Below are 62,079 nucleotides of genomic sequence, written 5' to 3'. Positions count from 1 at the left end.
ATATGTCTCCCGAGTCTCTGAGTTAGAAGTGAGTGCCCAGCGGAATGGGTGGCAGAGAAGCGGTTCTGAAGGAGCAGTGGCAGCAGTAGTGGCAGCAGGCAGGTCTGTGCTGGGAGGTGCATTGAGTGTGCTTTGAGGGGAGGGCCCAGGGTCCAGTTTCAGGGTCTGGGCAGTATCTACTGATTTCTTTGTCATCCTCTTGGCCAAGATTTGCAGCCTGATGTTGGCAGTTCTGTGTAGCTGCCAAATTGGTTCTCCAGAGATTCTCGAAGCTGCCACCATCCCTCTCAATCCATTTTGGTTTACGTTAGCCAGTCAGTTTGTGCGGCTTGCAAATCAGAATCCCGACTTATCTGATTATGCAGTGAAAGGGACCCCTCCAAGACTGGACACTGAGCATCACCAGCTGACGCCCAGAGCATGATGCTTTTGACTGGAGTGAGCTGCGTGAGGAAGAGGGTGAGCGGACACCTTCTCACAGCGACTCGACACGCACTGGGCATGGAGAAATGCACATCAGAGGCGTCGTGTATAAAGTCGACCTAGGGAACAAGGAGACGATGATTGAGCAAGCAAAGGAAGAAATGAGATAATTGGCTTGGGGCCATTTCTGTGGAAGCCTCATTGCTGCAGGGGCCGTAAAGTCACAGGAGGCTTTTTTTGTTATTGTTTTCACGATGACCGACGTTAGAGCACGTTGAGATGCTGAGGGGAATGATCCCGTGGAGGGAACACGATGATGATAGTGGGATGGAGGGACAACTGCAGGAGGGACGTTCTCTCTTCAGGGAGAGCAAGAAGTGGGACATATAGCCAGGAGTCTGGGCTGGTCCTTGAGGACGAGGCTGTGACAGAGGGGAGTCTGGCTGGAAAGATGAAACTGTGACCATGAGACAGCTCCCATCTGACTTTAATTTACTGGCCATTTTATCAGCCAGTTTAGTTGTCACACCATCAAAAGCTTTAAGTCTACTCATCTCCCCCAGTACAGAGTAAGATATCACCATCATCGTCACCATCTACGACTGTGCCGTGATGGTAGGATATATACACTCAGCTACTGTCCTGAGTGTCTCTGAATAAGTACCTTCTGCTTGAGGACAACTATATTCCTAACCAAAACCTCAATCATCAGAGCGTTAACATCAAGTTTTGGGGGAAGGTTAGTCCTGTAGGTGACATCCTCCCTGCCCAGTCCCACTGTCCCCTGCACCCACTACTCTGTTCTCCACATAGAGCTGGATCCAGATGCCTTGCATAACTTGCTGGGCATCATATGCTTCAGAGAAACAGGATCCAGGCTGAAAAAATAACATTCAGCCAAATACAAAGTACTTTTTTAAGGGCATGAATCTGTCCCGCACACACACCTACCCCTTCTCATGCACATCACAGCGTGACTTCTGGGTTTCCATCAACAGTAATTAACAGCCAGAACCCACAGGGGCTGAGAATACTCTCTGTGAACACAGAAAATGTTCTCAAATTTCCTTTTGGAACAGTACCGTGGTGGGGACAATTAAGAAAAAAAAAAAAAAAAAAAAAAAAAAACGTTTTCTGTTCAGTGAGTTGAAGCTTAAATTCGCAAATAAATACATTTAAGTTGGGAGCCTCAATGGGTAAAGGAAAACATTTTTGGAATCCCTGCAGCAAACGGTTACATGTATCTGAGTATTAAAGTTGCATAAATCTTGGGCAATCATGTGGTCCCAGTCACTTTCTCTACAGGATAAAGAAACACACTGAAAGCTATTAATATGTGACCAGCATTGTCTCTGAAGCCCCAAAAGCCATGTCACATACGTGTTCATCCTGGGCACTCTGTCACACGCTTTGTGGGCTGCCCACTGAGGGATGGCACGAGGTTCTTCCCGGGGGCCTCCTGTGGCTTCTGTATTAGGGTTTAGGGTACTCAGAATGTTACCAAAAATCCACTGTTGGGGAATGTGCTTGGTCAAAAAACAGAAGAATAAGACTGGAACACAAGATATGTTTTCCCTAAAGGTGACAGTTGGTCACTTCACATTTAGTCTCAAGTTGCCAATTCAAGACATGTGCTTGGGATCTGGCTCTGCCAGAATCTGAGTCAGAGGCCACAGACACCCTCCACTGAAGTACTGAGCCAAGGCGGGCAGGAGCGGCCTTAGCCCCCTGCTTTGTTCCAGCGCAGGGACAAGCTAGGATTGCAGGCAAGGGACACCATGACTTTCTGTGTCACTCACTTCTTCATTAAACCTGATGCTAAGAGTGACAGCATCTGCTGACCTGCCTTCTCTGCCTCTCTGAATCTATTGCCTCCTCATATAAGAGGGACTGCAACATCCATGAACTCATTCAATTATGTGACACCCACCATGTAATTAAAGAGGCATAGATGGAACGTGGCAGCGTCCAGCACAGAGCACATGTTGGTAAATATTGCAACGTGTTCCTCTGCGACAGGCTGAAGTGACCGTCAACAGTTAGCCATGTCCTATAACTTTAGGTTCTTCCAGTTACTCAGGCCTAATCCTTGAACTCAAATTCCTTGCTATCTGCTAACAAGAGAGAATTCATTATCATTGACTTTTTAAACAACCGGCATGAACTAAAATAATGAAAAAGAAACACTTTGTTAAAAAGCACGCTCCCAGTTTATGGCGGCTGTTTAGAACAGGCAGGGCTCTTTCCCCCCGAATGTGGCATTTCTGGAAATGGGCACCCCAGACATTTTCTTCTGGAGAAAAGGCCGAGCTGTCTTCTTTCAGGGGTGTCCATGTGGCCCCAAGAATGACCAAGTGACATGGAGAGAGCACACCAACCAGATTCTCTTATATCAAAATAGAGCAATTTAATCAAGACACAGAATATGATCTGTTGATTTTCTCTCGAAACAAATGAGCTACAACACACAAGGTGATTCTTTTTTTCCAAAGAGCGTGAGGGTGAGTGGGGGTGGAAGGAGAACAGGACGGGGCTCCATGTCACTTCAACAGGATCTGGGCAACACGGACAGGAAGCAGGTCTGCATGTACGTCTGACACAGACAATAAAACTGCAGAAGCCAGAATTCGAAGCTTCAGTGAGTGGAGGGAGGGACATTTCTGCATTGGTCAAGAAACACCATGAAAAAAACCAAAAATAGGTGGAAGGAGAGGTTAAAAAAGAGAGAAATAAGGAAGAACAAAGACCCTTACGATTGACAAAGTGCACTTCTCTGGGCTCCAGGATCTAGTTTTAGAAAGACAAACCAAAGTCAAGTCCCATGGTGTCTCGCGGGGTCTGAGGTTTCACCCTGTGACATCCGGCCCTCCGGCCCGGGGCAGCTCCCTCCACAGGTGCGTGCTGGACGTGGCTCTTGGTCGTTTCAAATCCAACCAAAGATTCCAGGAAGGATTGTTGTGTTATGTCTGCTTCCGAGGTTGAATTTGGTCACTAAGACTGAAGCGACTCAAAGGGTTTCAGAGCTGTAAGCGACGTCCGACAGTCACATGTCCAGGTGGCCACCCCAGACCCTGAACGTGAATCTCCGGTGTGCCTGGCAGGAGGGCACGATGGCCAAATGTGTCAGGGGCCCCAAACTAGTCGTCGATGGCGCTGTTTGCTGAGGACAGGCACGGATTCAAGGGGCGCCAGCGACACCCTCATGCTTGGTCCCTGTGGCCAGCTCAGGGGTGGCTGCCTGCCTTCATCCGAGGCTCACTGTTGTGCACAGGGATAGGAAGCCTGTTGCCCGTGGCCCCAGCCCTCGGCTCCAACCTAACAATCCCGAGGTGCTTGAGATTCATGAGGAGGCTGAAGCCAGCGCTTTGGTGAGACCCTGGCTCCTGACATTCCCAGGAAGATTGTCTAGTGAATCCCTTCCATACGTCCCCGGTCACCATGCCACACCAGTCTCTGGTTGCCACGCATAAGCCACATCCTGAACGTGGTCCGATTTCCAGCAGCAGATGCTCTGTGGAGATGAAAACACTCTCATCTGGGGAGGGGGGATGGTCTTCATCTGGACCCCAACATGCTGCCCCTCAAACCTCACCCACTCTGGGGACAGGAATCAGCGGTGAGTCTGGAGGTACCAGCTGTCTTCAGACACGGGAGTGGTTACTCCATGGGACTTTGGACTTGGTCACTAAGTGTTCAGGTGACAGAGCCCCAATAAAGCCTTACTTGGAAACAGAGCACTTTCTGGGCTTGAATAATTCCCAGGCCCTGGTGGAGGCCAGTGAATGGCCCGGGAATGGCCGACGCCCCTTGGCTTTGGTAGCTGGTCCCGGCCCATTCCAAGTTCTCTAGGAAGCCCCTGCCCTTCCCAGAAGTCGGTTTTCGCCTCCAAAGAGGGGTGCCACACCCTGAAAAACACGGTCTCGTGGCTGGAAGGAACAAACACCAGCGAACCCCACCACTGCCAGCCGCCACCACCGCTGCCGCCACAGGCCTGCCACCGTCCTCAGATCTTCCCTGACCCAGAGGACGCCAATGAGAGACAGGCCCCAGCCGTCGGTCCTTGCCCCCGTTGCTGATTTCAAAAGTAAGCCAGTGTCGGGTTGTGACAATACGAGCACAGAGGTCACCCGATCCAATGAAAGGAAACTTTTCTAGGAATTCAAAGCCTTGTTTAATTTTTAAAAAACACTAAAAAGATCCATTCTTTAAAAAAACCCTCTTTCTCCTAGTCTCGTTTGAGAGAAGGAAATGATAAAGACAGCAGAAACGATCAGTGACGCTCTGCCTACAGCGTTCGCCATTAAGGCTGCAACGCTGCCTTTTGCACATCCTTTGGTCATCATTAGACCAAATGACGCCCTGGAGCCTTGACATCAGCTTTGCAAGGACTGGCCTGGCCCACTCTTGGAGAAACAACGCCGCTGTGGGGAGGAGGCAGTTGCGGCCACGGGGAGCTGAGCTGTGGCTTTCGATGACTTCGGTGCTTCTTGGTTCTGGGGACGCGTCCTCAGGGTCAGAGCACACCGTCCTGCATTCACTTCTCTCCTCCCGGCCGCTAAGGTCACACACCCCGAAAGAGGCCACGTGGTTCTTTGTCCTCCCGGCGGGTCACAGAGCCACCCGCTGCACACCCATATGACTGCCCCTTCGCACCCAGTTTCCTGACCTCCTGTGGAGCTGTATGGAACGGGGGAAGCCACCTCGGGCCCTGCCTGTGTCTCCCTGACAGCTTTTCTAGACTATGAATCACACACAGCTCTCTATGTCTGATGGCCATTTTAGGATTTTTAAATTGTCTTAACATAATTTTTTTTTTTTTTTCCAAAAATACTCCAGGCTCTTTCTCTTATAAGTCATTTTGTATTCTCCTGTAAAAAGTCCCCCTGCCCTGCCTTCTTAACACAAAGCACTTATTATGCGCCCAAAGGGACCTTGAGACCTAAGATCTGAAGGAACTATGAGGACGGGACAGAGAAGGGTGAGCAACGGGTAGGGGCAGGAAGGGCGGGACGGAGGAGGGGACAGAGGGAGGGAGGAAGCTGTCCACTGGAGACTTCTGTCACCGTGTCCATGTGGCTGCGTCGAAAGAGGGGTCCTGAAAAGCCAGACCACAGCAGACAAGGGGATAAGGCAGAGGGGTCAGGGAACGACAGAGGGAAGACACAACAAACCCAAAACAGTTTCCATCTCAGACCGAAGGCCCCTAGACGACAGAATTCCAGCTGACAGAAAAACCATCGAACAAAGAAGATTCTAGAAAATAGAAAGTGTTGGGATTACAAAGTTGTGCATCACATCTGTATAAATTGGTTTTTGAACATCCTTTGCCAGAGCAGCTGTAGTGTCCCAATTGTCAGGGGAAAGAAAACACCAGCGCGAGGAGAGGACGTTTCCCCTTCTGATTTATCACAGAATTTTGCTTCTTTGTTTGTTATTTGTTTTTGTTTTTTTTGGCACAGCTTCCTTTTTTCTTGTTTTCCGTTCAGCCATCATAGCCTCTTCCGGATGGAAACCACACCGTGCAAGTCTAGCTTCCTGTTCCCTGGGCTTAATGTCCTGGGTGGAGACCACTCTTCCCCCTCTGATATGACTGTGTGTATGCTTTTGTTTTTGCTTGTTTGTTTAGGAACTTCTTGATGAAGATTACAAAAACATATACACTCCTGTGGCAGGGACGAGTTGATTTCCAAGTACACTCTAATGCAAGTCAAGTTCGTACAGATTTGGAACTGACAGAATGGTGTCTGGAGAGGGCCACGACCCCACACCGTCTCTGTTGGTCCACTAAAACTCTTGAGTTTTTCTATAATATTTTGTGTTTACTTCCGCAGATCTAAAAGACACACCTGGAAGGAAAGACAGAGGCGCCTGTTATCTCTAGAGAGGACACAAAGGTGTCTTTAGAGCAAGGGTGGGTAGATGGTGGCCAACCATCTATTTTCATCAATACATTTTCGTTGGAACACAGTCATGAAGGTCAGAGAAGCTCCAAGAACAGGCTAGTGTCTGCCCATCTGGCCAACCAAATTCAAGCAAACAGCACTGGGAGAAACACCAGGACAAGGACTAAGGTCCACGTGGCAGAGTGACAGTGGCAGCAGCAGGAACCATAGCCAGATGCCTACATGGCAAGGTAGGTGGCAGCTTAGGACTAAGTGCAAGGCCTCCGAGAACATTTGGGGACCCTGGCCTTCGAGGTCAATGCTGTGCTGTGCATGGGAGCAGGTTGTGCTGCATCTCTGGGTTCCACCCAGGAGATGCCAGGAGACCCCCAACCCCAAGCAGTGACAGCCCAACAGGCCTCCAGGTATTGCCTAATGTCCTCAGAGGGGCAGAGCACCCCAATTTCATCCAGGAAATGATGACCAGAAGGACATTCTGCAAGGGCTGAAGCGAGGGCCACTCTCAGATGTGGGGCCACCCCATGCGGTCCCCGCGCATGAGCTGAGCCCTGCTGAGTGCCTCCCCGGCTTGCCCCAACCCCACGCTTGCCCCTGCCACCACGAGCACTGTTTACGGAGCCCTCGGAGGTGCTGGCACCCACTTTGTCCCCGCGAGCATTCCAGCACAACTCGAAGATGCCACCGGTGCCTCGGTAGCTCTGGACGAGACTGCCACTCTGCAAGGGAGAAATCACAGTGAACAGAGCTGACCACACGGGTGCAGCCCTTCTGCCCGCCCAGGTGCTGCACTGGTCTCGGGGACAGCGGGGGGCTGCTCATAAAGGGGAAAAGAAGGTGGTGGCTCCTCCAAGGAGGGACGTCTCCAAGATGTCTTGCTTGGAGCTTTGAGCGCTGAGGACAGCAGAAGCAGACACCTTTCCCGGGGAGGAAGTGGCCCTGGGTGTCTGTCCTGGGCCAGGGCACAGCCAGGCAGAGCCGGACAGACAGCCCAGGACTGGGCTCTCCATGGGGGGTGGCCGCTCATTCCTGAGCGCCAGTTCCCTGTTAGCTGTTCTGAGCCCAGGTCACTGCAAACACAGCTACTCGGGCAATAATTTGCAAAGGACTCAACCCCGAGGGTCAAGAGATGACCTGAGTATTCCAGATATGGACACACTTGTCAAAGGAGCCGCTTTCCAAGTACTTCCCGTGAGGGCTAAAAGCGACACTATAGACAGCTTCCTGGTGTTTGGTCAGCGTGTGGATACACACCCCTCGCTCCACATCTGACAGCCGGACCATGGAGTCAAACGAAGCACTGCGGACACAGAGCGGACACGTTATCACCTGAGCATGCAAGTGTTTATCACATGTCCCTGCAACACTGGCCACACCTCACAAGAGCCATCTCTCTCTCTCCGATTCTAGGTCCAGATCGGTGACCTTCTACTCCTAAAATGCAACTCAGATGCAGTGAAAACAAAGCCATCGTCACAAAACAAACAACCTTTAGTGCTGTTATTATGAAAGCAATTTGATAACCATGTTCCTAAGTTTCTGCATTTGTTTAAAGATATAAATGGTAAATACTTTTGTGGAATATTTGTCAAGTTCTCTAAGATGCTCTTACATTAAAAAACTTCTATTGTTAACAACAAATGCAGACAGCCAGGTTTGGAAAAACAGCGAATAGAGTGAATAAATATTTATAACATTTTTAATCCAACAAGAATTAAAACACAGTCACATCTACACATTCGACCACATTGCTGAGAGCTGCAAATTTCAGTTATTTTCAAATTTAAAATAAAATACATATCACAAACCTGCTATCTGGCTTTCTTTTTCTCTATAGGGCTGGTACCAGCCTGTCCATTTCGTGTGTGCAGACTAAAGGGTCATTTAAGTTCCTAATGGGTAACACTTGACACAAAAGAACCCCTCCAAGTCACCAGTAGATGATTATAGCAAGCGGTGCTTTATCATAGTCATTTAAGTGGCTTTTAAGACAATTACGTGAAATAAGAGAATTATGGCCTTTGTGTTGTTCTGTTCAACCACTCGGCTGATACAGGGATTCTCTCCAATCTTTTCTAAGAAACAAGCTTGGTTGGGCTGAGCACTTTCAACATACTGCTCGCTGATGGCGCGGCCGGCTGGCCCCCGCTGCCCCAGAGGCACGTGGCAGGCATTCTCCCCTTACAGGAGGTGTGTGCCCGCCTGTCACTACCTTCTCTCTGCAGCTACACAGAATAACCCGCTGCTGCCTCCTGGTACTCAAACATTCCCCTTAACACTCCTCTCTTGTAGGCTAAGGGGACATCCACATTTCATGTGTCCAGATCCTGGTTTTCAGACCCCTAAGCATCTTGGCATTGGGTCTCAGAATCTCTTTAGCTTCTTCTTCTAAGAGTTATTCCTGAAATAACGGGAGTGGAACATTCTACTCTTAACGAGGTCTGGCAAACTTCAGGGCACAATAATGCTCTTGAATGAAGCCTAAAGCCACGTGGTTTGGGGAGGCCACCTTTGTCTCTTATAACCCCTCTTCCCAATTCTGGCGGTGACTGGCTGGCCACTCCACTACCTCCGAAGCTGGTGTCTTAGGGGACTCACTATATACAATGTCAGGTCAAGTCTGGCTGTGGCTGGGGGAACCTTTATCCCTGCTTGAATTCCCTGCCCATGTAAGTCCTGAGTTGAACGAATAAACCAAGCCCAAGGTCCGAGGTGAACTCTTTCCCTTTCCTTTCTCTGCTGTCAGGAAAACCTTCAGCAAAGCCAAGTGCCTCAAGCCATCTCAACACGTGCCTTCTCCTAGCCTCACTTACAAGTTCTATCTCGGCCCCTTCAAAAGGGAGCTACGACGTTCAATGCTCCAGCAAAACGTCCTGTTCTCTCTGCGTATGAGGAAGTTCTGCTGCTGTGAGGCTGACTCAGTGACAGCGGGCCAGGCTGAGTTCAGGAGCCGAGGCTGGGCTGTGCAGGGGTCCTGTCCTTACCTCTCCAGCATGATATTTGAGTTGGGGTTGCTGGTGGTCTGCCCGGTGGGACTCCACTTGATGGTGTATATCTCTTTGCTGTGAGCTTGCAGGTCATGCACACACGTGTCCTGCTTCATGCTCCAGATCTAGAGAACACAGTGGTAACAATATGAGCAAGCTATGTCCCTCCAGTGAGCCAAGAGACTGCTGGCTGTGAACCGTACATGAGCCACTGGAGTGTCCCACTGGAAAAAACTGCAGGTTATTTCCCAGGAAGGGCTGGGACTCCTAGCAAGACCCTTGACTGATACATCAGAGTTCACTGGGCGAGAGCTAATCTGACAGTCAGTAATGGGATAAATTACAGAGGAAGGAAGAGGACTCAGTACAGATAACCCCCAAAGGAGCAGGGAATGTGAGACTTGTGTTGAGTACTGGGGGCTGTTTAGGGTTAAACAACTCATCCCTACAGATGCCAACTTGACCTTTAATGTCATGTCATCAGAGCAGGATGCTAGCAACATTCCAGAAGGATCCCATTTGATAGCATTGACCTCATTCTGAAAGATAGGACGGGTTGGGAAAAGAAATCAAGGCCTGAAATCAGACCCAGTGGCTGTCCACCAGGGGGCAGTAGCGCTCTGTCATCATGGTGGCCGTCCAGCAGGGGGCAGTAGCACTCTGTCACCCTGCCATCCACCAGGGGACAACAGTGCTCTGTCATCCCAGCAGCTGTCCAGAAGTGGGCAGCAGTACTTTCTCATCCTGCTTACCGTCCAGCAGGGGGCAGAAGCGCTCTGTCATCCGGCCGACCACCCACCAGGGGCAATAGTCCTCTGTAACCCCACTGGCTGTCCTCAAGGGAGCAGTAGCACTCTCTCATCCTGCCTACCGTCCACCAGGGGGCAGTAGTGCTCTGTCATCCTGCCATCCACCTAGGGGCAATAGTGCTCTGTCATCCCAGTGGCTGTCCACAAGGGGGTAGTAGCGCCCTGTCATCCCAGCAGCTGTACACAAGTGGGCAGTAGCACTCTCTTATCCTGCCTACCATCTGTTCTGTCCAGTTGGTCAATGAGATTGAACCTTAAAGGTGACTCTCCTTGCTTGGGCTGGTCTCTAAGCTCACCATGGTGAAGGGTTTGAATCTTCATGCCAGCCAGCCACGAAGAACAGAAAATGTAAAAGTGACTCTCCATACTGAGCACATGCTCAGACTCAGATTGGTTGCTCACCCTGCTGCAGAAGAGGCAACTGTCGTGTTTTGGGGTGGCATTGCCTACGTTTAGGGATACTGTCAGCACTGAGGCGCAATCCTTGAGAAATAAGGGTCCTAGCTCCTCCCCTCGAGCTGCCTGGAACACAATTGTGGTGAACATTCATGGAAAGAAGAACCTCTGGATGCCTATGATATAGCATGTGAGTCAGGCCCAAGTTAAACAGATGATGTGTCATCACGCTTCCGTAATTGTGTGTCCTGCTCTTCAGCCAAAGATCCAAAGCACTTTAGTGCATTCATTTGTGGAAATAATCCCTCAGGGGCAGGTGGCAGCCAGGGCAGGGTTGTGGCCTCCCCAAGCCCCGACCCATGTTTGACCTCACCCCTCCCCCTGGCTTTGGTGGCCGTGGATGCTCAAGGCCACTGATGTCATGGGTGAGAGGGGTGTACCTACTCCATGGGGTGCAAAGGCCAAGGCATTGGGAACGGGGTGAATATAGTACACCTTCATAGTCACATAAGGTGAGAGGAATTGAGCTTTTCTACATTTAATTATGGATTCATTAATGTTTTGTGTTCTGAAGTGCTGCATGTCATTAATACTTGTCACCATCCCAGCCCATCTATGTTCCTTTCTGTCCTCATACGCATGAAGCCAGTAGGGTTGGGTTGTTAAATTCTGCCACCAGAGGAACTCTGTCATGATTTTAGATGGAGGACGTGAAGCAGAAGTTTTCCTTTGGGAGCTGCACAGGACAGTCCTTTGGGCATCAGCAAAAGGCAGATGTGGCGGTTGCCAGCGGCCACTGGGTGTCATCTTGAGATTCACCTGCTTTGGTCACGCAGGTGGCCGAGATCATTGTGGAGGTCTCCTGCAACCATTGCAGTCCTGGATTTCGAGAAACTTCTTCCCTCACCTTCATCCTCTGCCTTCCAGCATCTGTGTAAGCTTCTGATTTCATATGAAATCACTTCCATTCTGAAGACTTAGAATTGCTTGTGTGTTCCTGGTCAAACCCTGACTTTTCCACCTTCCTCAGAAATGTCTGTCCTGTAGAGGTTGCCCACTGCTCGGAGGGAAAAGGAAAATTCCACAGAGAGGTGCCTTCAGATTATCTAGTTTCAGTAAACAAGTGTATTTCATCAAATCTAAGACCCCTTTGTTTGTAAGATGTGCAACTGTGTGATGAACCACATAGAAAGAAAATGCTGCCTTTTAATCTATCACTCACCATCAACTATAGCGTGCAAATCAATTTCATTGGTGTCAAAAAGGTGAAGAAATGGGTGGCTTAAAGCATGTAAAATGCTATTTCTAAAGCATAACCTGTGGCCTTAAATGGTTAATGCAAGGAAGTTCCAATAACCGAGGACTAGTAATGTTAAGTCCAAGGGAAGAGTAAGAAAGCAGCAGACCTCATCTAAGCTTTGCAACAACCATAGTACTAATCGAAACAAAAGCAATCTAATCAGATCTGCCCAAAATTCAAAATTACCAAGAAGACTTTGAAATATGAAGTGATATCCACGGTCACAAGCAGAAAGCTTCACCAGAAATGTTTACTTTACTTTTAGGTGTCAGGTAATACTAGGATGAGTTCCTCAAACATAGCGAGATATTTAATCACTTCCTTGCATCCAGCAAGGAGAAAAAAGAGGAAGTTGGAATAATTATACATCAGTAGATTCATAAGAGACATGTCATCCAAATGTTAAGCACCGAGATTGTTTCGATCCTCATGAATAGAACGCAACAGTAAAAGGGCATATATGAGACAATACAGGAAAAGGTCAAGCCCAGGGGTCATTTGATGTCACTAAAGGGTTATTATTCATTTGTAACAATGGGGCTACTTTTACTATAGTTTTATTTTGAATGGGAGATGTCCTTTTCTCCTAAAAAAGTATACATATCTTTGCAGGTTAAGAGAGATGACATCTTCAGTTGTTCTGACAGGACTAGGTGGAAGGGTCGAGGGGGTAGTGCAGATGAAATGGGATTAGTTTTGAGAGTATTTGTGAAGGCCAATGAAGGATACGTGGGAATTCATTACACAAATCCCTCTAATGTATTTTGGAAGTTTCCATAAAAGAAATTGAAGGAAAGTATACAGAATATGAAGACAAATCTCTGTATTTTTTTTTTTTTTTACATTTTTCTAAAGTCAAGGAACATTAAATCTACAGAGAATTTCAGTAAATTAATGGTAAATATTTACACTTCTTCCTTGATGTTGCTTAATACTACCCCCGAAGATTTCAGCTGCCTACCGCTGTGAAACACCTGTTCTTCATGGTATGGCCCAAAACAGCTAATGCGGTTGAAATAATAGATGTAAAAGTGAAACGTTGTAAAGCATAGAGGGCTTTCTCTGTCAGCAAAATACCCTTGGGAGGCATATAGAAAACACCGCGAGGTAGTGAAAGGACATACACTGGGATAAATTGTATTTGGCAGACCTGACTTTCTGTGGACTGAAAATGCAGGTGTTTCTAAAACGCATCAGGTTAGGGCAGATGTTGAGGGGCGTTTTCTGGAAGTGAGATTGTCAGAAAGGGAAGGCTCTCATCTCTTCACCACCACCCTCCACACTCTGCCTTGTGTAAGGTGCCTGCTTCCCTCTCACCTCTTCACCTTGCCTTCTGTTGATTCCCTCCAAGTGCCAGGCCTAGCTGTTTCAAAGTTGTTCACGCTCTCTCCAGTTGGTCATTCTAGTTATTATCTCTCTAATTCTATTTCCTTTTGGGAACAAGGACCTATTTCCGTTTTCCATTCCTTTTTCCACTTTTGGATTCCTCTCACATATACCTATAAAAGACCCTTATAATTCCTATTTGCCAATATACCCCGATCCCATGTTCACAAGTCACTCCCTCCCTGGAGAGTCCACTTAAGTCAACATCGCCATAAATTTTTTCACTACCAGCTGGCTTCCATTTATCATAAAATGCCAGATTTCACCTTGGTAGTTGACACACTTTGTAAGAGCATGACATTTGTCTTAATGGTCTTAATCATCCCTTGACATATTGTTGGCTGTTGGCATCACTTTTACATGATAAGCTAGACTGGGTTTTGCAACTGGAAGTTCTGTCCATCTGCCCCACCTGCCCCGACATTTCCTCTTGTCAAAGTTCTACACATAAAGCATCTGCCAGGAAAGTGTACTTTTGGAGAAAACTTGAAGGCTCAGGGTATCCTAGGTTGGCGTTAGTGACAGACACAACATCCATTATGTCCCAGATACACTAGTTGCTTACTTCTTCCTCACAATCCAAAGCAGGTGTTCCTCTTTGCTATGGAGATTGCGGGGCCAAGAGTCCTTCCATCCTTTGTGTCCATCATCTGCTAGTGCCTCAGGGTCCTTTGATTCCAGGTGGCAAGGGACACATCAGTGCTGTTCCCATTCCGTTACCTGGAACTCAGTCACGTGACCATACCGCAGTATAACGGTGGCCGGGGGTTGTGTGTGTACTCAAGAGGATGATGAAATGGGTGTTTGGTAAGTAGATAGCAGTCTCAACCATACGCCACCTACCTAGTAGCAGAACATAAGTCATTGATGCCTCCTTTAAGGTTGTCAATTTCCTTGTGACACCACACTCTCCCCATTGCACTCACATACTTGGCTCCCCTTTGCCTCCTTCCCTGCTTCATTTTCTCCATGTCACTTGAACTTGTGCTTGGTTATATTGTTGGCAATCACGGACTCCTCCCTGGAAGTGGTATTGCATCCTCTTCATGGCTGTAGGACTTGCAGTTCATCCCTGAAGGCACAATCTATTGCCCCATTGTTACGCTTCACCCAGAAACCTGCTTTAACCAATGGGACAGGAAGTGGATCTGAAGAACCCCAAGTCCGTGTAGACTCTCTGCGGTGGCATAGATCTTCTGTGTCATTTCTCTCCCTCTGCTGTGAAAAGGGCAGTCACCGAATCCGGACTGCTCCTTCAGACTGTGTTCTGGAGCAAGATGGTACATGGGGCTGGGCAGGAGCCATCCTGTCACCTCCTTCACATGCCATCAGCAAGAATCGATGTTTATGCTTTAACTTACTGGGATCTGGGACTTACCACCATAGCTCAAACCTGTGGTGAGTTGTTACTGATACAGTTCCTGATATCGTATACACGTATGACTTTCCATCTTGGCTGTCTTTTCCCACTAGAAGCAACTGTTCATAAGGACAGTGAGTTTCACTAGCTTGATTCCTGCTGTCCCTAGTGTGTGGATTGGCACCTAGAACATAGTTTGGCTCAATTGATTGTTGATTGAGCCACATCCTGGGAATCAGATGTAGGTAGAGGTTTTCTATTGCCGAATGCATTCCTGTATCTTTCCACAACTATGATAGTTAATGACAATTTGCCATTTGGCCTTTCGATGGTTTTCTCGTTGCTTTTACTTCTGTTTTGTCAGGCATTGAAACTACAGGAAGAAAAGGTGAGTGACTGGAGAGCAGCATGACTCTGAAGACAATTAAGAACTGTAACGTCCCCAGCAAGTCCTCTGGTTTCACATGACATCTTTCTCACAGCCATCGAACCACTCCCTCTTGCCTACTCAATAAATACCTGTAAATAATGAAAATGATGAAAATGAATGGCACCCCTAAAACTAGGATGGACAGGCAAGCTTTTGCTAGTTTGGGAAATTTTTCTACTACATCTGAGGTTCTTGAAGCTGGATTGAGGAAATACCTAGATCATTAATCTTAGATGTACTCCCCCAACCCATGCATGAGTATGTGTCATTTCTGAAGGTGTTTTAAACTCCGTGGCATCTTCAGATTCTGTGATGTACAGTCATTAGTATCTCGGACATGCTTTGCCTCTTGCTTTTTCCTTCAGGATCTGTCGATTCCAAAACTCTTAGCAAATGCCAGCCCGTGGGCAGACGAGACTCATGTTGCACTTGGAGATGGCATGTGGGGGTCATACACGGGACCCCACAAGTGCAGCGTCCCAGGTAGAAGCCGAGACGAGAACAGATGTGACAGGGGCAAATGCTGAGAAGCGTAATTTTTCAACACTCAGTGCCAATGAACTAGGAAGTGGGACAGGAGAAAATGCCCCCACAAAGGTACTGAGTAGTGACAGCCAATTGGACATAGAAGAGTGAATAAAGAAGGTATGATCCCTGTCCTGGGGGGGGGGGGGGGGAATGACCGGGATCTGTCTTATATGATCTTCTATAGGGAAAGGCAGCATTAACAAATACAAATACATAGGTAATTTATAGGAGTACCACCTCTGGCAAAGGTGAAGCAGCCATGAGAGAGACAACCGGCTACCTTTACATGGTGGAGCCGATATGAACGGTTCTCTTGATGAAGTGATTTTTTGTTTGTTTGTTTGTTTGTTTGTTTTTTGCCAAGACCAGAAGTATGCCAGTGGCAGTGGTGAAGGGAGGTGTGCATTGAAGGCCAAGGACACTGAGCAAGAGTGAGATTCTGTCAACACTCAATGTTCTCTCAACTTGTAGGTGTGTGATTTTCTTTTTACAATTTCAAATACAGCTGGTGATCATTTGCCTGTAAAGCTCCTGCCTTTTTCCCACATAGCTACCCAATTATTGCTACATCATACACCGAATAAGTCAACTGTTCCAGGTGCTGAAATGATTACTTTGTTAAATATTAAACCATTATAAATTATTTTTAAAAGATCATTTATGTGTTATTTGTGTGGAATCCAATTAGCCTGAGACATAGCAGCTTAAAACCACAAACACATAGAATCTCACATTGGGCGATGGTCAGAAATCTGGGAGGGGCTTAGGTGGGTATTTCTGGCTCAGGGACTTACAGAAAGTCACATTCAAGATGGTGGCTAGAACTGCAGTCACCTGGAGGCTTGACCTACTCATCCAGTTGCCTGGGACTTCACTGGTTTTGGCACTGAAAGTTTCCTGTTCTGTGTAACCCTTCTGTCTCAGAATGGGTGGTGACCCTACTCGTATGTATGTTGACTGCAACGCTCAGCTCCTCACTGGCTGTTGGCAGGAGGCCTCAGTTCTCCTCCATGCGGGCCTCTCCGTAGAGCTGCTCAAAATGTGCAAGCAATCTAAGACTGAGACACAGCACAGTAAAAAGCGATCCAAGAGAGAGGCAGAGGCATTCACAGAACTTTCACAAAACTGAGCACGTGTTAAACTACAACGAATATATGAATCATTCAGTAAAAGGTATTCATACAATATGCTGATCCAAGCAGGTCACAGATGTAGATGTATTCCATTACTTCTATAAGGGGATTCTATTTTGTGTTTCTATACAGATGTGCTTACATGCCTAGAAGACATACATGAACATGCTTATAATGGGCATCTCGGGGTTGGTGGGATTCAGGATATGTTTCACTTCATTTTGCTCATCTTTATTTCTAATTTCTCTGCAGTGTATTGTTTTTATAATAATTGTTTAATTACAAGAATCCGGGCCATATCCTGTCCTAATCACTGTGGAAGACAAAAACAAAAAACAAAACAAACAAACAAAAAACATTGCCATTTTGCAGACAGGAGAAGCAGCAAAACATAAGTAGAAAGGTACATGTCAGAAGACCAAGTTAATTTAATGATAGTATGTGTAAATAGATTAAATGACCACAAGGATTGACCTTAAAAAACAATTATGTAATTTTACCTAGCTTCTCATTTTCCTTAAACATTAAAAATAAAGGTCAGGGCAAAAGTTGATCAGCAGGTATACAAAAAGTCAGCCGCAGTGATAATACTGATCCAGGCAGGGAGGAACTGCTGGCAAAAAGCAGTCGATGAATCAGGAGTCATTACATGGTAAGAGGTTTAAATACAGATCAATACCTTATGTATGATTAATTACATCGAATCGAAAAGTAGAAATCAAAACCAGGTAGACCATAAGGATAATTTAACAGAAGTGTGACAGAAATGAAAGATGGTATTATATGTTTCAGCCTTTGACAGAAGTTAGCAAAATTAAATGCCAGATACTGATACAATTGAAAAGATATCATCGGTAGACCTCAAATTCAAAAAGAGAATATACTCTTATCAGGAATTCATAGGACTTTCACAAAATTCAGTACCCACTACTGTCCAAAGAACACTGTGAATTACAGAAGATACAGCACGGGCCACAGTCTGGGACACAAACTTAGAAGTTACCGAGACTCTTCTGTGACACTAACAGTACAATCGATGATCACCACCACTATCTCCCTAGCCACAGTTTCTTTCCTGAACTTTCTCCTTGGGTTCTAGGCCTGTGGCTGCAACTGTCCACTTCTGTGTCCACCCCTGCCCATGCAGCTGTCCTCTTCTCACCTTGCCTGAGTCTTCCTGTGTTCACTTCACCAGTCTGCCCCTCACCAGTCCTTGCCTTGTCACTAGCACCCTCACCTACTCGAGCACCCTGTCACCCAACGAACTGACTGCCAGTACGGGCCTGAGCTCTCCCTTGTCCACAGCCCACACTCAGCCCTGAGGTAGCCAGGTCTCAGGCTTCCCAACTCCCACGGAGCTCTCTGTTCTTACGGTCCCCCAAGTCTGTTGTTTCTGGAGCCTGGGGGCAGGTTGACATTTCCCGAATGCTGTTTCTTCCCTGGGAGCACATCGAGGGCTGACGCTTGTGGGGAGCTGCCCACGTTACACCGTAATCGCCATTACAAGATGGCGCCGGCGGACACTGACAATCGGCAAAAACAAGTCTAGAGCGCATGTGCTGGGAATTTCCCCACCTCTAGTCTCTGCCTCTCCCTGGCGTCATCTGGGCTGATGCACGACCGCCAATCAGATGGGAACACGTCCTAGGCGAGGGACTGTCTCTATATAAGGGGCGCGGCTCCCCTCGCTTGGGGTCTCCATTTTTGGCAAGCTTATGCTCTCCCTCTCAAGATCCATTAAAGCTGATCTGCAGAAGGATCCTTTGTGTGCCGCGTCGTTCTTGCTGGCGAGACGGTAGCGCGGGACATCTGGTGCCGAAACCCGGGAAAACTTGTGACATCGTCAGCACCTTCGGAGACCCCCTGGTGACAGGGAGGATTCAGAACTGCAGGAGGGTAAGTTCAGAGAGGTGTGTCTGTTCTTGGTCTGGGGTGAATTCGGTTAGATTACAAGGTTTTAGACTCATCCCTTGGTGTGGTCAGACTGACGTAGATAAGCAGCTGCACCTGAGACCCGTGTGAGCCTCTCGTACATAAGGGAGCGGTGTGTCTCACAGCGCCTCCTAAAGCAGAGCGCGTTATGGGTTCTACGCAGTCTATGGTTACCGCGTTAGAGGCTGTGCTGAGACAACGTGAGATCAAAGTAGGGGGCCGTGTACTCAGAAATTTTGTGAAAGAGGTAGATCGTGTGGCGCCATGGTATGCCTGTTCCGGCTCCCTAACCTTGAGTTCTTGGAACAAACTGGGCAAAGACCTTGACCGCAAGTACGCAGAGGGAGACCTACGTCAGGGCACCAAGACCGTTTGGAAGTTCATTAAGAATTGTTTGGAGGATGAAGGCTGTAAACCGGTAGTGACAGAAGGACAAAATATATTAGAGGAAGTCCAAGACAGCATGTCAGAAACTGAACGGAGTGAGAGGATGGGTACCCGCAAGAGGAGAGACGTCTCCTGTAGAAAAAAGTGCCCTCCCGGTAAGTCTACGGACGAGGGAGAGATTCTAAACCATCAAAGTGATGTTCCCGGAAAATCTGCCGGGGAGGAAGGGGTTTTAAACCCCCACCAAAAGAGAAAAAACAAAAGAGAGCTTTACCCTGTAGGAGAGCTGAGGGCCATAGACCAAGGGTTGGAGGACTTAAATCTACATGAACCCGACTCTGACTCCCTCAGCCCTAGCGAGGAGTCCGATTTAAAGGAGGAAGCTGGGGGCATGCCACCTTTGAGTGGAATACGTCCGAGACTTTTGAGTCTTCTGTTTCTGTCCAAAGGTACGGACAAAATACGTCTGTACCATCGACACCAGTCTGCCTTTTCCCCCCTTTCGTGTTTATTTTAGTTCAGGATGCAGTACAGGAAAATCAGATTACTTGCACCAATGAATCCTGCTTTTATGCACAGTGTTGGAATGCTACTGGGTTTAAATTGGCTGTGATTGCGCGAATGCCTAGGTGGGTTCCCGTTCCTGTGGAGGCCCCTAATGCTATGTCCTTATTCAGGCAAAAGAGGGATTTTGGTTTCACCGCAGCAATTGTTACCGCTGTCTCCTTGGCAGCAGCTGCAGCTACAGCTGCGGCTGTGTCTTTGGGTACCACGGTTCAGACTGCCTCCACATTAAATAATTTGTCCTCTTCTGTTGCTCAGGCCCTGAACACACAAGCTGCGATAAATGCTCAGTTAAAGGGAGGATTAATGGTGGTTAACCAGCGGGTAGATCTAGTACAGGAACAAGTAGATGTTTTGTGGCAAGTAGCACAGTTGGGGTGTCAGTGGAAATATTCAGGATTATGTGTAACCAGCATCCAATATGAAAATTTTACCAGGGCGGCAAATTTGTCTCATCAATTGTCTAAGTATCTTTTAGGAAACTGGACAGGGAACTTTGACGACCTGATGCAAGAACTGCGCTATGCCATCGTGTCTGTGAATTCAACAAGAGTGGATGCCTCCTTTTCAGCTGGACTGTCCTCCTGGATCACAACTGCCATGTCACATTTCAAGGAATGGGTGGGGGTGGGGTTGTTTGGAGCGGCCCTCTGCTGTGGACTAGTGTTCCTTCTTTGGCTGGTCTGTAGGCTGAAAGCCCAAACACAAAAAGACAAGGTGGTCATTGCCCAAGCACTTGTGGCTCTGGAGCAAGGAGCCAATCCCGATATTTGGCTATCTATGCTCAAAGACTATTCCCCCCCCCCCCTCTTTTCGGCTGGCCTCCCTGAAAACTGATCAGTGGGGTTCGCCCTGGCTCGTGCTGGCCCACAATTCACAATTCAGAGTCCGCTCCAGTAGATCCAGAGCGGGGCAACTTCCCCCCAGACGTGTGCCGACCTAAGACATGGTGCCTGGTGGCGATAGGGTTAACCTTTGACGGGTAAGGTCACGGCCTGAGGTGGGTCGACCTAAGACAGGACTACTGGCTAGACATGTTGTGGCCAATGAGCTTGCTCCAGCCTCTTAATGTAATAAGAAAGGGGGAGATGTGGGGAGCTGCCCACGTTACACCGTAATCGCCATTACAAGATGGCGCCAGCCGACACTGACAATCGGCAAAAACAAGTCTAGAGCGCATGTGCTGGGAATTTCCCCACCTCTAGTCTCTGCCTCTCCCGTGGCGTCATCTGGGCTGATGCACGACCGCCAATCAGATGGGAACACGTCCTAGGCGAGGGACTGTCTCTATATAAGGGGCGCGGCTCCCCTCGCTAGGGGTCTCCATTTTTGGCAGCTTATGCTCTCCCTCTCAAGATGCATTAAAGCTGATCTGCAGAAGGATCCTTTGTGTGCCGCGTCATTCTTGCTGGCGAGACGGTAGCGCGGGACAGACGCTTTGATTTACTTTGCATTCCCAGGGTTCTGCACAGTGTCTCCTGCATAACAGACGCTCAGATGGTTGAATAAATGAAAGAAAGCGAAAGCAAATTTTCAAGAAACATGGGCATTTTGGGTACATCTCCCATTGTCAAATAAAATAATTGTACTCGGTGTTGTCATTTCATTAGTCCCGTGTGGCTCCTCCCAGTTCCATGGAGAATCTCTGACATTTGAACAGGAGTGAAGACAGTGGATGGGAGGACTGTGCATGTGGAGAATGGAAAGAACCCTAATCTTTGACTGTGAATATCCTAGAAGTTTTGGCCAAGACACAAAGCAAGTGCTTTAAATGAATAGGTCAGTGTTTTGCATGAGTGGTTAAGTAGCATTTGGACATCGAAGGGTGTGCTGTAAACACTTAAAGGAAGGTTTAAGAAAACTGTCCTAGGTCCGAGAGTCCATTTATACCTTATGTCTCCAGACAAACTGCTAGGTGATTCCACGTTTACCCGGCCGAGCTCTTACTTCTACCAGCCATTTATGGGTTGCCTTTTTCGTGCTTTGGAATTAAAATTTAAAAGTTAAAAAAATACAATATCCAAGTTGTGCTTGGTCTTCGTATCTACTATTCAACACCGATTTCCATGAGCAAATATTGGCTCTACCAAATATTACCCTCTTATTTAAAAGCTTTATGGTACGATATTTTAAGCCGATGCAGAAAAAGAAAAAAAAAAAAATAGTGAAAGGAACCCTCTATCTCTTACCCACCTTCAATAATGATCAGCTCATGACCACTCGTGTTTCATCTATATGTCCACATGCATCCCCATTTCCATATGATTTTGAAGCAAATCAGACTTATCATTTAATCTGTAATTATGTCAGCATGTGTACTTCAAAGATAACGTTTTAAAATAGTAACCCCACCATTATCACACAGAGTTGATGATGAGTATATGTGCACAGAATGTGATGATCAAATCAGGATAGTTGGCATATTCGTGCATTAATCAGTTTCTAACAGCATTCTCTAATCACAGGAACTGGGAATCCTTAGAGAAATGGCTGGTACTAGGACTGGGATGTGGAATACACAAGCTGAGCCTGCAGTGTCTTCTAGTATGAGAGGGTTGTGCTCAAAGAAAGCCTAGTGCGGGGAGGGGTGTAAAAGGGACACAGGGGATAACCCCAATGTCCCCAGTGTCTGAATGTGGAAGAACTGAGCTACAAAATGAATGAAGCAGTATTGGATTAGAACCCAAAGCATAAACTCAATGTCCATGAGTCCATGCCATCATCAATAAATGACTGAATAAAGAAACAAATGAGGGAGAGCACACAAAGCTGTGCACGTGATTCCAAATAATTTACGTAGTTACTGTGCCCTCCAGGATCTGGAGCATATCTGCCCACTGCTTAAGGGTGGGCTGCCCATAATAATGTCCTTCCAATGAACATGGCATGGAAAATGGTAGAAAAGAGTACCTTTAGAGTGTAGAAACCTGAGAAACACTGTGTCAGCCAGGTGACCGAGATCAGCATTGACAACGAGAAGTGCTGTTGATAGCATGGATCTTTAATAGGATGTGATGAGGACACTCTGTGGTCTTCTTTCCCAAACCCGTAAGTCTAATGTAATCATGAGAGGAACATCAGACAGATCCCAATTGGGGGCACTCTGCAAAGTACTTGATCAGTACTCCTCAAAACGGACAAGGTCACCAGGAACAAGGGAAGCCTGAGAAACTGTTGAAGCCTGGAGGAACCCAAGGAGACATGACGACTTAGTGGAGTATGGGATCCTGGAACAGGAAAAGGACATTAGGAAAAAAATGAGGAAATCTAAATAGAGTCTGGACCTTAGTTAATAGTTATGTATCAGCATTGACTCGCTAGCTGTGGCAAGGGTACCATAGTAGTGTAAGATACTAAAAACGGGGGAAATTGTGTATGGAAAAAATGTGCACTCTCTCCACTATTTTAGGATCTTGCGAATCTAACGCTGTTCTAACTTTAAAGCTTTATTGACACTTTAACAGTTCCTTGATATCATCAAACATTCATGTAGTATTCAAAAATCAAATTTTCGTACACACTTAGTTTTCACAGTTTGATATCCTACTTCCTTTAATTGTCTGATACACCACTATGCAATAGACTTATAATGCAGGACGTATAATTATATATACCACAACCGCCACATGAAAAATACCAAATACGCGAGATGGATGTCATAATATTGTATATTTTCTTTCACATATGTAAACTGTTTTCTTTTCGATGTCTAAGAGATATAAGATGATTACAGGTATTTGACCATTCTGCGCTGGTGTGTGTGATGTCTTTAAATCCTGCCGTGTATTTTTCACCCAGGAGACTTGTGCCTTCAGACCTCCCCTCTTCAAGTGTCCGTTAGTGCATGAGCTGGTGGCTGGACTATTGCAAGGTCCAGGTCTAAGAGAACAATGTGGGTCTCACAATGTGGTCCCTGGACCAGCAGCACATGCCTTGCCCGGGTTCGTGCTAGACATGCAATTTCTCAGACTCCACTCCAGACCTGCAGAATTGAAGAGGGGTAGGGAGCCAGGAATCATAAGCCCTCCAGGTGATTCTGCTTCACATGCCAGTTCGACAACCACAGCTGGGGGTTCTAAGACATAAGAGATTTAAACAGGCTTGGCCTTGGAAAGGAAGAAAATCCTTCAGTCTTGACAGTCTGATTGAAGTTGGAGGACAGTATACTGAACAATAAGCCAGACACAGAAGGATGACTACTACGTGATACCACTTCAATGAGTATGAGGAATGTAAAACAGACTCAGAGAAGCAAAGACTAGAAGAGTGCCCTGGAGCACACGGGTGAAGAGGGAAGGAAAGCAGGGAGGGGTGATGCACACACCTCCTCCCTCCTCCAGTTGTTACTGCAATACTTAGGATAGCCTTTGGCTACTTTGACAGGGAGACCCCCAAGCCCAGGAGCTTCCAAAAGTGGGAAACTTATTTGTCTCTTGTGTCCCTGTTGGCAGTCTGAAGGTGCTCCACATAGAGCAGGGATCCATGCCCCTTCTTCTTGTTCTGCTTTCCTCAGCTTGCGGTTTCCAACTCGTGGCCCAACACAGTTGCTCCAAGTCCTGCCATCACATCCACATCCCCACTCAGTCACTTCTAGCCTCTGAGGGGTCTTTTAATGAGGTGGCCACATACCCAGTGAAAAGACTCTTAATCTAAGAAGTGGAGAACTGAATTCGTGGACAAGAACATTCTCCGTCACACTCCTATTAAATTATCATGCAGCTACACGTGACGGTTGAAGCTTAACTGAAGGGATGAAATCTGTAAGGTAGAAAAAGTGGCGAGGACAAGGTTTATATGTGGATTTGTGATAGGAGAGGCTGTGGGGATATGTGGGGTAGTGAGAGCTAGAGAAGACGGGGAATTTTCCAGGAGATACAAGGAATTGATGATCTATGGCCCGTTCGATGATATCGGAAAGTCCAGTAGGAGTTAGTATTTGTTTTCTAGTATTTTTGGTCATAGAACGTCTCTGTGAAAGTCTCACCAGGTTAACACTGGACATAATTGGGAATTACAGAATTACAATGGGAAGAGCAACATGACAGCAACTCTCTGGGGAATTTTGATCATCCAAGAGTGACTTTAGCGAGGTGTGAGAGGAGTACAGAAGGGATCAGAGACACATCTGAATGACCTGCAGCGTGAGGATTTGGGACAATAAGGAAGGGAAAAACGCAGCCTCAAGGGGGTGAAGTTAGTCCTTGGTCAGGGGGTACTTTTTTTCTTTTTGGGAACTTGTGCCCTGTTCTTGATCCCAGTCAGGGCCGCGTGTCTGGGATTTCTGGTGCGTAGACGGATGGCTTGGCTTCAGGCTGCAGGATCCCTAGTCTTTACAGAGACAAGAAGGCTGAGCAGCCAGCCCGAATGGAGGTGTTTAAAGGAAAACATGCCCAGAGGGGGATTTAGAGGCAGAAGAAGAGCTTTGTGGAGGGAGAAATTTGCTAGTAAAAGGGTTGGGGAGCTTGATTTGCTCCTGGTGTGAGAATTCAATGTCACGATCCCTGGAATGACCCGCGAGGTGCAGAGACGCAGGATCGCAGCCGGGCTACCCGGAAGGGGCACACGGAGCGTCTCCACCCCAGCGCCCCTGGCCGGTACATGGGAGTCTCTGGGCAGGCGCTGGAAGTCAGGAGTCTTTATAGGTCCCTGGTGATCCCAGGCTGTGACCAGGGAGGAGCACCAGCCATCGGGCAGGGAGACCAATGTCCCCTGTGACCGGGTGGCCCCTGACCGCCGTGCTCCAAGCCGCCTGTCCTCCTCCAGCTGCCTAGGGGAACGCGCCTTTCCCGCCTTCCCCTCCATTGCACTCCAAGATCCCCTGCCACCTCTCCCCGCTCGGTTTCTCTTGTCCCCGGCATCACTGCGTCCGTCATTTCAGCTCCACACACTGCAGTGTACAGTGTCCTGCAGCTTTTATTCCAGCATGTATCGGAAGCCACGAAGTCGTAGGCCGGCGAGCCTCTGTCACCGGCTGTGCTGTTACAAGGTTTTCCATTCGTGAAGGCTGAGGAGGCTCCCTTCTGAACACTTGGACCCGGCTGAATTTTCAGTCTGGACCCTTCCCACGCATGTGCTGAGATGCTCACAAACTCGCTTCCCACAGAGGACCAAGGTGGCTCGCCAGGTGCCCGTGTCACGACCACTATGTCGGGAAGTTCCCTGTGGTAGTTGGAGCGTGAAAGTGGGTCTCAGCAGATGGCTGTGTCCCCCCAAACCTAGATGTTTTCATTGCTTCTATGATGTCCCTCTCTGATACCTTCTCTATGATGCTATTACCCATAATGTCCCATCAGGTCACCCCTCTGTATGATATGACCTAAGATGTCCCTGTATGAATCCCTTCTGTGTGATCCTACTCTCTATGATGTCCTTCTATGATACCCCACTCCATGATGCTGTTATCTACAATTTCCCTGATTCCCCTTTTCATGACATCATGTATGATGTCCCTCTATACCACCCCTCTCTATGGTATTATAAATAATGTCCCTTTATGATACCCCTTGTATGATATCTATGATGTCTCTCTATGATACTGCACTCTATGATATCATCTAATAAGTCCCTCTATGAAACCCTTCCCCATAATGCCATTATCTATGATATCTCCTCTACGATACCCTCCTGTATGTTATCTATAATATCCCCACTATGACACCCCTCTTTATGATAGTAGCTAAGACGTCACTCTATGAAACTCTTCTCTATGACCCTACTGTATATGATGTACCTCTATGATTCATCAGTCTAGATTATCAATAATGCCCTCTATGATTCCTCATTCTATGATATTATCTATAATGCCCCTCTATGATTCGGCTTTCTGATGTTATCTATAATACCTCTCTATGATTTCACTCCCTATGATACTATTTGTAATGCCCCGCTATGATATTATCTAGTAATGCTCCCCTATGATTCCTCTATGTTATCTATGATTTTTGTCTATGATTTGGCTCTCTATGATTCTATCTATAATGCCCCTCTATGATTCGGCTCTCTATGATACTATCTATACTGCCCCTCTATGATTCGGCTCTCAGAGGTTACCTATAATGCCCCTCTATGATTCTGTTTTCCATGATATTATGTGTAAGGCCTGTCTATGATTCGTCTCTCTGATATTATCTATAATGCCCCTCTATGAATCGGCTATCATCTCTAATGCCCCTCTGTGATTCAGCTCCCTATGATACTATTTATAATGCCTGGCTATGATTCAGTTCTGTATGATTCGGCTCTCTATGATGTTACCTACAATGCCCCTCTATGATTCGGCTCTCCATGATAATATGTGTAAGGCCCGTCTATGATTTGGCTCTCTATGATAATTTCTATAAAGCCCCTCTATGATTCGGCTCTCAGATATTATCTATAATGCCTCTCTATGATTCCACTCTCTATGATGTTATGTGTAAGGCCCATCTATGATTCGGCTCTCTTTGATATTATGTATAACGCCCTTCTATGATTCAGCTCTCTACGATATTGTGTGTAAGTGTCGTCTATGATTCGGCTCTCTATGAATATATCTATAGTGCCCAGTTATGATTCAGCTTGCTTACATTATCTATAATGCCAGTCTATAACTCGGCTCTCTATATTATCTATAATGCTCCTCTATGATTCCCTCTCTATAATTTTATCTGTAATACCCAGCTATGTTTGGCTCGCTGATGTTATCTATAATGCCCGTCTATGATTCGGCTCTCTATGATATCATGTGTAAGGACCCTCTATGATTCCGCCGTAGGGGAACATACTCCATCTGGGTGGAGGTTGCGTGACCTGTGGGGTTCCAGCTCCCTGTGGGGTGAAGGGTGCGGTTCGACGGGGGGATATGCTCTTGGGGATTGAGAGCGCGCCGGCCGCGGGGCTGTGGAGGTGGCGATCGGCTCCTACTGGGTAACGGCTTGTGGCCAGCTGTGGGCACCTGCTCCGTGGAGAGGGAGGGCTCTCGTCTTGGGGAGCAGGGGATCTGCTCAGTGCGCTGGGAGGGCAAGTGGCCTGTGGTGGGTACCAGCTCCGTACAGCGTGAGGACTCCATACTTTGTTGGTGTCCGGTTGACTGGGTGGGGACTTGCTCCGCATCACTGAGAGCACGCAGCCCAGGTGACAAGGATCTGCTCCTACGGGATGTGCGATCCTGATTTTACCGGTTCCCCGGTGAGGTCCCGCGGTCCTCTGGGGGCGACATGCTCTTCAGTGGTGAGGTCACGCGGGCCGTGGGGGTGGGGAGGTGGTGATCTTTTCCTGCTCGTGGTGGCGTGTGGCCTGCTGTGGGCAATTACTCCGTGAAAGGTGCGGGCTTGCGTCTCGCGTGGTGGGGCATCTGCTCTGTGGGGTGGGAGGGCGTGCGGCTCGTGGGCGTTCCTGCTCTGTGCGGGAACAGGGCTCTGGTCCCAATGCGGTGGACGTGGTCCTACCGGGAATGGCTACAGACTTTAGTAGTGTCCCGGTGAGGGTGCGCAGCCCATGGGATTAGGACACCTCCTCCTCCGGAGTGAGTTGGCAGTCCGATCTGGGCGAGCTTCTTCCTGCGTGGTTAGGGCGCACGGCCAGGCCAGCGGTGAGACCTCCTCTGTGCGGCCTGAGGGTACGGGGCCAGGGGGGGTGGGGGGAACTGCACCGTGTGTGGTGAGGACACACGTCCGTTTGGGGCACCTGCTCCGTGTGACTTGAGGGCTCCAGACCTTATCGGTGACCAGGTTAGGGCTCTGGAACCGGGTTGGGTACTTACTCCTGCGGTGTGAGGGCACACGATCCGAGGCGTGGGGGGAACCCGCTAATGTGCGGTGAGGGTCCATGGCCCGCCAAGGCACCTGCTCTGTGCAGCTTTTGGGTTCCAGACTTTATTGGTGCCCAGGTGAGTGCGCGAGACCCGCGTTGGTGACTTCCTCCGTGCTGGGTGTGGGTGCGGGACCAGCAGGGGGGCTTGCTCCCTGCAGGGTGAGGGCGCACGTCACGTCGGGGCACTTGCTCCGTGCAGCTTTAGGGCTCCAGACTCCCCCGGGGTCCGTGTGAGACAGTGAGGACCTGCTCAGGTAGGGGTGACGGGGAGGGGCCCATGGGAATTCCTGTTCCGTGATGGTGAGGGCTCAAGACATATCGGTATCCAGGTGAGACTATTGGCCTTTGAGAGGACCTAAATGCTCCATGCGGAATGAGGAATCCAGACCTTACCGGTGTCTGGGTCAGGGCGCCAGGCCGCAGGGTACGTGCTCCATACGGGGTGAGGGCACCCGGACCTGGGGGACTGAACTGGTCGGTGAAGTATGAGGGCTCCAAATCTTATGCATGTCCTGGTGAGGGCGCGCGGCCCACGGTGCGGAGCTGTGCCTTCTGGAGTGAGGTCTCAACGCCTTACAGGTGTCCAGGTGAGGCGTACATCCCAGGGTTGGGACCCGCTCAGTGAAGAGGGAGGGGCTCTTCCCTTAGTAGGTGAGCATACTCCATTCAGAGGGATGGCATACGGCCCGCGTGAGTCTTGTTCCCTGTCATGTGAGATCATGTGACACTCCCGGGAACGTGGGCCAAGCTTACGGGGATGAGGGCTCATGGCCCTTGCGGTGACGTTCTCAGCACGCCATAAGGGGAAAAGGCCAGGGCGGGGAAGTGCACCGACTGGGGTGAGGGCATTCCACTGACTTCAGGGACCTCCTCCCTGAGAGCTAAAGGCACAGGACCCACGTAGGCGACCTGCTATTGCGCGCTGAGGGCATGCGGTCCGAGGTACAGCGGGGGACGTGTTCCTGTGAGTTGAGGGCCCGTGGACCGCAGGGGTACTTCCTAGGTTCAGGGTACGGGTGTGCGTCACGCCGGGGTAATTGCTCCGTGCGGATCGAGGTCTCTAGGTCTTGTAGGTGCCAGTGTGTGTGCGGCGGGGGGTATCTGCTTAAGCGTGGTGAGGTCACTTGACCCTCGCGGGGACATGCTTCGTGCGTGCGGCGTGAGGGCGCCCGGTATTTTGGAGACCTGCTTAGTGCTTTTGAGGAATACAAACTTTATCGGTGTGACCTTGAGGCGTGCGTCCCTCCGTAGGGACCCGCTCAGAGTAGAGGGAGGTCACGTGAACCGCAGTTGGGGATCATGCTCCATTCGGGTGCAGGGCACATGGCCCGCGGGCATCCTGCTCCCTGAGGGGTGATGTCCCTCGCTTTGATGAGGAAGACATGTACTTAAAGGGTGAAGGCGCTCGGCCTTCGGGGACGGACCTCGTCCGTGAAGTTTGAGGGCTCCAAATCTTATACGTGTCCTGGTGAGGGCGCGCGGCCCACGGTGCGGACCTGCGCCTTTCGAAGTGAGGTCTCTAGGCGTTACAGGTAGGTGTCCAGGTGAGTCGTGCATCCCTACCGCCTAAGGCCCTGCTCAATGCAGAAGCAGGGAGTGCTTCCCGCGGTAGACGAGCACACTCCATTTGGAGGGAGGGCATACGGCCCGCGGGAGTCTTGTTCCCTGTGAAGTGAGATGATGTGACACTCGCGGGAACGTGGGCCAAGCGTATGGTGTGAGGGCTCTCGGCCCTTGTCGTGAGGTTCTCAGTGCGTCACGGTATAAGGCCAGCACGAGGAACTGCTGCACCGTGTTGGGTGAGGGCATTCCACTGGCTTCTGGGACCTGCTCCATCAGGGCTAAAGACGCGGGACCCGCTTTGGTGACATCACGTGACCCTGGCGCGGACATGTTCCCTGCGAGTGGGGTGAGTGTGCGTGGCTGATTTGGATACCTGCTTACTGCGTTGGGGGACTAGAGACTTCATCGGTGTCCCCTTGAGGCATGCGTCCCACCCTAGGGACCCGTTAATGGTAGAATGAGGTTGCACGTCCCGCAGTGGGGTTTCATGCACCATTCAGCTTCAGGGCCCTTGTCCCGCGTGTGTCCTGCTCCCTGTGCGGTGAGGTCCCGCGGTCCGCTGGGGGCGACCTGCTCCTGAGGGGTGAGGGCACTCGGCCCCCGGGGGTTCTGCTCCCTGCGGGATGAGGTTCGGCGGTTCGCTGGGGACCACATACTCTAGTGGTGAGGGCGCCTGTCCCGCGGGGGTCCTGCTCCCTGTAGGGTGAGGTCCAACGTTCCTCTCTGGGCGACCTCCTCTTCAAGGGTTATGGAGCGGGACCCACGGGTTCCTGTGTTCTGTGGGGTGAAGTCTCGCTGTCCGCTAGGGGCGACATGCTCTTCTAGCGCGGGTCCCGTGCCCCCCTGGGGTCCTGCTCCCTGTGGCGTGAGGTCCTGCGGTCAGCTTGGGGCGACCAGATATTCAGAGGTTAAAACGTGCAACGGGAGTCCCGCATCTTGTGGGCTGAGGTCCCGCGGACGGCTGGAGGTCTTGTAGGCGACATGTTCTTCAGGAGTGGGGCACGCATCCCACTGGTGTCAAGCTGCCTGTGGGTGAGGTCCCAGGGTCTGTGGAGAGGACATGTTCTTGAAGGGTGAAGGTGCTCGGCCCGCGGGGACGGACCTGGTCCTTGAAGTGGGAGGGCTGCAAATCTTATACATGTCCGGGAGAGGGCGCCTGGCCAACGGTGCGGAGCTGTGCCTTTCGGAGTGAGGTCTCTAGTCCTTACAGGTGTCCAGGTGAGGCGTGCATCCCACGGTAGGGACCCAGTCAGTACAGAGGGAAGAAGTGCTTCCCGTGGTAGGCGAGCATACTCCATTTAGTGGGATGGCATACGGCCCACAGGAGTCTTGTTCCCTGTCATGTGAGATCATGTGACACTCGCGGGAACGTGGGCCAAGCTTACGGGGATGAGGGCTCACGGCCCTTGGTGTGACGTTCTCAGCGCGCCATAAGGGGAAAAGGCCAGCGTGGGGAACTGCGCCATCTGGAGTAAGGGCATTCCACTGGCTTCTGGTACCTGCTCTGTGAGGAATAAAGGCGCGGCACCCCGTTGTCGACCTGCTCCTGCGCGGTGAGGGCATGCGGTCCGAGGCACAGTGGGGGACGTGTTCCTGTGAGTTGAGGGCCCGTGGACTGCGGGGGTATTTCCTTGGTTCTGGGTACGGGTGCGCATCACGCCGTGGTACATGCTCCGTGCGGATCGAGGTGTCTAAGTCTTGTAGGTGTCCGGGTGCCAGTGCGTGTGCGGCGGTGGTTATCTGCTTAAGCGTGGTGAGGTGACCTGACCCTCGCGGGGACGTGCTCAGCCCGTGCGGCGAGAGGGCGCCCGGCATTTTGGAGTCCTCCTTAATGCTTTTGAGGACTACAGACTTTATCAGTGTGCCCTTGAGGCGTGCGTCCATCCGTAGGGACCCGCTTAGTGTAGAGGGAGGTCGCACGTCCCGCAGTTGGGGATCATGCTCCATTCGGGTGCCGGGCGCGTGGAACGCGGGCATCCTGCTCCCTGAGGGGTGATGTCCCTCGCTCTGATGGGGAAGACGTGATCTTGAAGGGTGAGGGCGATCGGCCTGCGGATGTCCTGCTCCTTGTGGGGTGAGGTCGCACGGTCCGTTGGGGACGACATGTTCTTAAAGTGTGAAGGCACTCGGTCCGCGGGGACGGATCTGGTCCGTGAAGTGTGAGGGCTCCAAATCTTATACGTGTCCTGGTGAGGGCGCGCGGCCCACGGTGCGGACCTGCGCCTTTCGAAGTGAGGTCTCTAGGCCTTACAGGTAGGTGTCCAGGTGAGGCGTGAGACCCTACCGCGTAGGGACCTGCTCAGTGCAGAGGCAGGGCGTGCTTCCCGCGGTAGACGAGCATACTCCATTCGGAAGGAAGTCATACGGCCCGCGGGAGTCTTGTTCCCTGTGAAGTGAGATGATGTGACACTCGCGGGAACGTGGGCCAAGCGTACGGTGTGAGGGTTCACGGCCCTTGGTGAGACGTTCTCAGTGCGCTATAACGGTATAAGGCCAGCGCGAGGAACTGCTGCGCCGTGTTGGGTGAGGGCATTCCACTGCCTTCTGGGACCTGCTCCGTCAGGGCTAAAGGCGTGGGACCCGCGTTGGTGACATCACGTGATCCTCGCGGGGACATGCTCCGTGCGTCCAGGGTGAGGGCATGCAGATGGTTGGGAGACGTGCTTTGTGATTTTGAAGACTACAGACTTTATTGGTGTCTGCTTGAAGTGTGCATTCCACGGTAGGGAACTGCTCAGTTTATACTGAGTTCGCACTTCCCGCGGTGTGGGATCATACTCCATTCGGGTTCAGAGCACACGGCCCGCGTGGGTCCTGCTCCCTGTGGGGTGGGGGCCTGCGGTCCGCTGTCGGCGACCTGCTCTTGAGGGGTGTGGGCCCGTGTTCCGCGAGAGTGAGGAGGTGGTGATGTTCCCCTGCCGTGTGATGGCGCGCGGCCCACTGTGGGTACGTGCTCCATGAAGAGCGTGGCTTGCGTGTCGCCGGGCACGGCATCAGCTTCGTTTGGTTTCAGGGTGCTCGGCCTTCAGAAGTTCCTGCTTTGGGTGGGATAAGGGCGTGTTTGCCAAGTCAGGGTGACCTGCTCCGTGTGGGGCGAGAGCTCCAGACCTTATCCGTGTCAGGGTGCGGTCGTACACCTCGCAGAGTTCCTGCTCGGTGCATAGTGAGTACGCGTACCCCGCTGGGGGCCGTGCTTTGTGTGGGCTGAATGCTCCAGACTGTACTGGTGTCCCGGTTAGGGCTCTCAGTCGCTGGTTGGGCGGGATATCTGAGCACAGATAAAGGGGGTCATCCAGGAGTGCTTTCCTAGGGTATTCTGCATATACTATGGTCGGTAAAATTCGTGTCCGAGGGACGTTGGTTTTAAAAATTCAGTTTATGGTGTCTGGCGTTTGCTTACTCGGAAAACTTCACTGCAGTTAAGCAAAGTGCAAAAAAATGTATTGGATCTCTACGTAACCCACCAGGTGGTGTGTGTATTCTTTTCTGTTTTGCACCATATATTTTGTCTCGCGTGTTTTTAAACCTGAAACCTGAAATCCTTCCCCTGCCCCGGTTTTTCACGTTTGGTTTTTACACCACAATTGCGCAAGGTGCTCTCCAGGACCGAATCCGGCTTGCTGCTCATTTCCTATGGCCCATGAGCTAAGAGTGGGTGTACATCTTTAAATGTTTTTTTTTTTTTTTTTTAAATCGAGAGAGGAATAGTATATGTTGCCATGTGACTGTCACATGACGTTTAATTGTCAGTGCCCATGACTAAAGTTGATGGGAACGCAGCTATGCTGTGCGTTTGTGCGTTGTCTAGGGCTGCCTTTGCCTTGCATATGCAAAGTTAAATTCTGGTCAGACAAAACCAGGAATATTTACTATCTGGCCCTTTACAGAATAAGTTTGCCAACATCTGCTTTAAATTATAGGATGGCACTTTTTACAGACATCTAAGCTAGATTTTGCCATTTTGTTTAACTTTTTATGTTGGAAAATTTCCAGCATATGTGAATGTAGTAAATGATATATAAATGAATAAAATAAATTCCTCTTACCCTTCATTCAGCTCATCTACACACCCCCTCACCCTCCACACTGGATTAATTTTAAGCAAATTCCAGAACTTTTCTCATTTCATTCCTACAGATTCCAGTGTACAGCTCTAGAAGACAAAGACTCTTAAACATATATAACCTTAATATCATTATCACTTTAAAATGATTAAAACCAATTCTTTAATGTCATCAGTGTATGTTTAGTTGTATCATAAGTGTTTTTGTTGTTTTTGCTTTTTGTTTTGTACAATAGATTTCTTTGAATCTGGGTCAAAATACTGTCCACAATGGCAATTGGGTGATAGGGGCTGACCATTTTGGAATCATGTATTTGCAGAATGTTTGTCCTTGAAGGCGGTTAGGTATTTGCTAACTGCCATCCATACCCCACCTTGTGCAAGTTTCTAGGCACAGGGCTGTGTGTCTAGGGCCCAGCTGTTCTGTCCCCTTAGCTACATTGCCAAAAACGTGACTGAAGGCGCTCAAGAAACTTGACTTCAAATGATTGCTTTGCAACCTCAAGTTACTTTATCAGACTTGAGGAATAAGGCAGGGTAGCAATATTTCTTTTATATTTGGCGTAAAATCACTTGCGTGCAGGCTAACTCAATCAAAACTGCTTTTCTTCCTGATTCTACTAAGTCCTTTTGGAAAAGCATCTTAATAGTAACTTAGTTTCTATAACTTGAATATCTGGAAGTAAATGTGTACCCAGACATCTTTTGAGGGTTAGTGAAATATTACGCGTACATCCTTTAGCCTTAGAAAGGGTGGTGGATAGTGTTGTGAGGAAATGAGAAGAAAGCAGAAGTCAGAAGAAGGCTGGTGACCTGTCCCCTTACAGAAAATTAAGAAATACGATGCCTACCTCATAGGGCTTTTATTGAGCTGAAAGGAGTGCTATGTGCCAAAAGTTATATACAGAAGAAAGGCATTATTTTTATTAACAGTGGCTTGATAATGAGAAATAGTATGTCTTAGTGTTCCCAGTTCTCCTTGAGTAGTGTATTACATAGTGTATGTTTAAACAAAGGGTATTGTATTACCTAATGAAAAAACAATAAACTGTGCCGTAAGTGTGTGCGCTGTTTTAAGTAGCATTAGATATTTGGGTCTAATAACAAGCGAAACTCACAAATAATAAATGTAAAAAGCAAATTATTGAGAGCTAATTTGTGAAAATCTTAAATGTATTTTTTAAAAAAAAGAATGAAGGATTTATATATTTAAACTTCCAAACTGTGCTTTATGAATAATTCATTTTCAAATGAGGTATAATTAACATGGACATTAAAATTGCAGCTGAGAAATACAGATTGCTCTTCACAACATCACTTTGCAATGCCAAGCAAACAATAAAAAAAAAAAAAAAAAAAAAATAGGGATGAGACTGTAGCCAAAGATGGTTCAATTTGAAATCAGAGTGCCTGGGATTGCTTTGCTATCATAAGAGTTATTTCCTGAGTAATGCAGTATATTTTCTTTCTCTCTCTCTTCACACTCCAATATGTTTAGATTTTTCTAAGTTTCTTCCATTCCCTTCTCTTCCCTTCCATCCTCTCCTCTCCCCTTCCCCTCTCTTCCTCCCTTACTATCTATCATCTATCTCTATGTGTCATGCTTATCTTCTATCTATCATATCTACCTAGCTTCCTCACTATTATATCTGTTGTCTGTCTGTCTGTGTGTCTGTCTGTGAATCTATCTATCTGTCTGTCTGTCTGTCTTTCTGACCGTCTATATCTATATCTGTCCATCTATCTATCTGTTATCTGTACAAAGCAACAAAAGTCAGCTTTAGATTTGAATTAGGATCAGACACAAAGCATCATTTAATTCTCATGTAGGTATCATAATCCGGTCTTCGGTGTTGTTAGGACTCCCAGATTTCGTTGTGAACATCTCCGATGTGAACGGAACAGACATCTGGCCTGCCTCTTTCTGCATGGGGAGTGCGGTAGGTGCGCCCACCTTTGGTCCCCTGTCCACCCTACCTGCGTTCTTGTCACACTGCTGTCCTCAAAATGCAGCCCCAGCAGGCCCTGGGCATCTGCAAGAAATGCAAAGTCTCAGGCCATGCCCCAGACCTACTGATTAGGAATTCTGACTGGAGCCCAGCCAGGTCTATGCTTTAATAAACCCTCCAGAGGATGCTAATGCACACGCAAGTGTGGCTTCTCCACCCGCAGCCCTGGAATCACAAGTGTGTGCCCTTACCATACTTACCCTAAACGGAGCCACAAGCACACAAAAATATTATCAATTAAGTTAAGGAAATATATTTAAATATACATAATGGTAACATATAAACATTTTATATTTAACTTATATCACACAAACAATTAATATTCAAACATATTATGTTACATATAATAATAACATTTACTAAACATATTCATGGTTTATAAACCATGAAATAAATAAATATGTATAATACACATGCACATGTTATGCTCTGTTCACCAAGTGGATGCTCAAGGGAGTGATGTAAAGCTTACCCAGGTGGTGCTGATTCTCTGTCCTGGAGCAGAATTGCCCGCTTCCTTCCTTCCCTTCCATGGCCTCCTGATGAAGCATCTTTCTCAGCCCACAACAGCAAGGCTTACTGATCTTCCAACAACCTGAGCCCCCTTCCATCCCCTTCTACTTGGAACGACATTCTGAGTCATTTCTGCCTGAACTCATTCGTTCCCAGAGAAAAAGCTTCTACTTCCGAGCCCCTAGAACCTCATGGCAGTTTAAACTGCACTTCTTAGAGCCTTGTTTACTGTGCTTGCAAGTGTGCCAGAAAGTGAGTTTGTCAGTCAGGTCCAGCTGAGCGTACAGAGGATAGAGGCCACAGCCTGCCCTCAGTTCCAGACCTACGCCAAATGTTTGCCAGGAGCTTTCCTGTGTTGCCTGTCATCTCACGGATGGGCTGGACATCTCATGCCTGTGTGCGGGAGCTTTGATGCTGGGCTCTTCCTGGTTGCAGATGTGGATCCAGCTGCTGTACAGCGCCTGCTTCTGGTGGCTGTTCTGCTACGCAGTGGATGCCTACCTGGTGATATGGAGATGGGCAGGACTGAGAAATGTGCTGCCAAAATGAGCTGGGATTTCTGCCGTAGTTCCATGTCATGAGGGAAGTGTGGAGCTACCACCGAGCTTTTGAAAGTGTTAAGGCAGGGGCCCTCAGTCAAACTATCATTTGGCCCCTTCACACAGAAACATCTAGGATATCTCATTTGTGTCAGAGGCTAAAGGCAGATTCAAAATATTGAGGAGTTCAAAACCTTGAAAATAAGTAATTCAAGAAATTAAATATTTGGAACTGAAGAAATACTAAAAAACGATTGGTGCAAATATAAGCAATTTTTGATTGTATATAAAGGTCGGAGGCAAAGCGTTCTTCTGATAATATATTGACACTCTATGCTAAACACAGAATTGAGACACTGGAGTTTCAGGTGGCTGTCAGGAGGGGATCACACAGTGGCTAGTAAGTTGGGCACTGGTGGCTTTGAACTCCTGCCCAAGTGCTCGGTAGCTGTGTGACTGTTGGCAAATTGCTTAACCTCTCTGGACCTCTGTTTTCTCAGAGGTACCCACCTCATAAGGCCACTGGCAGGAGCAAGTAAATGCAGTGAAATATGTACATGGACAGTGCCTGGCACGTAGTAGGCTCTCCGTAGGAGTCGCTGCTACTGTAGCTGGGATGTGAATGTGTGTTGAGGAAACAGCAACACAGAAGAGAACTTGTGTGACAGACAAGCTGGACGCAGAAGGGTAGGGCGAGCATCCAGGTCTTCTGGCTCCAAGTCCAGGAAGCATTTGTCCCCCACCAAATTCAGGGTCTGCTTGAATCAGGGCCCCTTTGGATGGAGCTCCTGCGTGCTTTCTATCAACAATTTTACAAACTTCACACGTTAAAAAGGGTAAAATCCAGCAGTTTTTAGTGTATTCCCACTGTTATACAACCATCACCATCATTTAATTTTATGATGTTCTAAACATCACCAGAAGAATCACTGTGCCAGTTACCAGTCACTCACCATTCTACCAATCTTCCAGCCTCTGGCAACCACAAATCTACTTTCTGTCTCCACGGATTTGCATGTTCTGGACATTTCATTTAAATGGAATTATAAAATATGTGACCTTGTGTGTGTGGCTTTTTAAACAGCATAATATTTTCAAGGTTTATCCATGTTGTAGCAAGTGTCAGTACTTTATTCCTACTATGGTCTGAATATTTGTGTCCCCCCAAATTTGTGTGTTGAAATGGTCTTAGGAGGTTGGGCTTTTTGGGAGGTGATTAGATCAGTAAGGTGGAGTCCTTGTGAATGTGGTTAGTGCTTTTATAAATAAGACCCCAGAGAGTAATCTTGTCCCTTCCACTGTGTGAGGAGACAGAAAGTGTCATCTGTGATCCAGAAGGGTCCCTCAGCAGACAGTGAATCTGCCAGCACCTTGATTTTGCACCTCCAGCCTCCAGAACTGTGATAAATATAACATCTGTTGTTGATAAGCCACCCAGTTTGTGGTATTTTGTTACAGCAGCCCAAATAGGCTAAGACAATTCCTTTTTATTGCTTAATAGCATTCCGGTGTATGAATATACTATATTTTGATTTTTTCATTTATCAGTTGATGAGCATTTAGGGTGTTTCCATTGTGCTTAGTATTAGGAATAATGCTTCAATGAACATTTGTATACTAGTGTTTGTGTGAACATGTTTTCATCATATACTCCTGGGTATACACCTGGGAGTGGAGTTGCTGAACCACATGGTAACTCTAGGTATAATCTTGTAAGAAACTGCTAAACTGCCTTCCAAAATGACTGCGCCATTTTGAAAGCAGTGTATGAGAGTTCCAGTTTCTCCCCAGCCTCGCTAACACTTCTTATCTGTTCATTTGTTTTAATTTTAGCTGTCCTAGAGTGGGTGAGGTGGTAACTCATTGTGCTTTTGATTTCAGCAGTGGCTAATAACGTTGATCATCCTTTTGTGTGCTTGCTGGCCATTTGCATACCTTCTTGTAGAAATGTCTATTCAACTGCTTTGCCCATTTTTAAATTGGATTATTTGTCTTTTTATTATGGAGTTGTAAGGGTCCATTATATATTCTAGATACAAGTACCTTATTAGATATGCGATTTGCAAAGTTTTTCTCCCATTCTGTGTGTTGTTTTTCCACTTACTTCATGGTATCTTTTGAAGTACAAGAACTTTTCATTTTCATGAAGTCCAATTTAAAATTGTTTTCCTTTGGTTTAGTATGCTCTTGCGGTCGTATTTAAGAAACCATTGCCTAAATCAAGGTCACAAAGATTTATACCTATGTTTTCTTATGGTTCAAAAACTTCCATTCGGTCTGCATTAGTCCATTTCTGCTGCTTATTACAAAATCCGCAGAACTGGGCAATTTATAAAGAACACGAAATTTATTGCTTACAGTTTCTGAGCCTGGGACATCCAAAATCCAGGGAACACATCTGGTGAGGATCATGGTGGTGACTTCAGTGATGTGGGTATCACATTGTGAAATAGCAGAGCAGAGAAAACAAGAGACAAACTTCCTCATTCTCTCTCCTTTTAAAGCCCTCAGAACCAGGCCTCTGACCACCACTATTAATGCATTCACTACTGCACGGTCCTACAATCTAATCACCTCTTGAAGTCCCCACCTTCCAATTACCATAATAGGACTTCCTACTGCATAACGGTCACAGTGGGCGCCAAGTTTCTAATACATGAAACATGGGGGACACATTTCAAGCTTCAGTGAATTTTGGGGGGACATAATTCAATGCATTACAAAGTCTATTTAGGTCCATTTTGAGTTAATTTTTGTGTACAAGTGAGGAATGGGTCCATCGTTATTCTTTTGCATATGGGTTTAACTTTGTTCCAGCACCATTTGTTGGATAAATTCACTTTGAAAAAAAATCAGTAAACAAATAGAGATTATATGCAGATTGTAGAATATATTGAGTAGTCTAGATAGATCCCTGTTCTAAAATCATTGACGTCACTTATATGTGTCACATCATCATTAACTTTGATCCCTCTCGCCTTTCTTTTAGTGCTTACTTCATTATTTATGGTTTTTCCATCCTTTTTTTTTTAACTTATATACCAAATTCTTACACATCTTTATAGAACACAGATATGCCTGGCTGTGAAAATCCTCCAGAGAAGATGGTCAAAACCAAAGGCAGCCAACCAGGTGGATCAGTGAGGATCCACAATTTTCTTTTGTGTGTGTGTGTCCTTGTCTGGTTTTCGATCAGAGTAATGCTGGAATCATAAAATGCGTTCGGAAGTATTCCTCCTCAATGTCTAGAATAATCTGAAGATAAGTGGTATCAACTCTTCTTCAAAAGCTTGGTAGAATTCAGCAGTGAAGAAATCAGGTACTGAACTTCCTTTTAATGGACGAACTTTTTTATAACTGATTCCATTTCTTCACTTGTTTTTGGTCTGTTCAGATTTTCTATTTCTTCATAATTGTATTTCTTCAGGAATTTATTCATTTCCTCTGTTATCATATTTGTTGGTGTATAGTTATTCATAATAGACCGTTATGATCTTTTGAATTTTTGTGGCATCACCTATAATGTGTCATTTTTTATTTCTCATTTTATTTATTTGAATCTTCTCTTTTTTTCTTGGTTAATCTGGCTAAAGTTGGGCCAAGTTTGTTTATATTTGGAAAAAACAACCCTTCGTTTAATTGACCTTTTCAATTGTTTAAATTTCTATTTCATTTATTTCTACTCTGAGCTTACTAACTTCTTTCCTTCTGCCAATTTCGGGTTTAATTTGTTGTTCTTTCTCTAGTGCCTTTAGGTTGTTTATTAGAAAACTTTCTTTTTCTATAAAGGAATTTAGTGCTGTAAACTTTCCTCTCCAAACTGCTTTTGCTCTGTCCCATAGGTATTTGTATGATATGTTTCCATTCTCATGTGTGTCATAAAACTTTTTAATTTCCCTTTTAATTTCTTCATTAACCCATTGGTTGTTTAGGAGGGTATTGTTTAATTTCAAAGTATTTGTATAGTTTCTAAGTTTTTCTTGTTCATTCTAGCAAATGCTCTTGAGTAGGGTATTGATAGGGCAAGAGTCAAGGTAGTGATCTAGCTGGATGAACAGGAAATGGGGGTGTCACAGAGCAGCTGCACAGCATGTCCTCAATATGCCCGCTAGTGGGTGGATAAGGGGCATGGTTTTTTCACTAATTTAGCCTGTGTTCCCGTGCTGGGCTAACCGATGACATAGTCAAAGGAATCCTTGGAACCTGACTTTGCTCAGATCCTTATCCATATCTCCACACAGTTATGTGTCACTTAATGTTGAGGATCTGTTCCATGAAATGTGTCATTAGGTGGTGTCATCACTGCGTGAACATCATAGAGAGTACCTACACGAACGTAGATGGTATAGCCTGGTACACACTTAGGCTATAGGGTATAGTCAATATAATCTGATGGGACCACTGTCGTGTATGCTGCTCATTGTTGGCTGAAATGTTGTTATGCAGAGCATGAATATACGTGTGTGTTTGTGTATTTTTTCCTTTTTTCAAAAATTGTTGCAGCATGCATTGAGGTCACAAGACACCCAGGTATAAAATAGAAAAGACAGACACGATTTTCTCAGGACACTGTGGACAGCTCAGCCATGTGACATTTCCTTTCACATCAAGATTAAGTATCCCTTTCATTCTAGAAGAGCTGTTCCAGAAAGCATCTGGATTTGGACTTTTGGAGTCACAAAGCTGCAGATGCACTTAGAGCACCCTGTGACCTTGGTATCTGGGTTGCCCAGGGGTCTCTGATAGTTTTTGCTGTATCTTCTTAATCTCTCCTTGAGCATTCTCTCCAACCTGATGAGGTACACCTCCACCTCTCATTCTAGAAGCAGAGAGTCTAGATATTTGCTTTTGCATCCTCTCTTGCAGCTAGAGCAGGGTGTATAACTTGACAGTGCCAGTCAGATATGTCTCCCAAGTCTCTGTGTTAGAAGTGAGTGCCCAACGGAATGGGTGGAAGAGAAGCGGTTCTGAAGGAGCAGTGGCAGCAGTAGTGGCAGCAGGCAGGTCTGTGCTGGGAGGTGCATTGAGTGTGCTTTGAGGGGAGGGCCCAGGGTCCAGTTTCAGGGTGTGGGCAGTATCCACTGCTTTCTTTGTCATCCTCTTGGCCAAGATTTGCAGCCTGATGTTGGCAGTTCTGTGTTGCTGCCATATTGGTTCCCAGAGATTCTCAGGCTGCCGCAATCACTCTCAATACTTTTTGGTTTACGTTAGCCAGTCTTTTTCTGCAGCTTGCAAATCAGAACCCCGACTTATCTGATTATGAAGTGAAAGGGACCCCTCCAAGACAGGACACTGAGCATCACCAGCGTACACCCAGAGCATGATGCTTTTGACTGGGGTGAGCTGCGTGAGGAAGAGGTGAGCGGACACCTTCTCACAGCAACTCGACACTCACTGGGCATGGAGAAATGCACATCAGAGACGTCGTGTATAAAGTCGATCTAGGGAACAAGGAGACAATGATTGAGCAAGCAAAGGAAGAAATGAGATAATTGGCTTGGGGCCATTTCTGTGGAAGCCTCGTTGCTGCAGGGGCCGTAAAGTCACTGGAGGCTTGTTTTGTTATTGTTTTCACGATGACCGACGTTAGAGCACATTGAGATGATAAGGGGAATGATCCCATGGAGGGAACACGATGATGATAGTGGGATGGAGGGACAACTACAGGAGGGACGTCCTCTCTTCAGGGAGAGCAGGAAGTGGGACATATAGCCAGGAGTCTGGGCTGGTCTGTGAGGATGAGGCTGTGACAGAGGGGAGTCTGGCACTAAAGATGAAACTGTGACCATGAGACAGCTCCCATCTGACTTTAATTTACTGGCCATTTTATCAGCCAGTTTAGTTGTCACACCATCAAAAGCTTTAAGTCTACTCATCTCCCCCAGTACAGAGTAAGATATCACCATCATCGTCACCGTCTACGACTGTGCAGTGATGGTAGGATATACACACTCAGCTACTCTCCTGAGTGTCTCTGAATAAGTACCTTCTGCTTGAGGACAACTATATTCCTAACCAAGGCCTCAATCTTCAGAGCGTTAACATCAAGTCAGGTCACTGCAAACACAGCATTCGGTCTCAGAATCTCTTTAGCTTCTTCTTCTAAGAGTTCTTCCTGAAATAACAGGAGTGGAACATTCTACTCTTAACTGGGTCTGGCGAGCTTCTGGCAAAATAATGCTCTTGAATGAAGCCTAAAGCCACGTGGTTTGTGGGAGGCCACCTTTGTCACCTATAACCCCTCTTCCCAATTCTGGCGGTGACTGGCTGGCCACTCCACTACCTCCGAAGCTGGTGTCTTAGGGGACTCACTATATACAATGTCAGGTCAAGTCTGGCTGTGGCTGGGGGAACCTTTATCCCTGCTTGAAATTCCTGCCCATGTAAGCCCTGAGTTGAACGAATAAACCAAGCCCAAGGTCCAAGGTGAACTCTTTCCCTTTCCTTTCTCTGCTGTCAGGAAAACCTTCATGAAAACCAAGTGCCTGAAGCCATCTCAACACGTGCCTTCACCCAGTCTCACTTAAAAGTTCTATCTCGGCCCCTTCAAAAGGGAGCTACGACGTTCAATGCTCCAGCAAAACGTCCTGTTCTCTCTGCGTATGAGGAAGTTCTGCTACTGTGCTGCTGCCTCAGTGACAGCGGGCCAGGCTGAGTTCAGGAGCCGAGGCTGGGCTGTGCAGGCGTCCTGTCCTTACCTCGCCAGCATGATGTTGGAGTTGGGGTTCCTAGTGGCCTGCCTGGTGGGACTCCACTTGATGGTGTATATCTCTTTGCTGTGAGCTTGCAGGTCGTGCACACACGTGTCCTGCTTCATGCTCCAGATCTAGAGAACACAGTGGTAACAATATGAGCAAGCTATGTCCCTCCAGTGAGCCAAGAGACTGCAGGCTGTGAACCGTACACAAGCCATTGGAGTGTCCCACTGGAAAAAAAAACTGCAGGTCATTGCCCAGGAAGGGCTGGGACTCCTAGCAGGACCCTTGACTGGTACATCAGAGTTCACTGGGCGAGAGCTAATCTGACAGTCAGTAATGGGACAAATTATAGAGGAAGGAAGAGGACTCAGTACAGATAACCCCCACATGTGAGACTTGTGTTCAGTACTGTGGGCTGTTTAGGGTAAAAGAGCTCATCCCTACAGATGCCAACTTTACCTTTAATGTCATGTCATCAGAGTAGGATGCTAGCACCATTCAAGAAGGATCTCATTTAATAGCATTGACCTCATTCTGAAAGATAGAACGGGTTTGGAAAGGATATCAAGGCCTGAGAACAGACCCAGTGGCTGTCCACCAGGGGGCAGTAGCACTCTGTCATCATGGTGGCCGTCCACCAGGGGGCAGTAGCACTCTATCACCCTGCCATCCACCAGGAGGCAACAGTGCTCTGTCATCCGGATGACCATCCACTAGGGGCAATAGTGCTCTGTTATCCCAGCAGCTGTCCACAAGTGGGCAGCAGTGCTTTCTCATCCTGCTTACCGTCCAGCAGGGGGCAGAAGCCCTCTGTCATCTGGCCGACCATCCACCAGGGGGCAATAGTGCTCTGTCATCCCAGCCGCTGTCCACCAGGGGCAATAGTGCTCTGTAACCACTCTGGCTGTCCTCATGGGAGCAGTAGCACTCTCTCATCCTGCCTACTGTCCACCAGGGGGCAGTAGTGCTCTGTCATCCCAGGGGCTGTCCACAAGGGGGCAGTAGCACCCTCTCTTCCTGGCTACCCTCCACCAGGGGGCAGTAGCACTATCTGAACTTCCCTATGGTCAACCGGGGGCAATAGTGCTCTGTAATCCCAGCAGCTGTCCACAAGTGGGCAGCAGTAGTTTCTCATCCTGCTAACCATCCAGCAGGGGGCAGAAGCGCTCTGTCATCTGGCCGACCATCCACCACAGGGCAATAGTGCTTTGTCATTCCAGCCACTGTCCACCAGGGGGCAATAGTGCTCTATAATCCCAGTGGCTGTCCTCAAGGGGGCAGTAGCATTCTCTCATCCCGCCTACCGTTACCCAGGGATCAGTAGCGCTCTGTCATCATGGTGGCCGTCCACCAGGGGGCAGTAGCACTCTGTCACCCTGCCATCCAGCAGGGGACAGTAGCACGCTCTCACCCAGCCATCCACCAGGGGGCAACAGGGCTCTGTCACCCGGCCAACCATCCACCAGGGGCTATGTTGCTCTGTAAACCCCCTGCCTTTCCTCAAGGGAGCAGTAGCACTCTCTCATCCTGCCTACCGTCCATCAGGGGCAGTAGTGTGATGTCATTCCAGTGACTGTCCTCAAGGTGGCAGTAGCACTCTCACATCCTGACTACGGTTCACCAGGGGCCAGTAGTGCTCTGTTATCCTGCCATCCACCAGGGGGCAATAGTGCTCTGTCATCCCAGTGGCTGTCCACAAGGGGGTAGTAGCACCCTGTCACCCCAGCAGCTGTACACAAGTGGGCAGTAGCACTCTCTCATCCTGCCTACCGTCCACCAGAGACTGCTGTTGGGGGCAGTAGCGTTCTGTCATCCTGCTGGCCATCCTCCAGGGGAAGCAAGATTCTGTCATCCTGCTGACCGGCCACCTGGGACTTTCCCCAAAAGGAAATCAAAGAGTCTGGGAGGCCATGCGTTTTCCTTTTTTATCACTTTGCCTTGTTCATTTATATAAAAGGACAGCCATATACCACAAATGAGCAGCCACCCTCATCAATATTTCTTGAAGGGAAAAAATTCCATACTAGGAAGGAAGCAAATGAAGAATTCACATACAGTATAGGTAGCAAATAAAAACACCAAAACCACAGCTGTTTTAAAACTGGACATGGAAATCACTTCCCTGTGCATTTTTAATGCTACAGCTACTGCTTCTATCTAAATCTGCTACCTTTTTCTGGCGAGTGGCAGTGGCCGGGGGTCAATGCAGACAAATGAAACCCCTCAGCCACGGTGCGGTTCCACGGGGAACAGGAGGCCCGTGTGCCCCAAGTGCACGAGCACACGCCAGAGCCCAGAGGGTGGCTCTGTAAGAACACACAGGAGAAACAAAACCCACCCAAGGGGCTTGCCCTCCAGTGCAAACAGCCTGGAAATACAAAGGGCAGGGGAGTTCTACCAGGCAGCTCAGCATGCTGGGTGCACAAAGGAACAGGACTGTTCCTGAGGGCCACCAGGGCCCCGAGATCCCGAGGCTAAGCCCCGGGGGACAAAGGGAAATGTACCCGGCAGGCAAGGGAGAGGGGGACACACAGGGAACACGGTTCTACAAAGGAACAGCCTGTGGCAGAGGAACACTGTGCCGCACATGGAGACCAAGGAGAAGGTGCACCCACAAGGGTCTTTTCCTTAGGGTAACTGTAGGGCCCCATCTGCTCAGGACAATCCCACAATATTATGCCTGCTGTCCAGCCCAACAATTAACTAACTTCACACTCATAATTAATTTTCTAAATAATTTCACACTCCTAAGAACTCTGGTTTGGAGGATAAATTATATGGTCACACTACTTTTTAAGGAAACTGAGTTGTGAAGGTTGTGAAGCAAAGAAGTGACAGGGCCACATCAGTGTTCCACATGGCACGGATGGCCTGGGAAAAGGGAGGAAGAAAGCCTGGAGTCCAGGGAGTGGGCTCCTGTGTGAGCAAGGGGAGGATGAAAGGGTCAGATTGGAGAGTGGCATGTGCACAGAGGTGCCTGTGAGTGCCCAGGGGTGTGTAAGTGTGCAGACGTGTGTAAGTGCATGGATGTGTATGAATACATGGACATGTGTCTAAGCCAGTGGCCATGTATGCTGGTGTGCATATGTAGATGTGAGTGTCCAGGAGTGTGAGTGGGCATGCATGTGAGTCCAAGGAGTGGGCACCTGTGAGCCAGGGGAGGATGAAGTGGTCAGACTGGAGAGGGGATAACTTGTGGACATGTGTGTGAGCGTGCAGACATATGCGTGCACACATGTGTGCGCAAGTGAACATGAGTGTGCATGACTTTGTGTGCATGTGCACAAGTGTGCATAAGTGTGAGTCCGCATGCGTCTGCACGTGTGTGTGAGAATGTGGCCGTGTGGGGGTGTTCATATACGTACATGAGTATCCAGGCGTGTGCGTGGGCATGCATGTGAGTCCAAGGAGTGGGCTCCTATGAGCCAGGGGAGGATGAAGAGGTCAGACTGGAGAGGGGATAATGTGTACAGGTGTGAGTGTGAAGATGTGTGCATTCACATACGTGCACACAAGTGTACATGAGTGTGCACGAGCATGCGTGATTTTGTGTGCATGTGCACAAGTCTGCATAAGTGTGTCAGCATGTGGCTGTGTGTGGGTTTTCATACACATACATGAGTGTCCAGGCATGTGAGTGTGTGTGCGAGTACGCTTGAGTGTGCCTGCGTGTGTGCGAGTGTGTATGCATGTATGTGTGTGCGTGCATGTGCTCGAGTCTGGAGGTGTGAGTGAGTGCATGCATGTGTGGGAGTGTGGGCGTGTGTCAATGTGCACAAGGGTAGCTGGTTCTGGCTGCGGATGCTGACAGGAGAATCGATGGGTAGGTTTCTTGGGGCCCAGGAATTTGGAGCCAGTCACCATGAACTGTCTCAAGCTGAACCCTCCTCGGAATGGAGCGCCACCTCCACCCACCCGCCACTCTCAGCCCAAGTCACAATTACTAGGAAGCATCGAGAAGTGGCTCAAAAGTCTCAGGAAGAAGTAGGCTCAGCCACATTTCGCTTGAGGCTTGTTCCAACGATTAGCCACAAGGAGAGCCATTTAAAGAGCCAAGTGGTGGCACGGTGGTAAAATCCCGGGCACGGCAGCTGGAAATCACATAGCTATGTGACCTTGTACCCTACGGCACACACAGACTGCGGGCAGCACTATTAAAAGATCGCAGATCATCCAGGATTAGTGGTGAAACAAGTTTAGACCAGAAAACGCAAGTGTCCCTTTGTTACCACAGCCAGATATTCATGGGGCAATGGATACCTGTGCTCCAAAGAACCTTCTTTTGGAAGCAGGAACGCATTGGGCTGGGAGCTGAGACTGGTGGGTAGTAATGAAAGGCAAAGGCACTGAGGACAATGGAATTGAATTCCCTTAAATTGGGGGCATGATGGGAACTCCCCAGGGGCTTTGATCAGACCCCTCTGCTTTAACAGGGGATCCCCAAACATAGTATTTCCATTCTCTGCTGACACTCCCCATCTATTCACTTATTACTCCCCAAACATAGTATTTCGATTCTCTGCTGACACTCCCCATCTATTCACTTATTACAAGCATCTTTTCCTTTATATCCTCGTACATTTTTTTCATAGCCTTTGCCACAAAGTCCAACATCTAGCTCACCTCAGGGTCACTTTTTCTCACTGCCTTCCCGTCACTGATTTAATCCAGCTGCCTAGGGTAGCTGCAACAGTTCAAGAGCAAAGGTCTGCAGAGGAACTGGTCTGCTGTCATGGCATCCTTTGATTCTAGGTAAAAAAAAAAATATATAAAAAGGCTCCCGCATCACATTCTCATGAACTCAAGTCTGAAACTCAGAAGTCCCACTTACTGTGTGTCCTTGGAAGGTTTTGACTGGGCGGTCACAGCCAAGTCTGCATACATGAATACACATGTCTGTGTTACAGGAGGCAAAGGTAGTGTTGTGCTGCCAGTCCACATCAAGAGCAGGGGCTGTGGAGCAGGAAAGACAGGGAGGACGCTGACATTTATCAGCTGTGCACAGAGCTCAGCTGACTTAGAACAATTGACAGCATGGTGGAGAAGCCATATCTAGTAACACGATAAAACATATTCCTTCGTGAACTGACTCTTAGGTTTAAAGACCTTAAAGACCCTCTCCTCCCACATTTGCAGGGACGACAAGATGCCTCTGGAGAGAGGCCCCGTGGCCCTTTCTGTGCCCCACGACATGCAGCATCTCTTGCTCCCACGGCACAGGTGAGAAAGGGCAGGTGAGGTGTGCTGGCTGCCTGCCCCCGCACCTTCCTGCTTGAGCAGTATCACCACGGTGGGCCTTTTAGACTTGCTTTCACAGAGAGAGCAGGAAAAAGAAGAGGAAAAAGATTTCATAGCCTTTGCTCAAGACACCCCAATAAAAAAAAAAAAAATCCTGCAACACATTAATGCATCCCATGGATTCGGGGATAATTAGAGTCAACAAGAATCCCATATTAGGGATGAAATTGGGTGAAAGGTTCAGGACTCGTGAGGAACACCCTCCCTGAGTCCAAGAGACCCTCGGCTCTGCTGAGGGTTTTGAGGTGACTGCCCTCTGGTCACTCCCCGCTAGACCTCTCCATGTCCCAGCTTTCCCAACTCCTTAATCTAGTGTGAGCCCTGCCCCTGAAGGGACCTCAGAAGTAACAACGATGGGAACAATACAAAGGTTAACTAATGCTGCACTTTAGTTACGTTCTCATTCTCTACTTTCTGGGTTCTTTGCTGAGACAGCAGCAGCAAATCCAGACAATTTCCAATACACCGAAATGCCCAGGGCCATTGTTAAAAGCCCAGCCCTCGTTCTGTCCTCAGAGCCAGTGCCCCAAGATGTTGGAAGAACACGTAAAGACCAGGTGGTGAAGGCAGAGCGGCCAGACTCCATCCTTGTTCTGTCCATCAGTCAGGTCGTGGGGTCTCAGCTGCACACAAGGATGTTCTGATAAGCACTCAGGGGACGCTGAGCATGGAGTGAGACAAGCCATCTCAGGCCGTCAGCACAGCTACCAGCCAGAGAAGGGGTACAGATGTGTTAGTCCCCATGGCTGTTGTACCTGTGGCCTCCAAGCCTCGTGCCTCTCCACTTACAAGGAGCGGGTCTGCGGCTGAGGGCGGCTGCTCCCACCTCCTCTCAGGCACCCACTTGCTCAAGTGATCACTTGGCACTCCGGGGACCTCATGGCCATGCACTGCTCATGTCTGTATAGTCTCTGCTCCCCTGAGGCACTCCCACTGGAACACTCCCTAGAGGCATTTACGCATCAAGTGAGAGGTGATGGCCGGAGGCGGGGGGCTCGGGAAGGAACAGCAAGGGGGAGAGGGAGCTGCTCACGTGGTGTGCCCCTTCTCCTTAGGAATCTCAGCGAGTCCCTTTTATTCAGGATCATCACAGGCTGCTTCTGAGAAAGAGAAGCTCTGGAATTGTGCCCTGTGCTCACAGAACCCTGACTGGGAAAGCTCATGGCCTGAGGGCTGTGAACAGTGCCTCACTAGAGCACACGTCACACAGAGAACAGGGTGCTGCCTACATAGCGTTTCGGGCCATTGTAACCAGGTAATGTCTTCAAGGGCCAGGAGCTCAGTGCTTTGAGGCTTAGCCATCAAGGTCTGACCAACCTCTTATGATACGAGCTCTCACCATTCCTTCACTGATGGGAACGGCCCCTGCCTGTGCTGTCCGTGCAAACAGTGCAGTTTGTGCTGAGCACCTGCTTGACTCTGGGAGTCTAGAATCGGGCATGGGGTCGGCAATGGGTGCCTCCATGTGACCAGCCCCAAATGAAAACCCTCAGCACCAAGTCTCTAACGGGCTTCCCTGGAAGACAGCTGACTTCTGGGGGAATTAAGCAGATCCCGTGCGACTCCCCGGGGAGCTCACGTCTGTTCTCCCTGGGACTTCATCCCTCATGCCTCTTCCCTTTCCTGATGTTGCTTTGTATCCGTTCCCACAAGAAGATTAGGTGTGTATGCTGAGTCCTGTGTGTCCACCCAGCAGACTGCCAAACACGGAGTGGTGTCGGGGACCCCAACACAGCAGCCCTCCCGGAGCAGCAGGACAGAGAAGCCTGCCCTGGCTCTTTGACTGGTGTTTCCAGACTCGGGAGCAGGTGGGTGTTGAGGCGTCTGTACCTTGCAAACCTGAACGACAACACTTAACATAAAATGGGTCTCCTTCCCACCAGCGAGGTTCCACAGGCTGCTCCCTCTGTGCATTCACAATTACTTTAAGGGACATTTCACAGAACTCTGAATCATTCCTTTTAAATTACAAAATTGGCTTCTCCTGTGTGGGCATCCCAAATGATTGTTGTCTGCACGCCACAAACAAAGGAAAAAGTTAGTAATTATTCTTCTTGCAAAGTTTTCTCATGAAAAGTGCATCATACAAGAAAAGACAGTGGGACCTTATTCCTTCTAAACCATCACAGTCCAATAGAGCTATTCCTTTAATTTTTCCGGGAAGCTGTAGGAAGTTCAGGATGAGGACAGGTCATATTAGTAGGAGAAGGGGAAGCAGAGGGGAGTGTTCTTTTCTCTGTAGTTTGGGGGTTTTTAGTGGCTGGCTGGTAAGGGGATCTGAACCTTGACCTTGGTGTGACACCGTGCTCTCCCCAAATAAGCTAACTGCCTAGCAGTGTCCCACAGAGGTATCATGTGAGTCACTACACTAATTTTTAATTTTACAGTCACCACATTAAAAAGAAAAAAAGAAACTGGTACAATTCATTAACAGTGTATTTTATTTCACTCCAATAGTGCCAAAATACTATTGTTTCAACATGTAGTCAGTATAGAAAAATATTAATGAGGTATCTGACATTCTTTCTTGCCCCCCATCCTAAGGCTTGGAATCACAGCGTGTTTTACACACAGCAGTTTGACGGCCACATGTGATGACCTACAGCCACATGAGCTGGTGCCTACTGCAGTGGACACAGCAGCCTTAACTGATAACTGAGAAAACTACCCAAATCAGTGGTGATCCCCCCTCATCCCAAAACGCTAAAAAACCTGTACCAAAACATATCTAAATGTCTTTCCAGCAGTTTTCCAAATGAAGAGCTGCACAAACAGACATTTCTGGAAATTCCCCTGACCGACCATCCATGAACCAGGACCACGCGATGTGGCAAAGCCATCGGATTATGCCCGGGTCAGGCTCTGATTTATGGGTCTACAGTAAGGAAAAAGGTGATCGGCACCTCGCAACACAAAGTAAATCATGAATTCTGATGAACTTACTGATGCTAGGAACATACTTAAAGCAGCAGCCAGGGGCAGCTCCATAAATACCATTGGAATTAAGTCTTCATTAACCGGAATTTTCAACGACATTGGAAACTTTACACCTGTCTGTCAGTGGGACTTCATAAAGATTTCATTTTAAGAGCTGATTATGTTTTGGGTTGATTGTAGAAACATTCAGAGGGATCACTCAGAGCAGCAAGTGTCTTTTAAACATGGTATTCCTACATTTGGGGTCAGCTCTAGACCACCTGTCACTGTTTGTCTGCAACTGTTTTCTTAATTTCTCAAGCACAAACAAATGTGGATTATATATTGTGAGTACAATCGGTCCTTTAACAATGTGCGGGTTAGGTTACCGACCAGGACACAGTTGAAAATCCACGTGTAACTCTTGCCTTCCCCAAAACGTAACTACTAATAGCCGACTATTGATCTGACTTGTTACCAATAACATTAATGTTCAATTAAAACATGTTTTCAGTGTTACATATATTATGTACTGTATTCATACAATAAAATAAGCTAGAGAAAAGAAAATGTCATTAAGAAAATCATAAGGAAGAGAAAAATACATTTATAGCATTGTGCAGTATTTACCAGACCAAAAAAGTACCATGTATAAGTGGACCTGTGCTGTTCAAGGGTCAAACTGTAAGTAAACTCACAAATGTCTGATACATTTTCACATACTACAATCAGTCACTGGAACATTTAGTTGACGTTTATTTTTAACATACATTGAACCAAAGAAAACATTTCACAAAAGCTTTGAGAATGTGAAATATATTTTTGTCACTTTGGGTTAAGCATACACTGAAGGTCACACCAGCATCATCATAATTTACATTTTCTCCATGGGTATTATGTTCAAGGACACTGTTATTATTCCTGCCATGTTTGACTAAGGAGTAAAGAGGGACATACATGACCCAAAAGACTAACATGATTCCAAATACGCATTTTTACTGATCGTACAGTCCGTCACCTGGTAGAGTCAAAATAAATAATCGGTGAGAAACACACAAATGAATGTACAATAAAAGATCCGCCAGGTGGGAAGGTGGCCAGGAAACGATTTAGAATGCTCGGCAAGTCGAAGGGCAGAGTTACTGGTAAGCCAGGGACTGATCCTCCTCCATGCTGCACCAGCTGTGTGTCACTAGACAAGGTAATAAACCTCTCTGGCGCTCCAATTCTTCCTCTGTAAAATGGAATTGAACATACTAATGCCTGCTTGCTGTAAATGTTAGCGATCATTTTCTTGAATTATTTTCGTAATTCAAGTGGCAGTTACCAATGGCCTACTGAAGGCATGACAGAGTACTGTGTGTGCGTATTAATTAAACTAGAACATCTTGGGAAAAATTTGATGGTAGTTACACGACATATATAGTGTGTCAACCACAGCAGCTTATCTTTTCTTATATTATAATAAATTAGGCTCCCAAGTCTGAATGAAGAGTTTCTTGGCTTAAATATAGAGAAAAGGAACAAATGATTCACTGACCTACACAGTTATATCCACATACAGGCGCTGGCACTCTTTCTGTCATGGGGCCCCTGGTAAATACCTTAAACTTTGAGGTCCAATGGTCTTCTATTGCAACTCCTCAACTCGGCCACTAAGGCGTGAAAGCGGCTACCGACAATTCTCAACAAATGAGAGTGGCTGTGTATCAATAAAACTTTATTTAGAAGAACAGGTGGTGGGCCTGTTATCGCCTCTGTGGGCTGTACCCTGCCAAGTGCACCCATGACTTCTCCAAGAATGTGATGATGTTTAGAGTTCGTTTATTATTTTATATTAAATTTTACACCTTGAATGAACAGAAAGCAGTAACAGAGTAAAGTTTTCAAACTATCATGAAACCAGTGTAGTTTCTGTGGGGGAATGGTTCTATGTCTCCTTCCTCTTTGTTCTGGGATCTTCCACCCCATGATGGCTTCGAGAGGCACCCGGCTCTAAAGCCATCACATCTCTCTGGCAGCCCTGTCCAAGTGCAGAGTAAAGGAGTCCCACTTTGGCTCCGTGGCCTGTCAGGGGACAGTGCCCTGTCCCTGGGTCCGTTTTACTCCTGCTCAGGAATTGTGCAGTCTACAGTGGGAAAAAGGAGCTTATCAAATTAGGAGAGCAGAAGTCTGCTAAGAGAACAGTCTGTGTCACTAACATCAGTCTAGGGGTGAAAGTTTACACAGAGCACACCCACACCCCCTGCTCTGTCCAGCCATTGATAAACACAGTCTGGAGATTTTCCTCTCTTTATCATTAAACTATGAACCTCAAAAGAAGAGACACTTTGCACAGAGGTCTGTAGAGCAGTCGAATATACTGACAGAGATTACATGGTAAAATTAACACGAAGATCAAAATTACAAAAACAAAACCTATACAGGTCCTTTTGATTTCTTAAGGGGAAGGAGAAAGCCTAAGAATTCAAAGAAAACATCGTGTTATCTGGAGAATGAAAATAAACATGTATAGATCGAAAGTATTTGTTTTAAGTTAATACTCACTTTGTCTACACCAGCACTCAAAATATAATTCCTCTTTTTGTTCCATTTCAAGGCAAAGATGGGGTCTCTATGTTGGCCTAAGCTGCTGGCCAGATTACCTGTTATGTAAAACAAATACAGACGAACATGTTGACTTCAAAGTCATGGTCTGTTCACTTCACGGTTACATACAGAAGAGGGTCCTGTCCAACCCCAACACGACAGACACAGAACTACCGTCTTCCATCCATATCCTTGCAAAACGGTCATATGAACCTGTGGCCAGAAGCGTTCCATTGCTCTGCGGGCCAGAAAGAGACACAAACCCACAGAAGCAGCTTAGTAGTGGTGGCACCAGAAAAGCACACAGAAATCGCCAGGATCCCAAGTCTAGAATATTCCTAAGCCGATAACTGATGCCACATTAAGAGACTAACGGGTCATCTCTGACTACTTCAGCACACACTGCTGTTAAATTAAATGCAAGGCATGTGGACCAGGAAGTGAGAAAGCCACACTGGAACCACTCAACATGTGTGCTGTCTAATTAAGGACAGAATTTAAAATACCTACAGAAAGTCATCCTAAGACTATGCAGAAAGCAAAAAGAAGTTGAATGGCATGTGTCCCACGTATAAATGCACTTAGCTGCTGGTCCTGAGCTCTCCAGGTGGAAAGTTTTCTTTCCTGGCTGCTTGTCACAGCTCCCCAGCTGAGCCTTCCCGGGGTCCCACCTTCACGCTGTGAGGTCCCCCTCTCAGCGTCATCAGGCTTGACTCGCTCATGTGTGCTGACCATGGGAAGGCATGGACACCCAACACACAGCTCATTCGATGCCCGCCATGGCCTAAGCAGGATCTCTTGGAGATGGAGAGCACCTGTGAGCCCACAGCTCAGGGCAGGGCCACCACACATTTCAAGGGGCCCGGGGGGTGGAAGATGCTTACGTTCCAGTCCAGTGAGGTGACATCTTTGTTACTGGGGACATCGTGTCCCCCCTCCCGTATACATTGCCTCAGTACAAGCTGGGTAGAATCCCCGTTGCTGTGTTCATTAAGGTTCCATATCCTGGCCGTCGAGACTCCAGACCTACAGAGTAAAAACACACGCACGTCGGCTCTTGGTGGGAACAGTTCTTTCCCCCCCTCCCATCCACAACCCTCCCCTCCTTCCCACCTCTGCATTTAGCAGTATTAAATGTCTTGCTCCCCATCCCATGGAGAACACGGCGTGGAATGTCGACTTCACAATCCGAGACACACAGAGCTGTGGACTTCACAGGACCCACTAGGGATCTGCTCATGTCGGGAAGACATGACACACGAGGTCAGACAACAGCACGTGTCCCTTGAGGCAGAATGCCAGAGACGAGCAGGGGTTCCCCTGACCCTGCAGTATCCCCCACCTGACATCCTCACCCAGAAGCCAGCAGATCACTGACAGGGTTCCAGGAACAAATGAACAACTCGGACTCATGGCCCCGAAGGACTGTGGCTTTGTTGGGTGGAATCTCAACGTCCCCATCAATTTGCATGGGTTTCAAGTGATTATCTGTTGTAGGAAACACAAAAAGGCACGTGGCTCATCAATAAAAAGGAAACTCATTCTCAGGGGGCTTCTGTTTTAGGAACACCTTGTTTTTATATACTAGGCGATACCATCTCTGATGATTATAACTAAATCATGGCTTTGTGTGATTGGGTGTTTTATGTCTCTTTGTATTTTGCCAGTCTTCAAATTTGAGTGAGGAATACACTAAATTAATCCTTAAAACTGGGGCCAGTCAACTATGGCCCATGGGCCAAAAGCTAGCCTGGTGCAGCCTCTCCTCATAAATAAAGTTTAAGTTATTTACTGACGCCCACATATTTAGGCATTACCTGCAGCGACTGTTATGGTGTGAACCGTGTCCCCAGTACCTCACACAGTGACTGTATTTTGGGGACGGGGTCTTTAAAGAGGTGATTAAGGTAAAATGAGGTTGCTAGATTGGGTTTAAATCCAATATGACTGATGTCCTTATAAGGAGAGGAGATTAGGACACAGACACACACAGAGGGATGAACATGTGAGGACACAGGGAGAAGATGGTGTCTACTAGCCAAGGAGAGAGGACTAAGGAGGAACCAGGCTGCCCCGCCTTGAGCTCAGACTTGCATCCTGCAGGCCTGCGGGGAGAAATGTCTGCTGTTCCTGCCGCAGATCTGCGGTGCTCTGTCTCAGCAGCCCGAGCAGAAGAGGACAGCTGCTACGGCATTTCAAGACAAAATTGGGTCACTGTGACAGAGACTGCCTGGCCCTGAATGCCTGTGACAGCCACTGTCTGGCCCCTTAGGGAAAGTTTAGTAGCCCCTGCTTTACGGGAAAGAGAAGGCAGCGGTCCAATCTAACTAGCACACAGTCAGCAGCAGCTGACAGTTTTGTAATGCAGTGTAGAGTTGAGTCTGCTGTTACATCTTCTTGTTCAGGTATTTTGGTGGAAAACCCCAGGAAGTGAAGGACTCACTTCTCAGTGGCAGGTAACCTAAGATCCACTGCTTCTGGGTCAACACATAAAAATATGAAAATGCCTGGTGACCCTTGCTTGGATTGAGAAGCCTGACACAAAATCTTCACAGCCTACCCTCAGGAACAGTGGGGCTGTGAATAAACCCTACTTCTTTTATGCTTCCCAAGTTCCCATGTGGCTGGGAGAAGATGAAGATAAGCAAAATGATCTTCCATGTTTGGTGGATCCATCCCCTGGTGATGGCGAGAGGACAGCTGGCATCCTAGCCAGCCGTGCAGTGGGGGCCTGGGACTCTGTAGAGGCGTGCAGAGTAGGCTGTCACCTGCTCACTTATCCACAGGCAGCCGTGGCACGCTCCAGCCCCAACAGGCTGGTCTACAGACCAGGCGTGAGGTGCTGAGAAGGGGGTTGAGCTGGCTGCTGCAGAAATTAAGAGCAGTGAGCGAGGGTGTGTTAGCCACGTGCACCAGCAAGAGAAGGAGGCTGGGCTCCCTGGGGCAGGGGTCAGTGCCCAGACGCAGCCTAGGCAGAAGAACTCCCACTCCCACGGCCACAGCAGGGAACAGCCTCCAGAGGAACAGACCAGAGATGGGGAACCGGCAAGGAGCCGACCTCAGACCAGAGGGGTGGCAGAATGGCTCAGGTCCTTGATGGAGCACAGGCATGCCTTGCATTCTGACTTTGGGTCCCAGGACATGGCACCTCTTTTGTCTCTGTTGTTCTAGTTTTAAATAGATTTTCTGATGTGGGAGTTAGTTGGTGGAAGGTGCACCGGGCCTGAGCAAGTTTTGTGATATGATTGTCGAGCTCTGACTCATCTGCTGCATACTCTTGGGCGATTAGCTAACAGGTCTAACCTCCCGGGGTTTTGCAATGACCAAGTAAGATGATGCCTGGTGTTCGGGGCGTGGTGCCCTTGCACTGACCATGGGCTCGACTACTAGACCATAATTTGGCTGAAAACCCTCTGCATGGAAGGCTGAGAGAGATACTTGCTTATGTTGGACAGTGATCATCTGGTACTTGTCCCTGTTACACGCGAGCCCTCAGGAGCAGGGCAGCAGGATTTCATAAAATCCAGGATGTGTGTCGAGAAGATCATGTCTAAGGATGTTGCTGACAAACAGGGAATGTGAAGGTCTTCCGGCCATACAGTAAGCAAGCCCTGGAAAGCAACTTGTGAGAAGTTGACAGCAGGCAGATCTCTAAGAAGTCGTTGCATTCGCCCAGCTTTAGAAGCACAATAAAGCGCCAGAAGAAACACACTTAATTATTACGTGTGCTCGTTCTCCTCCCCGTTGACCGTGGCCTCTCCGTTCTTTGGTGGATTTTGCTGGGAAATTGCTGCCGGCGCTGACGTGGCTGCCGTGGCTCCTGCTGCAACCGCTGCTGCTGTCGCTGCGGCCGCCGCACTGGCCTGCTGCTGCGCGAGCTTCTCGCGGAACGCCTGCTGCCGCGTCTGCACCACGTCGGGCATCACATCGTCTATCAGGGACAAGGACTCTATGGGGCTGCCGTCAAACACCGTGCCATCCTGAGAAAGTAAGACAAGGGCAGCCGTCAGCAACCGCAAGAGGACCTCAAGGACCAGACTCTGCCTTCCAGGTGGGAGAGGTGCAGGAAGGTGGCCCAGAAACAGAGACGCCTGGGAGCTCAGGGGCTGGGGTCGGGGGTCGGTGGCATCAAGCAGGTGCCCGGACTGTAGGGGCAGGGCAGAGGGACTCCCTGGTGGGCCAAGGACAGGGAGGTGGACAAGGGGATCCATCGATGAAGAACTAGGTATGGTGGCTGTCTCGAGGGAGACCTGATATTTGGTAAGTGTCAACCTGAACTGGGGCATTAAGGACATGTGAACGTGTCTCCTTTATTCCTAGACAAAAGTGCTATATCCCTGATGGAAGGATTCTCAACAGGGGCAGGTGTGTGTGTATGGGGGGAGTAATTTTGTCTCCTTGGGGGACATCAGGGAATGACTGGAGACATATTTAATTGTCACCACTTGGCAGGGAGTCTACTGACAGCTGGTGGGTGGAGACCAGGGATGCTGCTCCACATCCTCCAGTGCACAGGACAATCCCCACTACAGAGCAGGGTCCAGCCACATATGTACATAGTGCTGAACAAGAGAAACCCCATCTGGTGCCACGGCAAGTGTGGAATCTCTTAGTACCCACTTTTGTGGGAGGAGTAAGTCTTTGGAATCATTGGCCCCGATTTAGAGATGCCTGCAGCATTCAGGATTTCCTTCCTGGTGCACGTGCCCATCTGATCTAATAAAATAAGCACTTGCAGCTACTTGAAACGATGCCCTGGGTTCAGGGTTTAGACCGAATACAGCCACGATACAACCGACAATGACCTCGTTTACTTCTGATTCATATTTTTTTTTTTTTTTTTTTTTTTAAAGATGACCGGTAAGGGGATCACCCTTGACTTGGTGTTGTCAACACCACGCTGTACTGAGGGAGCTCCAGTCTGGGCCTCTGATTCACATTTTTGTCTGAACATCCTTCGATTCTCTGGTACTATCAAAAAAATTTCTGTACACACTTAAAAGTAAGACGTGCTTTCTAAATACTCGAATCACATGAAACCCGCAGTGCTCCAGGTGCTGCCTGGTGGACGGACAAACACATTTTTGTGTGCTCTGAACTTGAGGAAGGCAGGACAGAACTGGGACACGTGGACTCATCCGTGTGGGACTCAGCTGAATCCCGAGAGCACAGATGAAGGGGCCAGGGAAGAGAAGGGATCTGTTTAAATCCCAAATAACTGACTTTCAAAATTTCTATCAAATCGGCACAGCCCCAATCTAGAAGGTGGCAGGGGATACAAGAGAATCTGTGTGATTTTAATTGATGGTTTTTGTTCCATTCTTCCCCGGATCAGCTCCACAAAGAGCACAGTCGTGAAACCAGCACCTGAAGTCACTTTAACACAGGGCCATCATCTCTCTGTCCCTGACTGTCCCTCTGGTTATGCCCTCTGTCAGGCTCCCAGGAATGCTTGGAACCAGAAGCGTTTCACAGTGTGAAATTTTTTCTGAGTTTGGAATACTTGCATTATACTTACTGGTTATGCACCCCAAATCTGAAATCCAAAATCTGAAATGCTCAAGTGAGCATTTCTTCTGAGGATCACATTGATGCTCAAAAACTTCAGATTTTGGAACATTTAGGACTTCGGATTTGGGATGCTCAAAGTGTAACAAAAAACAAACAAGCAACCCCAGCTTGCTCTCAGATGCCTGCAGGAAGCACACGCGGGCTTTGGACCGGGGTCCCGAGCCCCCCGCTGCTGGGAAGCCCAGCCCCGCAAACATCACGTACCTCGTTGATGCTGATCTCAGCCTCCACGTACTGCAGCCCCTCCTGCAAAATGGAGATGAGGGCGGCGGGCGGCACCAGCGTCCCGTTGATGTTGGACTGGCTGATGTGGCTCTCGATCCCAAACGTGAAGGCTGAGTGGGAAAAACCTGCCGCGAGAGGGAGGCCAGGCAGGTGAGACCAGAGCAGGAAGAGCGGGCAGAGCCAGCAAGCTCTGAAGGGGGCAGCGCGGATTTCAACCACGCTTCATTAACGGGGTGGACACTGCTGCAGGACTGCAGCTTCCGATGTGGGGTCAGGCAGGCAGGAAAGGGCAGGGGGAGAGAGACGAGTGTGAGATCAAGGAAGACTGGGGAAGGGATGAGGTTCCTTCATGGGAGGACCCTTTCAGTGCTATTAAGAAGCAAAAGGGAACAGAGTGGAGGCTGCCCCACGTGCCCTGGATGGCTGTCTCTTGCAGAAATCCAACTCTGGGAGTCCCCCGACCCATCGGTTCACATATTCTTTGCGGGAGCTCAGTGCCGCAGCCTCTCTGTGTCCCCTTCCTCCCCCAATGTGTCTCCGTTACTGCCTGTGTGGGAAGCTGCTTGGAAACTCAAAGGAATTTTGGATGAAGGTTTTTAAGGAAAAGTTCAGGAGAGCCAGGATGGCTACTGCGTGTGGACGACAGCGGCGTTGCGAAAAGAAGGCAGTGGCATGAGGCATGGAAGGAGGTGCTGGGGGTCCACGTAGGGGTCTGAGGGCAGTGGGGAAGCTGCAACACCCCCTCCTCAAGGAAAGGAAAGTGGCCCCCTGCTGTCGGTGGGGGGATCTGTGCAGCTACAGGTAAAACAGGCAGCCCAGTCGGTGGGGCTTGATCGCCCCGTGTGGACCACAGGCTGCCCTGGGGTGCTCGAGGGCTCGTAAACCCAGGGAGGTGAATGCTGTAGGGGCATCCGAGTAACCTGGACCTCCATGCTCGGCTCCCCGGCCAGAGGTGGGGCAGGGCCTCTCACTCCGTTTCTATTGTCTGCTGATCGGGCAGCAAGGGTTCTCAAAGTGACCACTCCTCCTGACTTGGTTCTGCCCACTGTTTATGGCGACGTTGCCGGTTTGCAGGCTTAGCCCTGGTTACCCGAGCAGGTGGGTGCCTTTCCACCTGGCCTGGCGATTGCTTCCCTTCCACCCTCCCTCAGTCACCCAAACAGGCAGCGGGATCAGGAGCGTGAGGGCTTGGCTCTCATCAGATGCAATATCATCAGCCCTGCTGCCTCCCGTTACCCAAATCGAACTGACTTTGCAATAAACCAAAGTCTCACTAGATGGGAGCACACCTCCATGCAAGGAGGCGTCTGTGTCTGTGCTCTCCTGCCCCGTTCCCTTCTCACTTCCCTGTCCACTCGCTCCTCCCCAACCCACCCCGTCCCTCACTCATCTCCCGGTAATAACGGATGTGTAAAATAGGTAGTTTATATTGACGGGACGGAACAAACGTGGTAGATGTCATTAATTCTGCACTCAGTTGCATACAGCCCTGTAATTCTTTACAAAACCATACATAAATTAGGTTGCAAGGCTTCCTCTCGTCTGCGTTTTTAGAGGATACAAACACAGGCCCTTTACAGTAGACCTTACCTTTCCCTTCTCCCCTGTTTTTTTTCTCTTTACCCACCTTCCTTTCCCTGACCCACTCCTAGCAAAACAAAACAAGCCACCCCTGCGTTTAACCAGTGACTCCCCTGTATCTCCACCATGCTCTGCAGCGTTATAGCTCCAGGCTTTCCTCGCCCAGGTTTCCAGCATTGCTGATCAATG

The 62,079-nt window shown here is 48.3% G+C and overlaps 1 pseudogene; it reads right to left on the bottom strand.

Annotated features, from left to right (window-relative positions):
* Nucleotides 1-6,242: 6,242 nt before the first annotated feature.
* On the bottom strand, nt 6,243-60,441 carry LOC134369057 (F-box-like/WD repeat-containing protein TBL1X; annotated as a pseudogene).
* Between the last annotated feature and the right edge of the window lie 1,638 nt (nt 60,442-62,079).

The sequence above is a fragment of the Cynocephalus volans genome, unplaced genomic scaffold, assembly GCF_027409185.1.
Source record: "Cynocephalus volans isolate mCynVol1 unplaced genomic scaffold, mCynVol1.pri scaffold_35, whole genome shotgun sequence".
NCBI lineage: Eukaryota > Metazoa > Chordata > Mammalia > Dermoptera > Cynocephalidae > Cynocephalus > Cynocephalus volans.
The sequence above is the reverse complement of the archived record's forward strand: the minus strand, read 5'-3'. Positions and strand labels throughout refer to the sequence as shown.